This window comes from Sarcophilus harrisii, chromosome 5 (genome assembly GCF_902635505.1).
Source record: "Sarcophilus harrisii chromosome 5, mSarHar1.11, whole genome shotgun sequence".
Taxonomy (NCBI): domain Eukaryota; kingdom Metazoa; phylum Chordata; class Mammalia; order Dasyuromorphia; family Dasyuridae; genus Sarcophilus; species Sarcophilus harrisii.
The window spans coordinates 90,286,440-90,358,528 of NC_045430.1; the positions used below are offsets into that span (position 1 = coordinate 90,286,440).

Consider the following 72,089-nt stretch of genomic DNA (forward strand, 5'->3'; position numbering starts at 1 on the left):
AGAAAAAAGAACAATCCAAAAAAATATGAAAAGGGAATTAATAGCTTAATGAAAAAGGAACCAAAAAATGAAGAAAATGACAACTCAAAAACCATGATTGGCCTAATAGTAAATGAGGTACAAAAATTCACTGAAGAAAAGAATTCCTTAAAATTCAGAATAGAACAAAATGGGAAAAAGGTACAAAATCTTATAAAAATAATTTCTTAAAAATTAGAATTAGTTAAGTGGAAGTTATGACTCCATGAGACATCAAAAAGTAATAAAGTCAAAAGAAAAGAAGAATATAGAAGAAAATGTGAAATATCAAGGAAGGGAAGAAGACCTGTATGTGCAAGAACATTTGTGGCAGCCCTCTTTGTAGTCGCCAGAAACTGGAAACTGAGTGGATGCCCATCAGTTGGAGAATGGCTGAATAAATTGTGGTATATGAATATTATGGAATATTATTGTTCAGTAAGAAATGACCAGCAGGATGATTTCAGAAAGGCCTGGAGAGACTTACACGAACTGATGCTGAGTGAAATGAGCAGAACCAGGAGATCATTATAAAGTTCAACAACAATACTATATGATGATTAATTCTGATGGACCTGGCCATCTCCAGCAATGAGATGAACCAAATCAATTCCAATAAAGCAGTAATGAACTGTACCAGCTACACCCAGTGAAAGAACTCTGGGAGATGACTATGAACCACTACATAGAATTCCCAATCCCTCTATTTATGTCCACCTGTATTTTTGATTCCCTTCACAGGCTAATTGTATACTATTTCAAAGTCCGATTCTTTTTGTACAGCAAAATAACTGTTTGGACATGTATACTTATATTGTATTTAATTTATACTTTAACATATATAACATGTATTGGTCAACCTGCCATCTCGGGGAGGGGGTGGGGGGAAGGAGGGGAAAAATTGGAACAAAAGGTGTGGCAATTGTCAATGCTGTAAAATTACCCATGCATATAACTTGTAAATAAAAAGTTATACTTTTTTAAAAAAAGAAAATGTGAAATATCTCATTAGAAAAAAAATCAACCTAGAAAACAGATTGAATAAGGACAATTTAATTGATCTACCAGGAAATCATGATTTTAAAAAATCCTAGGCAACTTATTTCAAGAAATTATAAAGGAAAACTGTTCTTACATCTAGCTTCTTACATCTAGCCAATTGGTAAAATAGAAATTAAAAGAATCCACCTTCTGAAAGAGGTCCCAAAATGAAAACTCCCACTAAATATAATCCTTCAGAGAAGAAAATGGAAATTTAATGAAATAAAGGCCTTTCAAGCATTCCTGATGAAAAAGATCAAAGCAGAATAGAAATTTTAATATTTAAACACAGGACTCAAGAGAAACATAAAAAGGGTTTTAAACATGAAAGAAAAATCATAAAGTACTCAATAAGGTTAAACTGTTTACTTTCTTGTGTGAAAAGATGATTCATGTAACTTCTAAGAACTTTATCCTTATTGGGGCAGTTAAAGGAGTTTATATAGACAGAGGGCATGGGTATGTATGATTCAATTTTGTTGGAATGATCTTCCAAAAAAAAATGAAGGGATAAGAAAGAGGGATGCACTGGTAATGGGGCAAAGAAGAAGAATGGGGCAAATTTTCATATGTAAAAAAGGAGCACAAGAAAGGATTTTTGAGGAAATGAGGGGCAGACAATGTTTGAAGCTTACTCTTGGGCATGGAAATCTAACTTACTCAATAAAAAAATTAGAGGGAAAAGGATAAGAGGATGTAAGGGGACTTATAAAAGAGAAGGTGGATTAAGAAAGGCAGTTATTAGAAGCAAAATAAGCTTTTGAGGAGGAATAGGATAAAAAGAGAGAAGAACAGAAGAAAGGAGGATACGGGAGAAAATAGTAATCATAACTGAGAATGTGAATGTCATGAGTTCATCCATAAAATAGAAGCAGGTAGCAAAATAGATCACAACTCAGAATCCAACAAGAGATACACTTAAAACAGAAAGACACACAAGGTTAAAATAAAGGACTAGACCAGAATTTATTATGTTTCAACTGAAGTAAAAAAGGCAGGGGTAGCAATCATGATCTCAAGTCAAAAGAAAAAAACTGACTAATTAGAAGAATTAACAAATAGATTACATTTTGCTGAAGGGAACCATAGAAGTAAAATAATATTTTAAAAATGCAACAAGTTTCTCTGATGAAGATCTCATTTCTCAAATACATAGAGAATTGAGGCAAATTTATATATATATAAAAGAAGTCATTTCCCAATTGATGTGGTCAAAGGATATTAACAGGCAGTTTTCAGAAGAAATCAAAACTATCTATGAAAAAATATGCTCTAAATTATTATGTGCATATGTATGGGGAAATGCTCTAAATAACTATTGATTAGAGAAATTGAAACTAAAATAACTCTGAAGTGCCACCTTATACCTATCACAAATGATAAATGCTAGAAAAGATGACAGAAAATAGGTACATTAATGAACCTGGAATAGTAAACTGGAGAACAACTTGAAACTATGCTCAAAGGTCTATAAAAACTGTGCATATTCTTTGACCCAGCAATATTCTATTAGGTCTATATCCCAAAGAGATCAAAGGAAAGGGAAAAGGATTTATTTGTACAAACACATTTCAGCTCTTTTTGTAGTAACAAAAAATTGGAAATTGAGAGTATACTGTTCAACTGAACAAATGTTCAGTTGAACAAATCAGTTGTAATGAAGTACTATTGTGCTGTAAGAAATGACAGGGGATGTTCAGAAAAATATGGCAAAACATATGAACTGATGCAAAGTGAAGTGAGAAGAAATGGAAGATCAGTATGAATTGTAGCAACAATGTTATAATGATAATCAACTGTAAAAGACTTGGCTACAATTTTTCATAATGAAAAAAAAGACTTCTACTCACTTCCAGAGAAGAACAAATAAATTTTAAATTCAAATTAAAACATAATTTTCTCAGTTTCATTTATTTTTTTGCAATATGGCCAATATAGAAACATTTTTCATAATATCACATAATTGCTATCATACTGCTTGCCTTTACAGTGGTTTGAGGAAGGGATAGGAGAGAGGGAGAGAATTTGGAATTCAAAATTTAAAAAGAAAACAATATTTAAAAATTTTAAAATAATTCTGAAAAAAAGTTTAAAAACAACAGCAAATAACTGTAGAATATTAGAAATAGGGAGAACCTTAGAGATTATTTAACCCAGGACTTCTAAATCTCTTTCCATTCAGGACCCCTTTTCACCTGAGAAATTTTTGTCACACCTGTCTTGAATCAGAGCCAAGGTGTACCTGGCAGCATTTGTGCATGCACAATGCAAAATGTATATGTGTGTTCAGGACCAACTCTGCAGAGAAGTTGCAATGCAACATGGGTAATCACTGCCCAAAATACCTCAGATTCATTACACATTTGATTCTGCCTTAATTTTTGATAGTTGCATTTAGAAACCTTTTTATGTGACCAAATTTTTTGCAACCCCCACATTCAGTTACTTGACCCCATATGGAGTTGCAACCTACAGTTTATGAAGTTTTGATCTAATTCACTACCTTCATTTACAGGTAAAAATCACATATAGCTAATAAGTATTAAGGAAAGATTTTAAGCTAGATCTGCATCTCTAAGTGTTCTTTCACAGCTTGGGAGAAATTTGGTAAGAAGGGTTAGGATTCCCCTAGGAACAGGAAGATAAAAAAGCACAAGATCTCAACATTAGATTGCTTCTCCCTACCCAATGACCTCATACTATCTATCTAGAAAAGGCAAAGTTGGGCAAAGGCAGAAGTACTCACCAGGATATGCCAATATTCCATTTTTAGGATGGAATGTGCCAAAAAAAAAACTATTCAGGAGGTAGCAGGAGGCACTGCCAATCATTGACACTTATTCCCACAGATGCCTATTCTCCAGGAAGAGATCTTCTAGGAGTGGATACCACAGAGATCCCCACAAGTGACAACCTCTCTTGAAGTGTTCACACCCATTGAAAGGTGGGGGTGGGAAATGGGCAGAGCCAGTATGCAAGATTGGGAGGCCCCTGTAGCCTATAAAGTTCATCATTCTGCCAAGTTAGACTGTTCCCAGTGGGTCACTTCTATTCATCCTTGGTTCATAATGTATACCAACTAGATAACTCCCTCCCTCCCCCTATTTCTTGTCAAGTTCCTATCATTCTTTAAAGTCCAACTCGAAAACTATTTTATCTGTCTCCCAGGACTTCCTCTGGGTCTAATTAGAGATTTCATTATTTTGTAGCTGAAGAAAAATAGCTAGTATTTAGTTTGCAAAGTACTTTATGTATTTTTCCTCTCTTGATCCTCACCACAACCCTATAAGGTAAGTGCTATTGTTATCATGTTTTACAAATGATTAAAGGAATTGAAAGAGATTAAGTGACTAGACCAAGATCACACAACTAAGTAAAAGTTTGAGGCAAGATTTGGACTTGGGTCGGCTGGACTCAGTGCTGGATTGCCCACCATGCCACTTAATCACTGGAAATTGACTGCCAGGGAATAGAAATGATTTTCAGAAGGCCATAGAATTTGAACCCAGTCCAGAACAACTATGAATGAATATCACAACTTTTTAAATATACGGAAACATTTCTTTTCTATTTCTTTCACAGAACCTATCCAAAGAGACCTTTCTACCCATTTAGACCACACATGGTATCATGAAATAATCATGGGTTGCATTACAGTGATCAATCCATATTCATGTCTCCTACTTGATTGTAAACACTATGCCAATAGTATTGGCACTCAGCCAGCACTGAGCCAAAGGGACTAAGATCCAAAACTCCTGACTTTTCTCTGTAACATTAATCCAGGGAGAAAAAAACTAATACAATTCAGCAGAGTTCTGAAAAGTATTCAAACCAGGAGAGATAGGACAAGCTCTTATGAAGCCTTCTAACACTGAGAAAATAACCACACAGGGACAATGTGAATAAATAAAATGTGAATTAAAAAAAAAAGGTTTCAGGTAAGAGGTAGCACCTAAACTGAGCCATAAAAAGAGGTAGGGAGTTAAGGAGAAAGCATTCAAAGCATGGAATTTGTGCAAATCAGTCAATCAACCAACCAGTCACCAAGCATCTATTAAATGTCTTTTGTGTGCCAGATAAATGATTAAGTGCTGGGGAATGCAAAAGACAATTTTATGGTATTTCAAAAAAGTTGATCATTGAGAGAATGATGGTACCCTGGACTAAGAAAGTAGTTGTGCTGTTATAGTCTGTCCTGGTCAGATCAGACCAGGATTAGTAGGTTCAATTCTGAGAACAATGTTTTAGGAAGGATACAGATAAATAGTAGGGTATCCGAAAGGGGGCAGGCAGGAGGGTAAGGAGTCCCATGTTAATGCCATATAGAAATTACTTGGAAGAAATGGAGATGTTTAGCTTGGAGAAGATTTAGTAGAGTTATGATTGCTATCTTCAAATATTTGGAGGACTGTTATATTGAAGAAGGAATGGGTTTGCTTTTCTTGCCCCCAAAGGACCAACAGATAAAAATTGCAAAGCTCGCTTAGGCTTGCAGCAAGGGAAAACTTCCTAGCAATTAGAACTTTCCAAAATATGGAATGAGATGCCTCCAAAGATAATGGTTTCTCCTTCACTGCAGAGCTTCAAACTCTGGGTAACTTTTAGAGGAGATTTTCATTTAGATAAATATACCTTAGATTAGATGGCCTCTAAGGTCTTTTTTATTATTAGCATTTTATTAGCTCATGGAGAGGAGTATGCAAGTATGTGTTAAATAGCTGGTTATTCCAACATACTCATGCCACATTAAATTTAATCCTCATTATTAGCATTTTCTTCATTACTTTATTAAGTTTAGAATACCAACAAAGCAATCAATTCCTGATTTGCAATTTGTATCAATTTCTGAAGAACAGATACTCAGGCTGAAAATTTAACAACTAGCTATGGAATCCAAATAAGCTGGCTGCAGCTTGTACATGCTATTTTGCCTGTAAACAACTAAAAACCTCAGGTCCTTTCCAAGTCTTTATCATTTATGCCAATATCACCATCTGTCTATTTCTGCTCCCTGTTAATATCTCATTTGAATCCTTTATACTTCAATATCAGTCCCTTTCCTCTCAATGAAGGGAGGTAATGGCAATAACAGTCCAAAGAGAAAAAAAAATTTTTAGCAAAAAAAAAATTCAACAAATATCATTCATTCTTCTTAGGGATGCTCTCTGTAGTGAGAATGCAATGGGGAGGGGAAAAAAAATAGCTAAAGATGAAAGGAACCAAAGGAAAAAATTTTTTTACAGATAGAAATCTTCTCCTTTCTTCCCTATGGCAAAACTACTTTCAAGAAGACAGAATTAAGGGAATCGGGTTGATCTGCAACTACAGGGACTCAGATTAGACCACAGCTGAAAAAAGAAAGGCTTCTTAGATTAGACTTTGATAAAGGAATTCCTAAATACTGGGATGGGAGTTTCTGGAATAAGGAAGAGGAATGACAATGATTGGTCTTTCCCTGGAACAATGTTCTCATTAGGACAACTCAGGGTTAGCTAACCAGGATCCAGAAGACAGGGGCTTGCCTAGGTGCCCTCTAGGGCTTTATGAGTCAATTGATTTTTCTACAATGATAATGTGAAGTTAAAAGCAAAAGAGGCTGGCTTCATCTACAATGATGCTACCAAGCCTTCACAGTTTTCTGCTAATTAAGATCATCATCAACTTCCCTTATTGTGGGTTGTGAACTGTACACTCCTCTGGGAAGATTCAGCTCTGACCAAACATGCAGATGAAGGCAATGTTTTCCCCAACAAGTACAGAGTTCAAAGAATCCATTCCCTTGTCTCCAATCAAAATGGGACCACTTTTAGATCAGCTATAAAGAGAGCTAGATCAAGAGGCAGAAAGCTTGTTCTTAAATTCTGACTTTTGTTATTTAATATCAGTAAGATTTTAGGGAGTTAATTTTTCCTCTCTTGGACTCATTTTTCTTTATCTGTAAAATTGGGAGTTAGTTAAGACGATCCCCCAAGATCCCTCACCCTTCTAATTTTATGTCTATAAGTCAACCTACCCTCAAGGAGCTACCAATCTTGTGGGAAGAATAGATACAAACCAAAGGCACAGAAATAGGGACCATCCAAACTAAATACCTTATTTCCATATGAGGAACCTGGGAAAGGGGAAAGTAGACCAAGAAGGTATCCAAGATGAGACATTTGTAATAATCTCCCCTAGCATCTAGCATAAAACAATATGCATAGTATGTTAGCAATGGTTTATTAAAGAAAGAATTGCTTGAATGAATTCTGAGGAGAATAGTTCTCTTCTATCCTACTGAAAATGAATTAAACTTAACACAAAATGAAATACAAATGAGACAAAGCCTTTGCAAATTGATCCCAGAAAAATGATGAAAGGAAATTTATTTAAAGGGTGGTCTTTTAGGGATATATGAGATTGATCAGAGGAAGAGGACAGAAGGAAAGTTGAACTGAATTAGGAAAACAAATAAGAAATGCATAAGGAGGGTTGAGGATGACTCAACACCACATCCAAATTTCATCACCTTAAAAATCCAAGAAGCCCCATCCACTATGAACCTACTTTCTGTCTTCTAGCTACTTGCCCTGAAGTCATACAGTGCAAGAAAGGCCTAACTTCCCATAACCCAATTAGGATGACCAAGAAAGAAATTGTTTTTTAATTTTCACTCTATTCCACAATTTCATAAAACAGCAGGGCAGGAGAAGGATGCTGTTTTATAGGGGCTGGTAGACAGGCTAACCCAGCTTTGATATGTGTCCCTATTTGGGGGAGAGGGAGGGGAGGAGTCCCCAGAAAAGCTAGTGAGCAAATACTTACAAATACTTACTATACAAGGAGTGCATACTACAAGGAGTTCAAGCTCATAAATGCTTTCTCAGTGTTTTTATGCTGCCCAACCCCATTGGGCTGGGGAATATAAGAAAAGGGATGGCATCAGATTAGCCCAGACAACCTGGTGCCATCTCCACTCTTGACTTCATCTCCCTTCTCCAGCAGCATCATGTCTTGTTATTCCTTCCAAGCCAAGTCGAGCAGAAGAATCCGGAACTTCAGCTCCTGCTCAGCCTTCGTGCCCAGGATGGGTGACCGCTGCTGCGTCAGTGCTGCTCCCTACCGAGGAGTGTCCTGCTACAGGGGACTGACCGGCTTTGGCAGCCGCAGCATCTGTGGGGGCTACAGAGCTGGCTCCTGCGGCCGTAGCTTTGGCTACCGCTCTGGCGGAGTGTGTGGACCCAGCCCCCCCTGCATCACCACTGTGTCTGTCAACGAGAGCCTCCTGACCCCCCTCAACTTGGAGGTCGATCCCAATGCCCAGTGTGTGAAGCAGGAGGAGAAGGAGCAGATTAAGTGCCTGAACAGCAAGTTTGCAGCCTTCATCGACAAGGTGAACTGGGGTCAGACAATTTCCCTTAGGGCAGGCAGAACTTGGACAAGTCCACTATGAGCCCCTTTCATATAAATGAGAGATTGAACTAGATCCCATTTATGGTTCCTTAATCTAGCTTTAAAGGCTCTGATCCTATGCAGTCTAGCAAAGGTCACAGAGCCTCATGTCCACAGGCTCAGTCATTGCTACTTCCCTCTTCGCCCCAGTTAGGGCAGATTCTCCACTCCTAGGCACTGAGTCATGCTCCCACTGTCCTGCGGGGGCCCACATCCTTGGGCAAAAAAGGTTGAGACATAGATTTAGAACTAGTTTCCCAGGAGTCTTTTGTGGAAGCTTATATGAGCCTCATGGGTAGACTATCAGAGAAGGAGCACTAACAAACCAGTTGAACCTTAATTTCCTCATCAGCCAAATGGAAGACTTGGACTAGATGATCTCTTTCAAATCTAGTGGTCTTTGATAAACACAAAGGAAATTAAGGAGACAGTGGAGACATCAGCCAAGATACCAAGCACAAAGACTACTTGCAAGAGTTCTATGGGAACATGTTTCAATATGTAAATATTAATATTGTCTATTTCAGCATGCAAATTTTCAGAAAGAAAAAATATTAGTTTCAGGAGGCTTGGGTTCTAGTCATGGTGTTAGCTGTGTAATGCTGGAGAAATCATTTAACTTCCTTAAATTTTGGTATCTTCTTCAATAAAATAAGACAATAACTCTCTTGAGTCCTTCCTTCATGGAAACTATCATGAAGATGAAATGACAAAAATGAGAGTACTTCAGAAAGTGGACAGATTATACAAAAATAAGATGATATTATTTTCCAAGGGGAAAGAAATCTTGGCAATAGAGAAAAGATGTTTGAGTAACAGCTCTGTCTTTAGTGGAAGAACATCTACCTCCCATTCATCTGGAGAATAGGAAGAGTGTTTGGTGGATGGAGATAAAATGTACTTCTTCCTTTTGCTGAGTAATAAGACATCTCCACATTAATTCCATCATCAGCTGGGGTTTCCAGATGGCAAACACTAAAGGAGGGTGGAGAGTGGCTAGAACAATCTAGACAATGAGCTCCATCTCAATTAGCAAGACATTGAGGATGCAAGGACAAAAATGTAATAGTCTGCCTTCAAGGAACTTATATTCTGCTAAGAAGAAACAACATGTAAACAGATAAGTAAATGGAAAATATCTTCAAAATAATTTTGGAAGGTGTGGAGAGAGTACTAATTGAGAGGGAAAGACTAGAATTTAAGAATAGGCACTTAAATGGGGTCTTGAAAGAAGGGGACTCTTAAGAGATGAGGAGAGAGAGAAAGCCTCCCCTCTTTCCACTATCCTCACACAGAATCACAAAATTTTACACTCAAAATTGGAAGGGTTCTTAGGGATTCTCTAGACAGGGAGGAAAAAAGACTAGAAAAAGAGGATTTCATCTTGTCCAATGTACAACTACACAGGAATCTCCCTGTCCCAGAGCATCCTGAGTAGAAGTTTATCCAACCTTTGACTGAAGATCTCCAGTGAGGAGAAATGTCCTTCCAGTTGTGCACAGCCCTGACTGTCTCCCAGCACCTTCTACCCATTGTTTCTAGTCCAACAACTTCATTTTTCAAATGATAAAACTGAAATACAAAAATAAAGGGAGCATAGTGATGTGACAGATGGCAGAGCTAGAATCCAGGTTGAGTTCTCTAAAGAGAACTACTATCCCCAAATTTCTTAGGAAGCTTACAACTCTGGCCTCCTACATGGGACCCATGAACTTCTAATCAGGTCATCCTGGGACAATAGGCTTTCCCCTATAGGATTCTCATACTAAGAGAACATATGAGTACAATGGTTAGAAAGGGCTTGGCTAGGAAAACTGGGTCCAAGTCCCACCTTTGACAACATTGGCTTTGTGAGACCCGGCAGGCCCCTTCTCTCTATTCTCTAGGTATTTTTCTAAGGCTTGAAGATCCTAGAGACCTGAGCATTGAAGGTGAGAAGAGCGTTCCTTACCCAGTAATACTGAAATCACAGGCTGAGCGTCTATTCTAAGAGTAAGGGATGGGAGTGATAACATTCCCATGAGAGATCATCTCATCCATGCTCCTATGCAGACATTTGCCATGATTTGGATCCATGTTTCCATGCTTTCCAAGAGATGTTGAGGTATTCTCTCACTCTGAAAATCCCTGATAACTCTTCCCCTTCTCTGCAATGGCAGGTTCGATTTCTGGAACAACAGAACAAACTCCTGGAGACCAAGTGGCAATTCTACCAGAGCCGGAAATGCTGTGAGAGCAATCTGGAGCCCCTGTTCCAGGGCTACATAGAGACCTTGAGGCGGGAGCTGGAGTGTGTGGAGGCTGACAGTGGACGCCTGGCATCTGAGCTCAACCATGTGCAGGAAGTGCTGGAGGGCTACAAGAAGAAGTGAGTGTTGGGAAAAGAATAACAGGAATGGATTTAAATTCCATCAGAAAGGATTTGAATCCAACAGCAAAAAGAGCTTCCCAATGGTGAAAGTTGTTAGACATAGGAGGTTTGTGAAATGATGTTCTCTGGTGTTAAGGGAAGCAGGAAGGAGTTAATCACAGAAAAAGTTCTCACCTTTCTGGATTTTATTAGGGGTGTTTGATTATAGACCCTGGTTTTTAGTAGATTTCTCTTGGTGGTGTTTTAAATGCTCTGGAGCATAGAAGTAGAGGATTGGGCAAAATGACCTCTTCAGATTCCTTTCACAGACCAAGAATACTTTCATTCCATGGATTGTTAAAAGGCAGTCTTCTTGGAGTAAAGTTCAGGCCACATACAAATTCATCTTTTCTTCCTTCCTTCATTTCCTTCCATTTGTCCTTCCTTCCTTCCTTCCTCCCTTTCTCCCTTTCTTCTTTCCTTCCTTCCTTCTTTTTTCCTTTTTCTTTATTCTTTCTTTTTCTTTCTTTCATCTTTCTTTTCTTCTATCCTGCCTCCTTCCCTTCCTTCCTTCCATCCTTCCTTCTTTTTTCTCTCTTTCTCCTTCTTCTCAAATCCTGAGTATCTCAGAAACTAAAATTTCCTCCCCTCCCCACCCAGATATGAAGAGGAGGTGGTCCTGAGGGCAACAGCAGAGAATGAATTTGTAATCCTAAAGAAGGTAAGTACTCAGACCAGGATTTCCTAGATTAGAAACTGGAGAGGATGCAACCCTCGTGTGAAGGATGCTGAAAGCCTAAGGCCCAGGAGGAGACTTAATAACTTTTGCCAGCATCACATAGTACCCTAACATCTTGTAATCCAGTCCTTGAATATCCTTTTCCTCAATGCCCTAATTCTCTCTTCTGGAGTAGCACTGCCCACCATATCACACTCCCTTTCTTTTTTTGTAGCATAGAGTAAGATTTGAAGATAACCCCAGACCCTCAACCCTGTACTCCCTATGTCCCTCTGGCATCACAGTGACACCTAATGGTGCCTAAAGCTCTCACCTGTCCAATTGATACTGTGTACCTAAGGTCAAAGGAGCATAGATTCAGAGATAGAAGGGGCCATAATAGCTCATCTAACCCTTCTCATTTTTTTAGATGAAAAAAATTCAGTCATTAGAAGAAGTGAATTGAGACCAGGGTCACACAACCATTAAGTACCAAAGTTAGCACTTAAACCTAGGTCTTCTAATTCTATATCTGATGCTCCTGAGGAATATTATCTATGACTGTCACTGATTATCTAAGACCCAAATCATGTGCATTTGGAAAAAGTCACATTTAAAAGAGTTCTTCATTGTGCTTCTTGAAAAGTCTGCCCAAAGAGGCTACCTAACTTTCCTGTCTGCCCCTAGTCCAGGCTCTTTCTAGACCTGACATCCTTCATATCATCAACTAAAATGTCATTAATTCTTAGAAATCTTTCCTGACTCCTCCCAGTGACAGTGTATCATGAAAATTTTCTAAACATCCTTATCTAACTTTAGCTCTTCCAAAAAGTAGTGGAAATAATAATAATTGTGTTGCTGTTGGTCAGTCATTTCAGTAATGTCTGACTCTTTGCAACTTCATTTGGAGTTTTCTTGATAAAGATACTAGAGTGCTTTGCCATTTCCTTCTCTACCTCATTTTTATAAATGAGGAAACTGAGGCAAACTTACCCTTTGGTTAAGTGACTTGCCCAGGGTCATATAGCTAGTAAATGTCTGAGGTCAGTTTTTAACTCAGGAATATGAGTCTTCCTGATTCCAGACCTGGCACTCTATCTACTGTGACACCTAGTATCATCATCATCATCATAATATATTTAGATGATATTTTATAATTAAATTGTTTTCCTAACAACATTCCTGAGATAGATAGTATATTATTATCCCCATTTTGCAATATGAAAACTGAGACAGAGGCTGGCAGTGAAGTCACTAGGACAGAGAAAGAATATCTGCCTCAGAGTCCTAAATCTCCATTTCTCTTCTGCAGGATGTGGATTGTGCCTACCTCCAAAAATCAGACTTGGAAGCCAATGCAGAAGCCCTAACAGAAGAGATTCAATTCCTGAGAGCTCTATATGAAGAGGTGAGGAGCAATGAGACAAGGATGATAGCAAGAACTCCATCCTTTCTGAACTATGGAACCAATCAATCAGAAGATGTGGTGTCTAGTGGCCAAAGGGATGATAAGTTAGGGGAGGAATCAGGGAATGCACCAGAAAATGCTATTTTCAATGAGAACTTGGGGAACAGAAAACCCTGTGTCCTAATGACCTGAGATCATCCTGCTTCATCATACTATGTTATTCACTATTACTATGGAGATGGCTATAAATACCAGTAACCTGCCAAGGAACTAAGCTCTGGCAGAAGTCCAGAACTCAAAGAATACAGAGGAAAATAAATAAATAGATAAGGAATTTCTACAGAACCTGTGGGTCAGATAGAAATTATGCAATAAGTTTACTATTACCTAAAATATGCAGGCAGGGTATTTTTTAAAGAAATCTGTAGGTCTGTTTGACATCAGCAGAAATAGAATGCTCCATTTTTGTGGGTTTCCATGGGACTAGACTCTGGGTAGGGGGATTCTGAGGATGTGAACAACACACAATCCATATTAAGGTAAAGGAGAAGGAGGATTTAGGGACAGTTTTAGAAAAGTAAGAATCTGTTCTGAATAAGCTTTTGGTGATGCTCCCCTACAGGAGATCCGAGTCCTCCACACCCACATCTCCGATACCTCCATTGTGGTGAAGATGGACAACAGCCGAGACCTCAGCATGGACTGTGTCATTGCTGAAATCAAGGCTCAATACGATGACATCGCCAGCCGCAGCCGGGCTGAGGCCGAGTCCTGGTACCGCAGCAAGGTGAATAAGCCTAACTTTCTCATCTACCAGAAATAGCATTTAATTAGTAAATATTTATTATTTTTATTATTGTTATTTCAATAACCAACATTTGTATAGCACTTACTATGTGCCAGGCACTCTGCTGAGCACTTCAGAGTTATTATCTCAGAGCCCTGAAAGGTAGATACAAGTATTATCCTCATGGAGCACTTAATCTTAATTGTCTCACCCTCCTCTCCCCCCCCCCAAAAAAAAAAAGGTACATGGAAGGCAATAAGGAAAGATAGAAGAGGGCTAAATTATAAAGAGTATAGATGCCAAACAGGGATTTTATATTTGTTCCTGGAGGCAATGGGGAGTCCCTGGAGTATTTTGAGTAGGGGAGATGACATGGCTGGACCTTCACTCTAGGAAAAATTACTTTGGTGGCTAAATAAAGGATGTATTTGGAGTAGGGAGATACTTGAGGCAGGGAGATCCACTAGCAACATTTTGGAATAGTTTAGATATGAAATGATGAGGACTTGCACCAAAGTGGTAACAGTGTCAGAGGAGAGAAGAGGACATATTTGAGAGATGTTACAGATGTGAAATGGACAATAGGTTGGATATAGAAGATGAGAGAAAGTGAGGAATTAAGGATGGCACTTAGTTTGCAAGCCTGAGGAACTGGGAGGATTTCATTATCCTCTATAGTAATAGGGAAGTTGAGGCAAAGAAAATTCTTTGCCTCAATTGCTACCTAGCCTAATCACTGAATATTTAGCCTAATATCACTGAATGGGTGTAATCTCAGTCAAATTGAGACCTGTTGAAGACTTTAGCTTAAAAAAGCTAAAGTCTCTAATTTCATCCAGGACCATCTCCTAATCTATCTGATCTATATCTGGTCACTGGACCCAGATAACTCCGGAGGGGAAAGTAAGGCAGGTGATCTTGCACAACCCTCCCTCCCTTAAATCTAATTCACTTGCATGTCATAGCATCATGTCCCTGATGTTATGGTTTTCTTTGAGAGCAAATTCTTTGAGGACAAGTAATAATAGGAAAATTAAGTGGGAGAGAGAATTTAGGAAAGAGAGTAAGTTATGTTTTGGACATGTTTAGCTTAAACTATCTACTAAATATCCAGTTCAAGATGAAAGGCAGTTGGAGATGTAAGACTGGAAGTTGCAGAAAGAATAGAGTATAAGTTGATTTGTGAATCATGGGAATTAAATCCATGATTGCTAAAAAAAAAAAAAAAAAAAAAAAGATCACCAAGTGAAGGGAGAAGAGGGGGCGGGACCAGGACAGAGCCCTCTGGGACACTTATGGTCAGAGGACAGGATCTGAATAAAGATCTAGGAAAAGAGACTGAGAAAGAGCAGTCTTTAAAGGAGGAGAACCAGGACAGAATGTCCCAAAAACCTAGAGAGAATAGAGTTTCAAGGAATACAGAGTGATCCACAATGTCAAAGTCTGAAAAAAACGTCCAGGAGAATGAGAATTGGGAAAGAACCATTAAATTTCTCAATCAACATATCACTGGTCACTTTGGAAAGAGTAGTTTTGATGAAATAATGAGGTCAGGAGAGGGATTGTAAGGCTTTAAGAGAAGAAAATGAGACAGAGGTCTCTCTCAGATGGATGACTTTTTCAAGTTCATCTACAAAGGGCAGATGCTATGTAGAAAGATTATTAATGGGAATGGAGAATCAGGTGGGGTTTTTTTGAGGACTAGGGAGTCATGGGCATATTTGTAGGCAATAAGAAAATAAAAAGATAAAAATGAGTTATAAAATGGAGTGACAGAGCAGCAACCTATTGGAGGAAACAGGAAAAATGGGATCACTTGAGCAGGTAGAGGAGTCACCCTTGGCAAGGTATAAAGAACACTTCATCATATGAGATAGGGATGAAAAGGAGATAAGAAGAAAAGGTCTATGAGTGATATATTGGAGAAAGAGGCATGAAGAGGATGCTCATAACCTCATTTTTTTTCTGTAAAATATGAGGCACAGTTCACATCTCAGAGTGTGTGAGAAGAGGGAACCATGAGAAGCTTGAGAAGATTTGGAAGGTTTGGAACACCTGCTGTGGGGGGTAGGATAGTGAAATGATGAGAGGTATAGTAGTATTGCATAGCCCCAGTGGGAAGAATGTTGAAGGATTTTCCCTTTATCTGGAGCTATTCCTCTCTGAGGGAATTATGAAATCTTCTTCCCTAAGGAGGAACAGAGGATAGATAAGATAGTCCTTAAATGCCTATGTGTGAGTATTGAATACTACCCTTCTTTCCCTCCTACAGTGTGAGGAGATGAAAGCCACAGTGATCCGCCATGGGGAAAGTCTGCGTAGGACTAAGGAGGAGATCAATGAGCTGAACCGCATGATCCAGAGATTGACTGCTGAAGTGGAAAATGCCAAGTGCCAGGTGTGGACACTAATCACTCTCCCAAAAAAATCAGTTAGACTGTAGCAGAAGTAGTTCTGTTTATGTACCTAGGAGAATTTCCCAACAAGTCCACCTGGTAATACACTAAGAAAAATAACAGACAGATGCCATGAAAACTTTTCCTGTAGAGAAGAAGCCTTTGTCATTCTTGTCTAATTGATGGACATATGGATATGGGAGAGATAAAGAAAAGAGGAGAAGAGTAGAGTTTAGCACAAAAATTGGAAAATAATTAGATTTACCTCCACTGGGGAGTCTGTGATTCCAGGACAATTTGACAATCCATTATCTCCTTCCCCTAATTCTTGTGTTCCTCCAGAATTCCAAGCTGGAGGCTGCTGTGACACAGTCTGAGCAGCATGGTGAGGCTGCCCTCAATGATGCCCGCTGCAAGCTGGCCGGTCTGGAGGAGGCTCTGCAGAAGGCCAAGCAGGATATGGCTTGTCTGCTGAAGGAGTACCAAGAGGTTATGAACTCCAAGCTGGGTCTGGACATTGAGATTGCCACCTACAAACGGCTGCTGGACGGCGAGGAGCAAAGGTGAATCCCAGGGATCAAGCCTTGCTTCCTTGGGGCTCTATACACTGATTCTCTATTCTCCATTCTCCATCCATACTTGAGATTACCATGATCACATTACCTTCTGTTTGCATCTATTTGCACAAAATTCTCATTGGAGCTTTTGGAAAGAGAGATAAACAGCATTTAAGTTTTTATAAATAGTTTTTATTAAAAAAAAAATTTCACGCAGTTCCTATCTAATATTGTGCCATTCTCCTTTCCCCTAGGTTGTGTGAAGGTGTTGGAGCTGTGAATGTCTGTAAGTAATTGAGGTCCTGAAAGGAGTTGTTAGACAACAAGAGGAAATGGTCAGATGGACATGACAGTGTATTAGGATGCTAATCACTCTAGACTTCAATAGGATGACCTGAAATGAGATCTTATCTCATCTTCTAACAATCTGGGACCCAGTGGGTTGCAGGCCTGGCACACATTCTAGTGTGACCTTAAATCAAATTATTTGACTTTTCTCAAACCTGTTTCCTTATCTGTAAGATGAGGCTAATAATATTTGTACCCAGTTCAAATTGCCTAGATCTCTGTGTTTCAAGAATGGTGCTCTGGGGAAGGTTTACATGGGAAGTTATAAAATGAATACAAATGGATTTCTGTTCACACCAAAAATCCAACCCAATAGGGTTTCTAGAAAAAAAAGATTCATGGACCTTAAAATGCTCCAAAAATGTGAGAGGACCTATATTAGAAACTCGGCTGTCACTTAGCTGTGTAACCTGAGTCCAGCCAGATCATAGTTTCCTCATCTGTAAAATGGGAGCTAGATTAGATGATCTCAACGTTTTCTTTCAGCTTTACATCTAAAATTAGATAATCTCATCTTTTCAGCAGGAGGGTTAAACTAAAGAAAGTATTCTTCAACTATGCAAGTAGGACCCAGAAGTACCTATTCTTTTCTCCTGAGTCTGGTCCAGTGGGAGACACCTGGGTTAGGAGAGCCTCCTATCTGTCTTATCTCAAAACAAGGATTGAGATGTTTAATTCTCTGAGTGTTCCTCTAAATAGAGCAGACTGTTCTGGCTTCTATTGAGAGAATTGGGCAGCTAAAAATTGGGCAGCTAAAGGTTTCCCTTATCTTTGAGGTTTTGAGAAAACTGTAGAAATTTAAAATCTGAATCCAAGGCATCTTTGGTAAATGTAGCAAGTATTTGTTTTTTTAAAATAAATCTTTCCAGGCATTTTGCTTCTCAGATATTGTAAAAAAAAAAAAATGTTTCTTTATGCATATCTGTACTTACTATATCTTTTTCCTTACATTTTGGTAAAATAAATTACAGCCCCTTTCTACTTTCCAGGATTTTGGTGGTCTTTCCAAATGAGATAAGATGTTACACTGCCACAGATGTCCCCCTTGTGGCGCGGGATTCGGCAATGACCCAGAGAAATAACCTGTCCTCTGATCTTTCTCCCCCACAGGTGTGAGCAGCTCCCGGGGCGGAGTGGTCTGCGGAGACCTCTGTGTGTCGGGCTCACGTCCAGTAACGGGCAGCGTCTGCAGCGCCCCGTGTAGTGGGAATCTGGTGGTGAGCACTGGGGGCCCCTGTGTGCCCTGCGCTCAGAGCTTCAGTCGCGGGAGCAGCCGCTCTGTCCGGTTTGCCTAAATCCCCCCAAACTTCAGCTGTAAATAACCCTTTCCCCGCCCCCCTGGAAATCAGAAGTTATAGTCTCTCTGGACAACGAAAACGCGCAGACTCAGAACCCAAACTTCGGAAATGGAGGCAGAATTATTGGGAGACCTGAGGATGCCCACAGAGAAGGAGAAAAGAATGGGGGAGAGAAGAAAGAGGAGTTTCCAACTTTGCAGCTGTATCTCCTGGACAGCTCTCTCTAGCCGGCTTCCTTTGGTCCCATATGTATCTTAATTTTTTGAAGGGGCGCAATCCCCAAGCCAGAGCCGTGTTCGCCCCTGCCCAATCCCCGATCTACTAGACTGGCTAGCCTCTACATGTATTCTCTCCACCTTTCCTCTGGACTTGACTATTGACTTTCCAATAAATTAATCTTTCTTGCACTCCAGCAACCTAGTGATTTGTTCTGAGAGAGTGATTTAGCTAGATATACCTGCTTCTAGAGAGTACACTCATACATTACTCCATTCCAGCCCAAACAGTCATGCAAACATCTTTTAGCCATGACTTTCCTAAGGAAATGTTGGGTCATCCCAGCTCCTTATTCAATAGGATAGACTCAGATAAGACCTCCTGCCTTATTTGAGTCTGCCAGTGTGGGCAAGGCCCTGGCTCTGGACAATGGAGAGAGGAATGTACAGGGAGTAAGGACTGTATTCCTTGTCCTTAGGGAGTCCTCAATCTGAGGACACATACCCAGGACACAGGGATCCAGGCAGTCAGATGATGGTTTGATGCATAAAATGCTGGCCCTGGAGCTGGCAACACTTGAGTTCAAATCTGGCCTGTGACACTAAAAGCTGTGTGAGCTTGGGCAATCATTTCACTGTTTGCCTCAGTTGAAATGGGAATAATAATAGCTCCTCTCTCACAGGATTGTTGCAAGGATCCAATGGGGGTATAGTACTTGGCTATGGTAGATAAATGCCTATTCCCAGCCCAACCTCTTTATTTTTCAGATGTTAAAAAAGAACCATGGAAGTATTACAAAGTTATGCAGATAACTGATACGATAACCAAAGTACACACTCAAAGATAATAAGGAGGTTGTATGTCAAGGTACCAATGCTGAAGAATAGGGAAGGTACTAGGAAGCATACCGTAGACAAGCATTCCCAAAATGTAGTCCAGAGAATTCTGGGAATCTCTGAAACTCTTTCAGAGGGTCTACAAATTCATTTTTATTTCTGATATGGCAAATATCTATAAATATGATTCACATAAACAAAAATTCTTTGAACAGATCCTCAATAATTTAGTAGTATTAAAACACTGAGAACATAAGTTTGAAAATCACTGACCTATAGTATGAGGGTGGAAATGGGATTCAGAAGTTGAAGAATAGAGCTGAGGAGTGATGAGTAGGAAGAATGATCCATATAAGAGGACTAGCCCATGAGCAGAGAATGAGAATCCCTGTTTCATTATAGCAAATCCAAGCTAAAAAAAATCCCCAACTCAGAGAATATTAGAACTGGAAAGGAAGCTCAAAAATCATCCAACTAGCCTATTTTATAGATGAAGTAACTGAGGCCCAGAAGTAAAGTGATTTTTCCAAAACCACACAGCTATGGAGAAGAAGAGCTGGACAGTCAGATTTGGGAGAGATGTTAGTGGTAGAGGAGAAATAATATTTTTTAATATTACAATATGCCTACCTGCAATAAGCTACCATAGTTAGAGAAGAGCATATGGATTTGTGGCATGCAGGAAGGTGAGGGGCTGGGTCCTGCATCTGCTTTCAGTGAGGGAAAAAGGTCCTGAGGTCATAGGACTTTCAGCAACCAATGCTGTCTCACAGTCAAAGATTATGGCTCTGATTTGAGGTTCAAAATAGTTAAAAGTGACATGTTGAAGGGAATTAAGGATATTGCTGAAATAAGAACTCACATGTCTCAAATCTCCATCCAGGGTTCTAGTTCTCCATGCCGTTTCCTGCCGCCTCCTGCCATGGCCCTTTCTCTCAATTCATCTCCACTCCAGTGGAATCTAGGATTCCCTTTCTGGCTTCCCAATAGGTTGATTTTTTGCCTTCTCTAGCCAGGAACCAGGCCAACACCCTATTAATTGCAGTCTCATCATCATCATCATCATCATAACTAACATTTATTTACTTAGTGCTACTATGTGCCAAGCACAATGCTAAGGACTTTACAATTATTACCTAATTTAGTACTCAAAACAACCCTGGGGGCTATGATTGCTCCCATTTTACAGTAGAGGGAACTGAGGCAGTCCAAATTTAAGTGGCTGATCCAGAATCACCTAGCTTGTAAGTATCTGAGACTGAATTTAAACTCAGATCTTCCTGACTCCTGGTCCAGTGCTCCAATTACTTTGTCACTTAACTGCCTCAAAAATGCTTTGCAAAGGAATTGGAAATTGAAAGGATGCCCATCAGTTGGAGAATGGCTGAATAAATTATAGTATATGAATGTTATAGAATATTATTGTTCAGTAAGAAATGACCAGCAGGATGATTTTAGAAAGGCCTGGAGAGTCTTACATGAACTGATGCTGAGTGGAGTGAGTAAAACTAAGAGAACGTTGTACACAGCAACAATAAGATCATGTGATGATCAACTGTGATGGACTTGGCTTTTTTCAACAATGAAATGATTCAGGCCAATTCTAATAGATTTGCGTTGGAGAGCACCATCTATACCCAGAGAGAGGGCTGTGGGGACCGAATCTAGGTCATAACATTTCTCCTTTTTGTTGTTGTTTGCTTGCTTTTTAAAATTTTTTTTCTTTTTGATCTGATTTTTCTTGTGCAGCATGATAAAGGTGGAAATATGTATAGAAGAACTGCACATGTTTAACACACATTGGATTACTTGCTTCTAGGGGAGGGGTGGGGCGAAGGAAAGGAGAAAAATTTGGAACACAAGGTTTTGTGAGGATGAATATTGAAAACTATCTTTGCATATATTTTGAAAATAAAAAGTTATTAAAAGATTTAAAAAGAAAAAAGAATCCTGTGTAAGTCTAAAAGTGCTATATAAAGGTGAGCTATTATTATTATTATCAAAAGTAACAGTAATGCCTTCATGGACTATCTCACTGTGTGGTTTCTAAGGAAAATGCTTTGTAAATCTTATACCAATCAGAGGGATATGAATTTTTATTAACATTGTATTATTGTCAGTCATGTTTGATTCTTCATGATCCCACTTGGGGTTTTCTTTGGCAAACATATTGGAGTAGTTTGCATTTTCCTTTTCCAGTTCATTTTACAGATGAGGAAACTGAGCTAATTAGGGTTAAGTGACTTGCCCACACAGCTACTAAGTGTCTAAGGCTGGATTTGAACTCATGAAGTTGTGTCTTCCTCACTCTGAACCTAGCACTCTACTCACTGTGCCACTTAGATACTTTTAAAGTGACCCTGATTTCTGCAACAAAGAGATAAACTTCTATAAATATTACATTGTGACCAATCTGGATACTGCTAATGAAGGATTCTTTGAATATTAATAACCAAAACCATAAGAGCCATATTGAGAACAAAAACAATTAAAATTGGAATTTTTATCAATAGATATAGAAAAAAGCAAAAAAATCTCTTAAGGATTAAACTCAGGCCTCTATGGTGTTAGAGGTGAGAGGAGCCCTTGAATCAAAGGAAATGAAAGTGGAGAGATCATAAAAAATCCTATCTAAGGCTTATTCTTTTTAGTCGAAGGAGTATCCCAGTATTGTTAAAAAGCTGGTATTCTACCTCAATTCTACATCTATAAGTGGCCTTCTTATTAGGATAATGTTGAATCTCCAGGCTTCCAACCACCAAGATAGGCAAACAGCTACAATCTGAGTTCAACCAAATCAGTTCCTTCCCCTTACAAAGGGCCATTTTAAGAAGACTTATCCTGGAAACCTGACCATTCACTGCAGAGGAAGACATGGCAGAGAAAGTACTTATTATGTGCCAGGCCCTATGCTAAATATTGAGGATACAAAGAAAGACAAAGATATCCACTTTTAACTTATTGAGTCCATAGACCAATAGGGGAGACAATTTGCAAGCCATGTATAAATAAGATATATATATAGGACAAATTGGAAATAACCAATACAATGAAAGCACTAGAATTAAGGAAGAATTGGTAAGGAAGGATTTTTCTATTTTTTTCTATCTTTTTTGTAGAAGGTGGGACTTTAGATGAACTTGAAAAAGCAGAGATGAGAAGGGAAGTATATCTCTTTATGGAGGGACAGTCAGTAAAAATGCTCCCAATTAGGAGATGGAATGTATTGTATGAAGAAGTAGGAGAGGGAGGAAGCCAATGAAGAGGTAAAGTCATCAACAAGCAAATAGAAGAATAGTCCAACATGTCACAATCTTTGCAAGGAGGTGTCCAAGGGGATCAACTGGCCATGGTGATACCCAAGTTGAAATGTGGACGTTACCCTCAGGGAGATCAATAACTTTTTCTCAATTGGTACTAGCACCAATGGACTTGGGACTCTGTGCATTCTGTTAAAGTTAATGTTTGTGTATGGGCAAAATTCTCAGCAATACACCCCAGGATTTCAAACCTGCTTAATGTTAACATTACAGAAAGGTTTGGGCAAATTAAGAAACTTCCCATCAGTTTCTCCTTGCCATAATGGACTGAATTGAATAACTATCAGCCTGAGATAGAATCATCCCAACAATACCATCAAATCCATCTGAGTAAATTTATGTTTGAAATTGGGGCGCATTTACTGGTGTTGCTCCCACATTTTCCAGATTTTTTCCCATATAACAGCTCTCCTAAAACCTCTCACCTTCATGGAGGTTTATGTCTAACCCAAGTTAAATTATCTCACTCTCTGTGTCTAGCAGACCCATAAAGGGCTGAATTCTGCTTCCTACCCAATAAACTGCTGAGGTTTGGGCCTCCAATTATATGGGGAGTTGTATCCCATTCCAACTAGAGATCATTTATTCTATTCTCACCTCCTATATGTGGGCTTCCACAATTTCATGAAGCAGTGCATTCTGAATGAAGACAACTGTCATTTTTTAAATGTTTTGTTCACATTGAGTTCACCCATTGCTTCTAGCCTGGTCCTCCTGGAGTTAGGCAGAACAATTTGCTCTCCCTCTAACTGACAAACCTTCAAATACCCCTGAAACTATTATTGCCACTTTCTTCCAAGGCTCTTTTCCAAACTAAGCACCCAAAGTCCTTTCATCCTTCACTTATAAGACATGAACTAGAGCACTGAGCTTCCCACTAATCTCTCAAAGACTATCAGTGATCGTTTCTTGCCAAATTCAATGTACTAATAAAAAAAGTCATTATCTTCTCTAACATCTCTGCAGTATTTAACACTATTATTCTCTCTCCAGAATCATCATTCCCTTGGTTTCCCATACTTTCCTGGTTCTTTTCCTGCCTCTAATTTTTTTCTCCTTCATTCATCTGATCTTTTTCCAAATCCCTTTGCATAATTGCTTCCCCAAGGTTTAGTTTTCAACTATATATGCAAATTGCTACAGTGCTCCAAAAGATCTGGGATCTCATCCACAGAGGATGCCCTTCCAATAACACAAGTGGATATATTCTGCAAATGGGTGATTCATGTGTAGATGAGTCACAAATTTATACCTTCTTCAGATAATATTTAGCACTAAGCACATGCTTGTTCCCTCTCCCCCTCATCTCTTTAGCAAGCTGAAGATCTGGATTTTCAACTGCCCATTGGACATCTTCATAGATTCCAATTTTAAAACTGCAATGAACTTGAGTGATTTCATCTGCAATATCCCTGACAGGTGATTGCTCCACTTGCATACATTTAATGATGAGAAACTCACTATCTTTTATGATGACTCATTCCATTTGTGATCAGTTTTAAACTGATTTAATTTTAAACTTTAAAAAGGCTCTCTTTTGAACTGAAATGTCTCCCTGTATACCTAAAGTTGAATTTATTTCTTCCTCAAAACCTAATCTTCTTCCTGATATTCCAATGATACTACCATTAATGAAGCTAACTGGAATGAAAATTGATGCTACCTTTTATTCTGTCGGTTATATCCTCCACTAGTCTATAAGTTCCAAGAGAGCACAGGGTGCTTATTTATTTATCTTGGTATCTCCCCTAGCAACTAGCTCAGTATTCTTTATTGTTAGTTTAGTCATCATTTAATGAATTAACTCCAGTATGGGGGATTGGGAATGTTAGAAATGGAGGATGGGGAATGTGTATGAACCACAAGCATTCAAAGGTTGAATTTTCCTCCAGAGTCCCCAGACTATTTGGCTTCTAAAAACATCAATATTGACACCACTATCACTTATCAATCATCCCACCCCTAGATGGTGGGATGCCCTAGGACCATGCTAAGATCAAAATACAAGGACATGGACAGCAAGCTTTCCTGAGCAGAACAACTTTATTAAGAGTTTTTTCAGATATTCCCCATTGGCCCCAAGACACACTAATCTCCACTTTCTCACTGCTACATAATGGTTAAATGAAATGGGGTGAGGTGGGTATGAAGCAAGGGGAAAAAAGCCATCTAGAGATCCAGCTTCTCCATATCTCTTTTCTTACTGAAGCTCCAGAGAGAGGAAGCAGATCAAAGGGTGAAATAGGGGACACAAGGGAAAAATCTCTCTTCTTTCTTGCCATTACTCTTATTCAAGCCTCGATGGCTCCGGAGCTCAGTTCCGAAAGCTCTTCCGAGTAGTAGAAGATGTTGTCTTGATAGAATAACTCTTCACATTTCCAGATCCAGCTCCACTGGAGAAACCAAGGGAATTTGTGCCCATTGTTCCACCAAAGCTCACTCCACTGCCTAAACATCCTCCAACTGAATTCACCACAGCTGAAAAGGAGAGAGAAGAGAGGTCACTGATGGGACGAGTTACTTATATAACTCCAGTACTGCCAGACAATTCCCTAGCACTGATGCTATGAATTCAGTCAATATATATATATATATATATATATATATATATATATATATATATAGTTGAATTTGGAGTTATTTCATATGAGGTTTCCTTCTTCCCTTAACATCAAATCATTGGGAGTGGTTCTATTGAATATGAGCTAAAACAGGGTGCCTGCTTAGTGCCATCTAAAGAATGGGAACTGAGGGAGTGGAAAACTATTTGGGAATCCTGGGGAAGGAGGCCTCCCTTCCTGGCCAGTGTTGCTGGAGGGGGGGGGGGTAGAGGGGAACATCTCTTCCATTTTTGTACTTTTCCATGAAAGGGGGAAGAGCAACTTTGACTGTTTCCTTCCTGCCTCAGCTTTGCCTATTTCCAAAGAACCTTGAATCCAACCCAATCTGGGCAATTCATTCTAGAATGTCAAGGCTGATGAGGAGCTCAGAGATTAGCAAGAAGTTATATCTATGCAACAGAGTGCTGGAATAAATTGTAAGTTATCCCACATATGTCAGACAAGATTTGGAAATACCCAAAGAGGAGATCATAGATTTTCCCAGCTGTAAATGGTCAAAGAATTTGAACAGACAGTTTTCAGAAAAGAAATCAAAACTATTAAGTCATGTGAAGAAAAATACTCTAAATTACTATTGACTAGAAAAATGGACATTAAAACAACTCTGAATTACACTATCTCATACTTATCAGATAGGCTCACATGACAGAAAAGGAAAATGACCAAACGATGGAGGGGATGTGAAAAACTAGAAATACCTAACCATTCTGGACAAAAAAAAATGGCAACTGTGTCCAAAAAGCTATAATATTATGCATACTTTTTGAACCAGTGATAGCATTATATTTATGTCTCAAAGAAATAAAAGAAAAGGGGAAAGGACCTATATATGCAAAAAATATTTATAGCAGTTTTTTGTGGTGACAAAGAATCAGAAATTGAGGGGATGCCCATCAACTAGGAAATGGCTGAACAACTTATTGCATGATTGTGATGAAATACTATTATGCTATAAGAAACAATAAGCAGAATGGTTTCAGAAAAGCCTGGAAAGTTTTATATGAACAATGCAAAGTGAATAGAGCAGAACCAGGAGAATGTAGTACACAGTAATGCAGTATTGTAACAATGATCAATTGTGAAAGATTTAGCCATTCTGATTAAGACAAATCCAAAGATCTCATGCTAAAAAATTCTTTCCATCTTCAGAGAGAGAAAACTGATGAACTCTGAGTACAGATGCAAGTATGCTCTGTCTTTATTTTTCTTGCTAATTTGTGTATTTTCTTTTGTAGCATGGCTAATATGGAAATCTTTTGCATGACTTCACATATATGATCAATGTATTGCTTGCCTTTTCAATAAGTGGGAAGGAAAAAGAAAGTTTAGAATTCAAAATTTTGCATTGTTTATATAAGACTTCCCAGGTTTTTCTGAAACCATTCTGCTTGTTTTTTCTTCAAAGATGCAGCATAATTTGGTAGCACTTCACACCTACTGACGTAAGTAGTTCTACAGATATACTGCATCTCCCCTAGAGACCTGAAGTTATTTCCCATTGAAGGTTCCTTGGTGCTCTTTGGTGACCAACAGGGAAAGATTGATTTAGAGCAGGCCAAGGAAGCTTCAAGAAGATGGGCTAGCTCAGTTGTGTATAGATTTCTGGAAGTGGATAATAGCCAAGATGATTCAGATGAAGAGGAAACTGCCTCCTGATACCTGTTGGGCTGTGCAAGAAGGCAATCAATCAAACCTCTGGCCAAACAGGTTAAGTCAGGAGAGTGGAAGGGTAAGGCTGACATTGAAAATCACCATAGGACTGCCTAATGCTTTCAGATATGTCCCAGATATGGAACAGAAGCTGCCCATAGGGCTTGGAGACAGTGATGGATGGCCTGGGTTATATACAAGCTCATGACTGTGATTGCACAAAGGTGTGGAGTCATGAGTTTGTCATAGAAGCAGCATATCCTCTGTGGGGAGAAGACACAGTCCCAGATCTAGGATGAATAGGAAGCTAACAAAGTTTTCTTGGAATGCACAAGGTGTAAAAGGTAAAATAATTACCCAGGGAGAGAGGTAATGGTCATTGTTGTAATGATTGATACCTAAGTAATATTCACTCTATAAGCATCCACTACATATGTAATATGTTATATCTGACCTATGTTTTTGTTAATATATATCTTGCTCTACATACTAATTGAACAAATAATGTTTTTGCCAGTGGCCCATGTGTTGGGTTATTACATGCATCCATGACAGGCCTAGAGTGGGGGAGAAATTTACACAAGAACATCAACTAAAACTTGAGGGATTTTTACCCACCAGGTTTTCTCTTTACTTCTCATCTCAAGGAATCCCACCCCTTGGCCTGACATATGGAATGTCTACTTGATTTCTTGTGCCAGTTATGGCAGCCAAGAAAAAGATAATAAAGGGTTAAGGCAATGGCAGATAGTTTCAAAGTCCTAAGCCTAAATGGGATAATCTAGATCACTGATTCCTTGCTTAGCTGGGAGACTCAGCAGTCTGAGGTAGTTGACCCTAGGTCTTGGTGATTTGATTTTCAGTTCCAAAAACAAATGACTTACAGATACTGACACTTCCGACTCCATCTCCAGACAACCTACAATTAAAAAAGAGAAGGGGGAATAGTTAGAACTTATATTACTCCAGAGCTTAGAGAAATGTAATATTTCTAGTCATTTTGGGTAACAAATTTGTGCTTTTCATCCTAGCCCTTGATGCCCTCCCTCCTGTTATAATATCTGCTGCTTGCTCCACCTACACTTCTCTTATGCCTTCTATGCTTTGATTCCCTGCTTGATGCCTAGAGAGCACTTCCTTTTCCTTCTCTTCCCTCAAGACCTCTTTCAGTACTTAAATCTTTCTCCATTAATCTGCACTCTACTCCCAAATTAAAAAATTATTTCTCCCCTGACAACTTTTTTTTTTAATTTAAGCATCCTATATTATGTATTTTGTCCTCTCCGTGTTGAATCCCATATCCTCGCTCCCACCAATTTCTTTGAAGGCAGGGACTGTGTAATTTCTCATCTTTGTATCATCTCCCCACCTTGGCACAGTTTCTGACACATAACAAGCATTTAATAATTGTCTGTTGAATGGGAAAAAATGAAAAAAAATGAAATGAATGGTCTTGTCTAGCACCTTGCTCCCCACCTCCTACTCTTTACCTATCTCTTCCTTTCCATCTCAGCATCTCCCAACAAGGCTGTTTCCTAGACTGTCAACATCTCAGGGACTCTCTTTGTACCTGATGAGGGAATAGGGAATTAACTGGCTCTTGATAAGGCTTAACTTGGTGCCAGTGAAGGGAAAGGAAGAGGGAAGTGAAGGGTCAGCCTTAAGCAAACTTATATGATTTTTGCAGATGCTATGAGATAAAAAATTCATTCATGTCTATTTGTATTGTGACTCACATCTCATTAGAAAGGAGCAGTTGGCCTTGGGGCCACTCTGGTTCTGTTCTGGAAAGCAAACAGTTGCTAGGAGAGAGCCTGGCTTGCCCCACCTCCTGATTCTCTGCAGCCAAGAATAGGAGTCACTGAGAAAAGACTGTGGGGATCAAGGCTACTTATCAAGGGAGATAATAAAGAACCGTGTTCTGGTTCTTGAAAGGGGCTTCTTATTATGTGGGGTCCTTCCTCCTCCAGGAACAGAACATTATGTTCAGTTGGAACAAAGATTAGAAGCCATTAATTCACTGAGGAAAATTACTCTACGCCTCACAGCCTCAGTTTCCTCATCTGTTGAATATGGGCTGTGAGCTTCATGATCTCTAAAGTCCCTTTCAGCTCAGATTCTCTCAGAGCACAGAGATTTGGAGGTTGGAGATTTTAGAGAAAAGAAGCCAGGCTAGAGAGTGGATTCTGAGAAACAGCATTAATGACAAAGTATTCTTTTCTCAAGAGGAAGTGACTTCCAAGTCCTATGAAATGAGGAGGAATGGAAAAGAGGAATGTTCTCTGTTCCATAAACCCCGTGGCTACTCTGGTTGTCCCCTTTCCCCAAAGGCAGTTGGGACTTTAATTTCCTCTTCTTCTTGGGGACATTTGCATACTCTAAAGTCATCCATTTCAGATTGCAATGACCATTCCCAAAAAAGGCTAGAACAATAGGCCAAGAAATTCCCTTTCCAATCTCAACCTCCCCTCATACACACCTCATTTTACCACAGTTGGCAAAGGTCCTATCTCACATTTCTCACTGCTCGAGCCTTTCACTAGGTCACTTATCCTCTTATACACAACCCCTCCCCATTCCCCATTCCGTACCCCTAATCTCCCCGCCCTGAGATAGAAGTTAGTAGCTACTCCCAATCCTGAGTTTATCTATTAAGAATTCATAAGATCAAAGGATTTAGACCTGAAAAGGACCTTAGGAGAACAGGGGGAAGAATGCTAGGTTAGCAATCAGATAACCTGCATTCAAATCCTAATTGGACTGCTTCATATATATATATATATATATATATATATATATAATCTCATAACTCACTTAATTTCTTTGATTATGAGTTTTCTCATATGTAGGAATAAATTCTAAAGGCTACCAGATGAGTCCAGTTTGCCTGAATTGTTGTTATTTCAAAGGAGGGTCTTACTGCTGAGAGTAGGGAGAGGGCATATCAATAATTGTGGTGTAAATGATAGAAATCCTCAATAAAACTTTAAAAAGAAAACAAATGGAGGAGATGAACTTCCTTACCAATTCTATTCAGATGATGAAACTCCCTTAGCTTTAGATATGGTGATATATACCCCATAATTTAGCCTTTGATTCTATTCTACCTTGCTATCTAATTATGCATTTGGTCTAAGTACTGGAGGGAAACAGTATATAGGGAGAGAGTGTAAAATACCGAAAGGATATTGCACTTAGAGTCAGAAGACCCAAGAACAAATTAAATCCTGCTTTACTACTTACAGTCTGTGTGACCATTCATTATATGTCACTTACCCTCTTTGAGTCTATTTGCTTATCTTAAAATGGGGGTAATAGTTACACTACGTACCTTATGGGAATTTTGTGAGACACAAATGATATCAAACTGAAATAGTTTTAACTCTTAAAACTCAAAATTGTACAAGTAACCTACATGCCTTTGGTATTTGCTTTAAAAAAAAAAAAAAAAAAACTTTTGCTACTCCCTACAGCAAAATATGGCTTCAAGCACACAGAGTTCTTTTTACCCTTTTTGTGGTGGTGGTTGTTATAATGTTCTTGCTTTCACTGACTTGCTCATTCATTCAATAAGCATTTATTGAGGGAGCCTTCCACCCTCCTCTCTGCTTGGCTATTTCCTAGCCCATCCGTTAAAGATCAGCTCATGTACTTTGTGATAATTAGAGCTTCTGAAAATTTAATAACCTGCCTCATGAAGCCATGAGCTCCCTTTCATTGGAAATGTCCATCGCACCCTTCTGTGAGGCTTGACATTCAGTATGGCAGTGGACATTAAGGGTTTGGGAGCAGGTTGATTGATTCTCACAGGTTTTCACAGGAGACCCCATTTTACTCCCCACCCCCAAGTGCCACAATGCTCACCTGCTCTCCTCGCCCTCCAGCAGCTTCCTGTAGGTGGCAATCTCGATGTCCAGGGCCAGCTTGACATTGAGTAGATCCTGGTACTCACGCAGCTGCCGGGCCATTTCCTGCTTGCTTCTCTGCAGGGCAGCCTCCAGTTCCTCCTGCTTGGCCCGAGCATCCTTGAGAGCGAGCTCTCCACGCTCCTCAGCCTCTGCGATGGAGGCCTCCAGTTTCGCACGCTGTTGGGTAGAAAGGATGAGAGGTGGGAAAGGGCACAAGGACAAAAGAGAAGAGAAAAGTTTTAAGGCATCAGCTTGGAGATTTTCAATAGCATCCATTAAGAGGATCTCATGTCCTTGATTGATACAGAGATGCAGAAAGGGAAAGAGAGAGACAGACAGACACAGAGTCAGAGATAGAGAGAGAGAAACAGAGACAAAGAAAGACAGAAACAGAGACAAGAAGACAGACAAACAGAAAGAGACAAAGACAGACACAGAGACAGAATCAGAGAGACAGAGACAGAAAGACTGAGAGAGAAATATACATAGGATATATATACACATATGCACACATGTGCATGCATACATAGGTGATAGATACATAAATATACATTTTATATAGTGTTTTAAAGTTTGCAAAATGCTTTATAAATATTTCTCATTTTATCATCACAGCTGGGAGGTGCTATTATTATCCATATTTTATAGAATACAAAACTGAGCCAGACAGAGAGTAGTGACTTGCCTAGAGAACTAATAAGTATGTGAGACCAAATTTGAATTTGAGTTTTCCTGCCTCCAAGGTAAAGGGTAAACGTCCCCAGATACTTTGGATTGCCTCAGATCTCCCCCATGGCATACAATTAATTACCAAACATTATTTATGAACTACAATGTCCAGAGTGGTCTGCTAAACTCTGGGCCTTCAGAAGGTCCCAGGCCTTTTGCTTCATTAAGAACAATAAAATCGTAAGAGTCATGGTAGAAGAAAATACTCTGCTTCTGGTCTGGGACCCAATTTGTGACCCCTAAGAGGAATTTCTAAGTTCTCTGGAAGAATCTCCTTGAAGAACTCAAAACCACTGAATTAATCCAGAAATCCCTCCTAGGATACATCCAAATCCAAATATAGGTTGGAACAGAACCCCTGGGGCAGCTGAGGGTGCTTCTTAAGTCTGAGTCCTAGCCCAGAAATGGAGAAAGAACTTGAGATCCATTAGGATCAGCCTGGGATAGAGAGAGAGTGAGGAAAAGAACCTGTTTGTTCCATCAGTCCTGATAGCTTAAATGGTCCCATTTATTCTCCTTAGCTCCTCCTTGGAATCTCCCTAACAGATACCCCAGTCTAGCACTCTTCAGGCCCAGAATGAAGAAGCAGTTCTAACTAGAAGTGAAACTAGAACAGAGAGACCTGGATTTCATCCTTAAAGCACTAAAATAGAAGAAGATATGGTAGAATAGTTTGAGGAATGAGGAATAGGGAATGGGGAATGGGGAATGGGACTGTGCTAATTATTTAAGCAGATGCTTCATAGGGTCATGTGGGGTAAAAAGCAGAAGTACATACAGACGGCAAAAAGGAAGAATCATTAAGGGAATTATTTAGAGTGAGTAGGGTTTCAGCAGGGGTTGAAATGCTGAAAATCCACTAATCCTACAATGCCAATTTTCATTCTTTTAAGAATCAAACTATTGGGCATTTGCAGCTGGTCAGTCATGGTAGGAAAGGAGCCCCACACTACCTGGTTCTTGATATTGTCGATCTCAGCCTGCAGTCGCTGTATAGCTCTGTTCATCTCAGCGATCTCATTTCGTGTGCTTCGAAGGTCATCACCATGTTTCCCAGCCTGGGCCTGGAGGTACTCAAACTAAAAAGAGAAAATGAGAGAATGACATGAGGTGACAAAAGACAATGAATGATTCATTCAAAGGCCAAGAAGGCAGCCCTCAGTTTTACCTGCTCAATCACCAGGTGTGCCCCCCAACAATCTTCTCTTCATTATAAAGCCTTTGGTCAGAATGGCCTCCCTTCCCATCACCTGCTGAAATCCTACCTATGTTTTGAAGCTCAATGCATACTTAGTTCTTCTGTGAAGTCTTTCCTAAATCCCCTTTTTAGTAATGCTCTCTCTCTGACTTCACATGACACTTTATTTTGTAACAATAATAATTATTAATAATAGCTAACATTTATATGTCGCATCTGTTATCTTTTCTGTACCCAAGAAGACCAAATGATATCCTACTGTGACACTGTGGACTGAAAATTCCTGTTTGAGGCTGACTGGTATGTGAAGAAGGTTATTGCACCTTTAGTCTTGAAGAATAGTACTTTGGGCCTTTTAAATTTTTTTTTTTTTAAGAATAAATCTGTGTCCAAACTGAGTGGGTGAGGGGAATTATTAGGATGACTCCTGCAGGTCCTTACCAGATGGAGGATTTGAACCACTCCCAAAGCCCCATTCACCTTAGCCTGGTACCAGGATTCAGCTTCAGCCCGGCTACGGTTGGCAATGTCCTCATACTGAGCTTTGACCTCAGCAATGATGCCGTCCAGGTCCAGGTTACGACTATTGTCCATGGAGAGGACCACAGAAGTGTCTGAGATCTGGGCCTGCAGCTCATTCAGCTCCTGTAGAAATTTAAACAGTTATGGTCAGGGAGCAGTGGGCAGAACCTCTCCCCCTTCCCCCAGCTTCCATCAGTCAAGGTTAAGAGGAAGAATCAAGGGAAATGAAACAAAGAGAAAGGCAGCAAAACAAAGATAAGACATTACAAGATAATGATACCCAAAGCCATACTGAGAGAGAAATGAAGAAAGAGAGGGGACAGAGACCAAGAGAAATATTGAAAGAAATCAAGCAACAATAGGCATGGTAAGCTAGTGGGCATTTATATAACACTTTAAAATTTTCAAAATAGCTTACAGCTTATTTTCTTTGAGGCTTATAGTAAACCTACACAGGAGGCACTGCAAGTATTGTGATCCTCATTTTATCGATGAGTCTTTCTGAGGTTCAGAAAGATTAAACAGCTTATCTGGTCAGTGGCAAGATTTGAATTCAGATCTTCCTGACCACAATTCTAGCACAATACTAAGATATTGCAAGAGATAAACTTAAAGAGAGACTCAGAGAGATATGAGATTAAACAGAGATACCTAAAGATACAAGGAGACTGGGAAGACAAAAGTATTGAGAGAGACATAGATAGAGAGGATGTTTTTAACACCTTTAAGAATTAGATTTCTGCTTGTAATTCTGCTGTAAAGAAGAGTCCTTGTAAGCCTGTCTTTGAATTAGGGCCACACACACACACACATTAATTCTATGAACATTATACGGCCAGTTCTCCACCCCTCCACCAAGACACACAAAGGACAGTTCAGTTGATTTGATGAGAATGTACATGGTTCTGTGGAGGGAAAGAGTGTATAAAAAAGATTGGAGTCAGAGTGTGAGAACTGATTAGAAATAAGTAGGAAAGAATCAGCAAAAGTAGTGATAGAAGAAAGGAACGTGAACAAATAATCCAGCATATTCTAAAACCCCAGTCACCTCAGACTTCTCATGAAATGGTTGGTTGTTCAATGTACAAATGTCAAGTCTTCAGCCACACAAACCCCTTCCACATTGACTAGACCCCTTTTTCATCCTAACTGGCTTTTAGCTCCATACATATAAAGAACTTGGAAGTCTCTCCAATTTCCTCTCTGCCCAGGTCAATTCCTCCTCCATTTGCACTTACAATTCCACTTTTTCCTTTTCTCTCTCCATACATAACACATGACTTCAGACACTTTCCATAACTGACCCTACCCAGTTTCCTTTATTTCTTCTTATGTTCTCAACTCTAAGATGATATATAAAATGATAAAATATCACTGGTGTAACAGCTTTAGAAATGATGACCCCACAATAACAAGATTATAGGATGATCAGTTCTGATGGATGAGTCTCTTTTCAACAATGAGATGATTCAGGCCAATTCCAAGGCTCTTGGGATTATGAGAGCCATCTACACCCAGAGAGAGGATTGTGGGAACTGAGGGTGGATCAGAACATAACATTTTCACTCTTTTGGTTGTGAATTTGCTTGAATTTTATTTTCTTTCTCTTTTTTTCCTCTTTGATCTGATTTTTCTTGTGCAGCATGATAATTGTATAAATATGTATGCCTATATTAGATTCAACATATTTTTTACCATGTTTAACATATATTAGATTGCTTGCCATCTAGGGGCGGAGGTGGGGTGAAGGTGGGAAAACTGGAACACAAGGTTTATCAAGGGTCAGTATTGAAAAATCATCTTTGTATATGTTTTTCAATAAAAAAGGAAATGATGACCAAATGTGTAACCCACATAAAATCTGATTAAGGGAATATGGACCTTCCTTGACATAAGTCCTCATCCATCTCTATCACCTAGTAGCTAATTTTCTTATTAATTTTCTCTAAGATCTAGGAAGATATTTAAGGAAAGTATATGAGGTATTTAAAAATATGTTCTTCTATTTAATCATAAGCTAACTGTTATAAATTATTTTTGAATCCCCTCTCATTTATGAATAAACCAGAGCAACCAATTTCCACATGTGCTTTCTCTCCTCTGTATGTCTCTCTCAATCCCCCCAATCTCACAGGTTTAAATTAACATCTGTGTTTCTAGCTATACAATAGCAAAATAACAAACAATAGAAACATATAAAGATTTCAAACATTAAGCAGATGTGAAAAGGATCACAGAGTCTTCTCTGACCATCAATTGCAACTGTCACTAAAACTATTAGCATAGCAGGATAAATATCAAACTCTCAAGAATTTCCTCCAGATTATTTTCTCCAAAGGATGAGTTAAACTTAGTTTTCACAAAGTTGCTTTTCAATTTTTCTTAAAGATCATTCAGACTCTCAGGAAAGAAGTTGTTTTAGACTTTCTCTAAGTGCTTCACAGAGTCTCAGTCATGACTATTAAATTGCTCTACAATTACAGTTAAAATGATAAATCCCTAAGAATTAATTCATTCCTAAAGATACAATAACAGTATCCACAATCTCTATAGGAAAAACTATCGGATATGTTACATAGGATTGAGAATTTAGGGATTGTTTAGTCCTTTCATTGTACAGAAGAAGAAAATGAGATAAGCAGTTAAGTTACCAATCATAACAAAGAACCAGGATTTAAATGCTTTTTTCTAACTCTGAACTGATAATTCTTTATATTCTGTATGTGTATGTGTGTTTATTCTGTGTTGATATACTAGGATATATACACACATATATGTATGTGCACAAATGTAATTTTTTATCCTATTCTATGTGTATATATGTATATATTTATACATATATACACACATATATATTTAATACTAATAAATTAGCAAAGAATAGTATAAAGAATTACCAGCACGTATGTATACACATATATACACCAAAACCCACCTCTCTAAAAGATATCTGGTCAGGTGTCATTCTGCCCCAAAGCAAATGATCTCCCAATTTCAGTTCCTAAGAATCTCGTTCTCCCAGAAGTCCTTACCATTTCATAAAGTGCTTTCAGGAAGTTGATCTCATCAGTCAGGGCATCCACCTTGGCTTCAAGTTCTACCTTATTCATAAAGGCAGTGTCCACATCCTGGAGTGTCAGAGAAAGGAACACAGCATGAGTCCACAAGACTGGGAGCAGCCACACTGAACCACTGCCACCCAAATGACCTCACTGACTGCACTTTTATTTAAGATCATGGCTTATACATGTCCCCTTTGCTTGAAGACAGGCTATCTCCAGGATAACCAAGTGCTCTTGGTTATTCTTAATCATAGAGGTGTTAGATTGTTGGATCAGCATGACAAGAGCTGGAAAGGAGCATGAGGTCATATAGTCAACCTCCCACTTTTATAAAGGGGGCTCAGAGAATTATAGTAACTTAGCAAAAGTCACATAAAGTAGCAGAGCCAAGATTGAAATCCAGATCTTCTGAATCCAATTCCAAAACTCTTTCCATACTCTATCACCCATCATACTTGATAAATGATCTTAATACTAGGTTAAGATACATTGAATTTTCAAGCTTAGCAGTTTAATCTCTTCCTAAAATTCAAACTAGGATTAGATTCCCAGTTCCATCACCAACCAGCTTCATGACCGTAATTAAGAAAGTTTCTTTTCCTCTCTGAATCTATTTCCTTATCTGTAAAAAATGTTTTAAAATAATTGTCATCTTGATCTCTCCATAAAGCTATGAGAGGATTGAATGAGGTAATGGAAATGAAGGTACTTTCAGAAAAGTGCAAAGTATCTTGCAAATATAATCTTTAATTATCATGGTGGTTTTTAGTATAATTACTACATGCATTATGTGTGCTGTCTTCTTTGTGAAGATGAAAATTCTGACCCACTTGATTTTTCCATCAGTAAAGATGGATGTGTATTGAGCCAACCACACTCTCTGAAGAGCACTCATCCATTTCTGGGGTACTTGGTCAAGACTAGGAGTGCAGCCCAGAGTACAAGATAGCAACCTGATCCACCCAGAGCTGGAAATCATTACACTTGATGCATGCCCTGCTCTACCCCAGCAAGACTATTGACCTTAGGGTATGACATTATCTGTCCTAGTCACAGTCTTAGAAACAAAACATCAAAAATAAAAGGACCTGTGAGATAATCATTTTTCAAAAGAGAAAGCTAAGGGTGGTAGAGGGAAATGGATTAGGCCAAGGATACACAATACTTTGGTGGCAAAGTCACAACTAAAACCAAAATCCCCTAGGTACAAAATTCACACTTAGGTAGTATCTTAAAGGTTATAAAGAACCTTCCTCACAACAAGCAAATGGCAATGCTACAAAGCAATCAGTCAATAAGCATTAAGTGCTTATTACATGCCAGATACTATGTTAAGCACTGGAGATACAAAGAATGGCAAAATGTAACTCCTGCTCTTCAAGGAGCTCCCAGCCTGATGGGGAGATAACACAAAAATAGTCATATACAAATAAAACACAAAAAAATCAGTGTAGATCAGGCAGTATTATTAAGGGGGCTCAAGAAAGACTTATCCAATAAACATCTAATAAATGCCTACTATCAAAAAAACACATTAATAAGTGTTATGGATCCAAAAGCAAAATCATTGCTGACTTCACAAAACGTATTCAACTTTGTTCCCAGTTTCACCCATAAGGAAATAGTTTCAAAGAAGAAATCCACATCAGAACCAGCAGGATATGTATTCACTAGACCTCCAGCCACCATGTCTAGCATTCTTCCAACTATGTCTCAGTGTTGTTCTACACAAATGTCTTTTCACCATAATATTGACCACATGGTTGAGACATATGCTAGCCACTTTCTGACCACCCCTGCTCCTGATTATTATACTCACCTTCTTCAAAATCACAAATTCATTCTCAGCAGCTGTGCGCTTATTGATTTCATCTTCATACCTGAAAACAGAAATAGATGGAGTGAGAAGGCTGGGACAGCAAGCATGTTTCTCATTCTACCCCACTAAGAACCTTAAAAGAAAGTAATCTATTGATCCATCCTTCAAAAGTCCTTCTTGGAAATCAGCCCTTCTTCTCCCCTACCCTCCTCCAAGTCCAAGAATTTGCCAGTCTAACAGAAATGTAATCTTTGAATTTCTCTGGAACTCTGTATGAAGCAAGTGGTACTCTGAAATTGAGGTCTATAGACAGGATCACAAAAGCGAATTAATTTTGTTTCACTAGATAAAATTAGGAGTTGGGGAGAGAGGACATTTATTTAATACAGTGTTATATAACTGGATGATCTCAAAACATTAAATAGGATTGCAGGTAATGAAGTTTAAAAGCATCTGATGGTTGTTCAGGGATAGTCACCAAGTCACCAAGAAGGATCATGGCATAGAGAACCAAGAGGGACTTCTATTTATTGAGGAAAATGAGATTGAGTGAGGTTAAGTTAATAGCTCAAAACCTCGAGGTTTCCCTGTGCTCCACCCTAGCCTTTGAAATTAGCTTCTATGGCCAGAGGGAGACAGAGGGGTGGGGGTGAGGGAGGGAAGGAAGGGGACAAAGAAGTGAACAGCTGTTTCAAGGTTGTACAAACAGAAAGGTAGAGCAGATCTCCTCCCTGCCCTCCAGAATCCTTCTCCTGCTGCCCTCCCTTCCTCAGCTTTCCAGTAGAACAAAGCACAGTAGAGATCCAAGTTTTAGCAGCTAAGAGGAGAAAAGGAGAGAAAATCCTCAAGTTAAAAGAACTTGAATCCGGAGCTTAGAATCCCTCAGAATCTCTCTCTTGCACCTGTCTCCATTGCACCTGCTCTGAGGATTAGGGCTGTTGACTTTTCTCCAGGAGAGATGGGAAGGGCACTACCTCTAGCCAAAATGCCTAGTTCATTCTCAGGTCAGCTTTTTTGTTTTCATGTTTCCTATTGGATTCTGACTCCTCTCATCCCCTTTGACATTCCCTTAGGAGCATAGGATTTAAAACCAGAAGTTCAAATAAAACAACTTCTTCATTTTCCAATAATGGGACTTAAAGAGGTTGCAATTTTTCCACCTCTGAACCCCGAGGTTTCTGAATCCCAGTCTACTGCTTCTTCCACCTTATCACATTGACACTTTTCCAGAAGTCCTTTATTCTGCATTCTCACGTAAATATTGTCAATATTTTATTTGGAAAGATTTCATCCACCTGAATCAATTCCATCCCTGCTGCATTAAAATACCCTCTCTTCTCCTGCACCTCTCTCTTTCAAGAGCAACTCATAGAAGGGACCATCCCAGGTGTGATCATGCCTTGTCCAGGAAAAACATATGTCCTCTCTCTCCAACACCTAATTTACCTAATTGTCTTTAGTGAGACAAAGTTAATTCACTTTTATGATCCTGTCTATTCTAGTGTCTATAGACCTCAATTTCAGAGTACCACTTGCCCCATACAAAGTTCTAGAAAAACTCATATAGAAGAGCTTGGGAGATTAATTTCTATTAGATTCTGGAAGATCCTTGGACTTGGAAGGGGAGGTACAGGGGAGAAGAAGGGCTGATTTCCAAAAGAGATCATAGGACTTTGATGTCCAAAGCAGTTCCCTACACACACACACACATACACACACACACACACACACACACACACACACACAGGTTTGCAGCGAGACTGGGGAAAGAGAGGCAGGGACAATTCAGGACTTCTCAATAAACAATCATTAATCAGACAGTTTCAACCTGTCACTCCTGAAGCTCCAACAAGACAAAATTAGGGCTGCTATATAACAGATGGAGATGAGACAAACTTGCAACTGAATTATTTACCCAAAAAGACTTGAAATGCTTCCTTTAAGCATTTAAAAGGCTATTATGGGAAAGAAAGAATGAGACTTGTCTCCAGTGGGCAAAAAGACTAGGAGCAATGAATGGAAGATGTCAAATGTTAGGTTTAAGATCAGGAAAAACTCCTAGCAATTAGAGTTGTCTAATAAAGGAGTGAGCTCCCCATGACTGGAGAGTATTCAAAGAGATGTCTTGGTTGTGGTAGGTGGGATTTGGGTTCAAATTGGAGTAGAACTAGTTTCTAAATTCTCTCAGAATTGAGATTTTATGAAAGTCTTTATCAATATTTTGGAGGTAACAAGAGCAGAGGTAACATGAGGGAGAAGTTATTCCTTAGGTAGATAGAGCCCCACAATCCTGTGCTTCCACCAGGAGCCCCTCCCACTTACTTGTTCTTAAAGTCCTCCACCACATCCTGCATGTTCTTCAGCTCTCCCTCCAGGCGGCTCCGGTCTGTCAGCAGCCCATCCAGCTGTCGCCTCAAGTTGGCAATCTGAGTTTCAAACATGGATGGAATGCAGCTACCTTTGGGTGACTTCTGCTCTTGGAGAAGCTTCCACTTGGTCTCCAGCATCTTGTTCTGCTGCTCCAGGAAGCGCACCTGAGAACCCAAAGAAGAAGCAGATAAGGGATGGAATGGGTCAGCCAGGTAACACAGTGGACAGATTTCTGGGCCTGAAATCAGGCTCTTAAACACTTCCTAATCATGTGAACTCCATGCTTCCAGTTTATTATCTAAGGGTCCATCCCAATCAATATTTATATGCCCTTTGTCTCTATCTGCTACTCTACTATTGCTAATAACTCACCTTTCTATTCTACTTTCTTCATTATGACCCTGGAATGCAGATGGTAAAATATTATTATCCCTATTTGCAGATGAAAAAAACTGAGGTCTGTAGGAATTAAGTGATTTAGCAAAAGTCACAAAAAAGAGCTAGAAGCTGAACTCAGAATTCATGATTCTGAGATCCATGCTCTTTTTATTCCACTGGGGATAATATTATAATAAAATTATTGTTGTTCAGTCAGTCATGTCCAACTCTTCCTGATCCCATGGACCACATAGGGTCAATATGCCAATACTGGTTATGCAGTTTTTTGGCAAAGATTTTAAAGTGGTTTGCCATTTATTTCTCTAATAGATTAAGGCAAACAAGTCCAGGATCACACACCAGTAAGTATCTGAGGCCATATTTGAATTCCTGCCAGGTTCAGTGCTCTATCCATTGTACCATCCAATCATCCCTAATATAATAATAGTAATAAGTAATAATAATAATGACAATAACATTGCTAAAGTATTTGAAGGTTTAAAGAGTACTTTCTTTATCTTCATTATGTACCTTTTAGAGCTATTGCACCCATTTTACAAATTAAGGACCACACAACTCAGGATCATACTACTCATAGGCAGACCACAGGCTTGAGCCCAATTATCTGGTGCTTTGTGCATGTCTCCTGCTCTGTATTAGGAAAATTCAGGTGAATGAGACCAGATCTCCCCCATCACAGTCTAGTTGGGGAGACAAGACTCAAGGTGACAAATAGATAACAAACAAAAAGGCAGTGTATGCTGAATGCCAGAAAATGGCAGGCTTCCTGAAGAAGGAGAAATCTGATCTCGGTCTTGGGGTAGAATGCATTGAGAAAGAAAGGACTGAGATGTGGGCCAAGCATTCCAAGTAAGAGGAATCATGCAAACAATGAGGAAGTGAAAGAAATAGGATCAGGGAATGGACATTTCAGGAGGAGAATGTTCCTGCAGGGAACGCTGGACAAATAAGGTTGAAAATATGAAGGATTTCAAAAGCCAAAAATCTGGGTTAGGGCGGTAAAGAAGCCAATCATTTAAAAAAATATTTATTAAGTGTCTGTTGAGGAGTAAGGAAAAAGATAGTCCCTGCTCTCAAAGAGCATCTAATTAGACAAGTGTGTACAAATAAGCTATATTCAGGATAAACTGGAAACAATTAATGTGGGAAGGCACCAGAATTGAGAAAAGTTGGGAAAGGCTTTCCTATGCAAGGTGGGATTTTAGCTGGGTCTCCTAGGAGGCTGGGGAAGTCAAGAGTGGGGAACGAGGATATATGAAATCGCCCAGAATTGCCCCATTTCTCCAAAGAAACCAATCAAACCACAGCCCTTTCTCATCCTCTCTTCATGGCCCAGCTCTCTTGGTACCCCTCCAATTCTGAACTCTTCTTCAAATATATATAGATCTGATATAGATCATTTGTGTCTATCTGGTCCAATTCCTTCAATAATCCCAGTTCAATTGATGGGGGACTGAGGTTCAAAAGGGAATAAATGACTAAAACAAGGTCAAGCAGATAGTATAGAAATATGGTCTGAGTTCAGGTCCAGTGATTACAAAGCCAGCACTCTCCGCTACATCACCCCTCCTGGCTTTTGTCCACAGAACAATGCTGACTCAAAATTTCTTCACTGTGTAAAGCAACCAAAGCATGTTCCTCATAACAGCTCTGGGAGTCAGGAGGGACATGCATCATTAGCCCCATTTGAAAGTGGCAGAGACTGAAATGCAAAGTTACTGAATTATGGATAGTCAGATGGTCACTATCAGAGCCAGGATCCACAGTGCCTGCTTCCAAGTCTGGTGCTCTTTCCAACATTTATTTATAATTTATATAGCTAACATATTTCTAATATTTAATATAACAGCATCACAATAGCTACATCTAAGTTTGATTCTTCCCAGTTGCCTTCAGTTCTGGTTAATCTAATAATCCTGTATTAAGCACTGTACCAGACACTGGACATACAAAAAGAAATGTGATATAACTTCTGTCTTCACTGAGCTTACATTTTTTTTTTGAGGCACTCAGGGTTAAGTGACTTGTCAATGGTCACACAAGTAGTAAGTGTCTGAACTGGATTTGTACTGGAACTATTTATCCACCTTGCTTATCCTATTCTCTAACCTCTGAGAGAAGTGGGACTCACCTGTTCCCGGTCTGATAAGAAAGGTAGGACACACCCCTAGTTTTAGATCATGTTGGGGATGGAGAGAAGTAGAGTAGAAAGACAGGAAAGACTCCCAGGAGAAAGGGATACTTAAGAATAGGCCTAGAGAAATAAGGGTGGGTCAAAAGGCTAGCCCTTAGAAAGGGATGAGGGGGTAGAAGAATTCTCATGTGCATTGTTTGTCTTCTCACCCTCACCCACTTCCTTGCTGCCATCCTGCAACTTGGGGATAAAGATCTCTATAGTTTAGAGTGGAAAGTGGGAAGTAAAAGAAAAGAGAGGGGAAAGAGAATCCACCCCACAACTCTCTGACCTACTCCTTTCTTACCTTATCAATGAAGGAGGCAAATCTGTTGTTGAGAGTCTTGATCTGCTCACGTTCCTCCTTGCGCACCTGCTGGATCTGGGGATCAATCTCCAGATTGAGTGGGGCTAGCAAGCTCTGGTTGATGGTCACCTCATGGATGCCAGCCCCTCTGGCTCCACAGACTCCCCCTGAGCTTCCTCCATAGACAGAGTGGACTCCCACAGCCACTCGGGGCCTTGCGGTGCCCAAACCATAGAGACTGCTGCTTCCGAAGCCCCCCATGTGGCTGGTTGAGCTGCCTCTGGTGGTCACGGAGCTCACCAGCCCCTGGCCCCCCTTTCGAGGGAAGGCTGCAGAGCGGGAGCTGAAGGTCTGGGAGCTGAAGCGGACAGACATTCTGTTGGAAGATAAGGCTTAGGCTGGGCTGCCTTGAGCTGGGCTGGATACAGCTGGACAAGCCTGGATGAAACAAGAGCAGAGAACTCTGTGGAATCCCCCCCAGTGGCTGGCCCCTTTTTATCCGTTAGGAGCTGGGCTGGGCCTGCCCCTAGCCAGCTGGAGAGATCAGTTTACAGCAGGTAGGTGGGCGGGGCTGGCTTTCAGCCACCTTTCTCAACCTGCCAGGAACCTCCCCAGAGAGACCAGACCACTTCTGCCAGCGGGACTGGCTGAAGGGGAGGGGGGGTGTAGTCTCAAGACCAGCCACACCCAGTCCTGTCCTGACATCGATACCACCTAATCATGAAGTGCCCAGAGAAGACCACCTGAAGGAAGAAGACTTTGACCCTGCCATCTGGGAGGTTTCATTTAATGGGGGACACAGTACCTCCACTCAAGATACAAAGATCTCTGAGATAAAGATCGAAAAAAAGGGAAGCCTGATAGCTCTGAGGAGATGGGGAAGGGATTTGTGAAAATGTCTAGGGAGGAATTTTTGACTTTTGGGGCAAGACGGGTGGACGTGGAGCAAGGCTGACAAAGTGGATCAGTGGCAAGAATATTCATTCATTATGGTCTTCAGTTCCCTTATTCAGAAAATGAGGGATTTGGAGCCTATGACCTCAAGATTCCTTCCAAAGCTAAACCCTACACTCCCTGACCTGAGGTGTCTCAATCTGGGACTAAAGTGGTGATAGTGGTAAGGGGAAAAGATAAGATCATGTGTAGACACTGGGGCCCTGAAGATAATCCCATCCCTACCTTGCTTCCAGGGCCGATATGGGAGATCTGCCTGATGGTCCCCAAGTCAACTCTAAAGACAACACTCTTTAGCCAAGGGGTGTCCTCGCCCCTGAGGGACAGCTCATCTCTTAAGCAAGGTGACCCCTTGTTCCGGAGCCCTAGAACTGGATTCAGCCTCTAGTCTAACAGGTTTACCTGAGCACTTCCACCCCCAGGTCTGAATTTCCACTTAAGGTACTTTGTATAGGGTCCCACTTTTACCTCCCTCTCTCTTTTCCATTCTGGTTCTTAACTCTCAGTTCCCTCCCCTTGTAGGAAGCTATGGTCAGATATGCTGGGAAAATCTGCCTCATGTTCCAGTCATACACACGCTCTCATTCACACAAAGACACTCAGACATGGTGGAGTGGGGTGGGGGAGGAAATGAATGGAAGATGGAATGTTCTGCTAGGGGAATCGATAGAAGCGAGATTAGACTGTTCTGCAAGGAAAGCTCAGGAAAGTTTTCTCTTTTACTGGATATCTGGGGCTAGGAGCCATTCCTAACTATTGCTTCACTCCCCTGTGAAAAAGCAGAGCAGGGCAACCTCCCTCCATCATCCTTATCATCCAACCCACACACCCCCAAATGAATGACCACCACCCCCCCCACCTTCCCAAGAGCCCTGAACATTGTCTGCCAGCTTTCACAGAATGGCAGAAAAGTCCTTCCTGATTAGTTCTAGAACTCACCGATTTTAATCACAATGAGGGACATATATATTTGTACCTCTGCAAGTGGATATCTATGCCAATACATGTATCTGTGCATTTGTGTGTGTTAAAGTATATTGGTGTGTATATGCATGCTCACATATACATATAAGTATTTATATGTCGTCATATATGTATGTCCCAAAATGTGCTTCTATGTATGAAATGAGAAGTTAGATTGAAAGGAACCAGAAAGATCATCCAGTGGTCCTCAAACTTTTGTTCTCAATATCTTTATCCTATTAAAAATGATTCAGGATCTGTCCAAAGAGTTTTTGTTTATGTGGTTTATAGTTATAGATACTGATCACATTAAAAACAAAAACTAATTATGAATTTATAGACTCTCAGAAAGGATTTCAGAGATTCCCAGGATGCTCTGCACCAGACTTTGAGAACCACTGATTCTAGTCCAGCTCTTTCATTCACATTGATGAGGAAACAGGCTTGGAGAGATTTTATGATACAAAATCACACAACTATTATGTGACCCAAGGGGAATTCAAACTCAACTCACCCAACCTCGAATTCCATTATAATTGTGGTATGTCTTCACATCTGGTGTTTATTGGTAGCTACCCCCTTGTACCTACATCTGCTTGGAGCTTGTGTATTTTCATTATCTGTATATACAAAGTGATGTCTTTGTAGGTACAAAGCTGTATATCTCTATGTGTATCTATTCACATAAGTGCCCACATATGTATGTGTGTGCTGCTTTGAACTGAAAATCCTTTTCCTGAGTGTTTAGTATCTTAACAATTCCTAACAGTGAGTCAGACATACCTCTCCTATCTCCTCCCTCAAATCCTCCCATGGACCTTAGCAAACAATTCCCAACTGCTTTAAAACCCTGCTTAAAAGGAAATAAACATTAGACTGAGTAATAAATCCAAAGAGAAGCAAAAGGTCAGCCCTTCCAGGTATGTAACCCTGGGCTAGAGCCAGATTCTGCCAGCCCTGCCTCACCCCGGGCTGCCTGAGAGGTTCCTTCAGAAAACTCTCCAGAGCCGCAATTTTGGTGCCTTTAATATAAAAGCTTAGAAGCCAACTCTGACTATTCAAATAAGAAAAGCTGGTCTTCCTTAGGGTCTAGCTTTCCCTTGCTGGAGTGGCTGGAACTTTGGGATATTTGTGCGTGGGAAAGAAATTAAGCTTCCCCTGTAGCAGCGAGAGAAATGTCATCTAGACAAAAGAAAGACTGAGCAGTATCAGCTTCCTCAGAGACATTAGACTAAGCAAAATCTGAATTCTTTGCCCTCACAGTAGGCTGCTTGTCTGTGGAAGTGTGAGCATGACCTATGGTCTGTCACTCGGCTTTCATCAGTCTAGCAAGTAGTAAATGCTTATGTGTGTGTACATACCTATGTGCAGGGTGCTTTAAATTCACACACAAAACCCTTTTCCTGGATGTTTGGTGTCCCAAGAATTCCTAGCAGTGACTTCTGGGTATTAGCATGGGGGTGACCGAGACACAAACAAAAATGGGAATCAGCCCTCTAGGAACAGAAATAAATATGTGCACATACAAGTATAGGCAAATATATATAAAGTAAATATAAGCTCGTTAGAGTAAAATGCTTGCACCTAAAGGAAATCTCCTGAGCCTTGAAGGAAACTTAGGATTCTAAAAGGCAAAGGTGAAGAGGGACTACATTCCAGCATCTAGGGCAGCCTGTGCAAAGGCCTGGAGATTGGAAATGGAACAAAAAGGCCAGTTTGGCTTAGGAGGAGGAGAACAATATATAAAATCAGCCAAAAGAGACCCAATTATGAATTAGACCCAAAGATGTAAAGGGCCAAATAGATAAAAAGAACAGTTCCCTGGGCAAGGAAAAAGGAAGAAAGAAATAAACACTTATTAAGTACTCACTATGTGCCGGTTACTTTGCTAAGTGCTTTTATAAATACTTTCTTGTTTTATCCTCACAATTACCCTGGGAGAGAGGCGCTATTCTTAACCTCATTTTACATTTGAAGAAATTGAGACAGAGACAGAATGATTTCCTCAAGTTCAAGTAATTATCTCAGGTTGTATTTGAACTCAGACCTTCCTAATTCCAGGCCCAGCACTGAATCACCTAAATGCCTCATTTAGCACATCGTAGTACTTAATAAGTGCTTGGTAACTTGATGTGGCTGTAGCAGAAGTTTTTACTTGTTTTTCTTTGTCATAGGGACAAATGGGATGACTAAGATATAAAGGGAAAAGACATTGATATATATATATATATATATATATATATATATATATATTTTTTTTTTTTTCCTGAAGCAATTGGGTTTAAGTGACTTGCCCAGGGTCACACAGCTAGAAAGTGTTAAGTGTCTGAGGCCAAATTTGAACTCAGGTCCTCCTGACTTCAGGGCTGGTGCTCTATCCACTGCACCACCTAGCTGCCCCAATAACATATATTTTTTAAATAAAACGAGTCTTCCATTGCCTTTTGTCTCCTACCACTGCCTCAAAAAAAAAAAAAATGACAAGAATTGATTGCTGGCGCAATCTATGGGGGAAGGATTTACCTCATGACCTCCTGATCTCATACCGCAAGAATGAAGTCTTACTTAGTATCAGAAGGATCTACAAACTGACTGAAGTTTCTCACCAAAAATTCCTTACATAAATTAAATCTTAAGACCAGTTAAAGAAAAAAGAAAGATTTGACCAAGACCTTAGAAATTACTTAGTCCAATTCAATAAAGTACCTAAAATATGTGACACTGCCTTTGGATTCAGTCTCTCAAACTGCACTAGTATTGTCAAGTTGAGTCTTCAAAGAGAAATTACTGACAATTACTTTCTCAGGATTTTAAAAGGTAACCCTGAATTATAGACTTCATTCAAGAACTCCAATCCAGTGTGTTTCTCATTGTTTATCAGCCAGCCCAAAATTTAATTTAATTTTTAGAAAAGGGTTTTTACTAAGCAGGCATAGTATAAATAATAGATATAAAACCAATCTCCCCAAATGTCTGGGACATACTCTCCCACAAGTATATCTAGAGTCAGGGGAAAGTGGGTTCTAACTTAAAGAACTCATGTAACTTAAGGCTAATTTCACAGCTCCTGGAAATTCTTTTCTCCCTTTATGGAGTCCTCATGAAGTTTCCCTTAGATATAGCTCTCTGCTGACTACTAAGGATTGATACTTCTGTAAATTCCTACTCTTCTCAAAAATAGACACTGATGGGAAGTCCGAGTCTTCTGATCTTTTGAAGTTTAACAGGTATATTATCTAATCAGTGGGAAAAAGGAGTATAGCCTTCCAAGCATGGAAAACAGACAGTAAAAATGCATAAAATGTCTAAGGTACCACTTCATAACTATAAGAATGGCTATATGACAGAAAGGGAAAATTATAAGTGTTGGAGGGCATGTAGAAAAAGTGGGACACAAATGCATCATTGGTGGAATTGTGAACTGATTCAAACATTCTGGAAAGCAGTTTAGAATTATGCCCGAGGCCAATCAAACTGTGCATACCTTCTGACCCAGCAATATCTTTATTTAGTCTGTATTGCAAAAATAAAAAAAAAAAAAAAGAAAAAAAGGAAAAATCCTATTTGTACAAAGATATTTATAGTAGTTCTTTTTGTAGTGGCAAAGAAATGACAATTAAGGGGCAGCTAGGTGGCACAGGGGATAGAGCACCAGCCCTGAAATCAGGAGGACCTGAGTTCAAACTTAGCATCATACATTTAACACTTCCTAGTTGTGTGACCTGGGCAAGTCACTTAACCCCAATTGCCTCAGCAAAAAATAAATAAATAAAATTGAAGGAATGATCATGACCATCAATTGGAGAAAAACTGAACATACTGTTGTACATAATTTGTGATAGAATACTATTGTGCTATAAGAAATAATGAGAAGTTTTTCAAAAATGAGTTGATTCAAGACAATTCCAATAGACATGATGAAAAATACACAGAGAGAATTATGGATACTTAGTATGGCTCAAAGCATAGTATTTTCACCTTTTTATTGTTGTTTGATTTTTTTTCTTTCTCATGTTTTTTTCCCTTGTGGAAATAAATTCCCAAAAAGAAGGGAGAAAAACTGGAACACAACCTTTTGCAAGGGTGAATGTTGAAAACTATTTTTGCATTTATTTGGAAAAATAAAATACTATTGAAAACTAGAAAGTTTGTTTCAATTTTAAAAAAAGAAATAATGAGCAGGATGATTTCAGAAAAAGCTGGAAAGACTTGCATGAATTGATATGTGAAGCAAACAGAACCAAGAGAATATTGTACATAAAAAAAGTAATATTATTATATTAAACAATTGTGATTGACTAAGCTATGCTCAAAACAGTTCCAAGAGACTCATGATAAAAAAAATGCCATCCATCTCTAGAAAAAGAACTGATGGAGTTTAAATGCAGATCAAAGCATATTATTTTTCACTTAATTTTTTTCATGGGTTTTTTTGGTTTGTGTTTTCTTTTACAACATGACTAATATGGAAATATGTTTTATGTGGTTGCACATGTGTAACCTATGTCAAGTTGCTTATCAGTTCAGGGAGGGGGAAAGGGAAGGAAGGAGAGAATTTGGAATGCACAATGAATCTTTAAATTTGTTTTTACATGTAATTGAGGAAAAAGTAAAATGTTATTTTTTTAAAGTCACAGAGTAGGAAGTCTTATGTTCAAGTACTAGCAAATAGATCAATGTCACTGGATCCCAGAATATATAAAGAATAGTTGTAAAGGGCTTTGAAAGCCAAATAGATTTTATATTTGATCCTAGAGGTAATAAATAGGGAGTCATCAGAGTTTATTGAGAAAGGGAATCTATTTAACATATATGGGCAAACTGTACTTTAGAAAAGACCCTTTAGCAGGTGAGTAGAGAACAGACTGGAGCTGGGAGATACTTGATAGTGGGAGAGTAGGTGGCCACATAAGTAAAAAGAAGACACATAGAAAAGATCTTATAAAGGTATAAATGACAAGATTTGGCGTGGTGAGTGCAAGTGAGGAATTAAAAGTGATACCAAGGTTTTGATCCTAGGAATATATCAGTGCCCTCAACAATAATTTTTTAAAACTTCAAAAGAGATGAGAGGGTGGAGGGGAAATGAATTTTGGAAATGTTGATTTTGAGACATCTATGGGATATCCAGTTTGAAATGTCCAAAAGTCAGCTGGTAATGGGAGATAGATAAGGGCTGGCCAAAACCATATGCCTATAAATGGTAACTGAATCTATGGGAACTGCTGAGATCACCAAGTGAGAAAAAAAAAAGAGTATCGATGATGAAACCTTGGACATGGCTGCTGTCTTTCATTCTCAAGAGCACCAAAATAACATCATTATGTTAGAGTAAAGCTGCAGTACATTAGACTGTGACTGATCAGACCTATAGGAGCTCAAAATGCTCTAACACAGGTCAGGCACAAATAGCCCACATGACTATTTGGTGTGTATTATCAATATTTGTGCATCGCACATTTCTCTTGAGCTACATCAATACTACTTTGCTTATAGAACACAGAACCCTTTCTGATTGAGGTTATTCCATGCTGGGCAGTCTTGTGCCAATGTCTCTAAGTCATGCAATCAGTTCCAAAGCTTTTAAGAGAGACCTTGAGAGTGTCCTTGTATTGCTTTTTCTGACCACTACATGAGCTCTATATGAGTTCTCCATAAAATAATCTTTGGGGCAAGCATATGTTTGGCATTCAAACAATGTGGCCAGCCCATCAGAGTTGAGTTCTCTGAAGGAGAGTTTTGAGTGCTTGGAAGCTTAGTTCAAGAAATGATCTCAGTCAAAGGAAAGTCAGGAATTATATGAGCAAAACTACAAGACATTTTCCACACAAATGAAGTCAGATCTAAACAATTGGGAAAATATTAAGTGCTCCTGGATAGTCTGAGCAAATATAATAAAGATGACATTACTCCCTAAACTAATCTATTTATTTAGTGCTATACCAATCAGACTCCCACTTTGATCAGACTATACTTTCCTTCAGAGCCTCCCAAATGCTTAACCAGCTCTGGCAATGCATTGCCAACCTCTATATCAATGTGTACATCCCCAGAAAGCACTCTGTCAGGGTAGTGGACTTATCCACAGCATTCAGAACATCTGTTTGCTATAACTGATGGTTCTGCATATGAATGATGGAGTATATCTGTTTTCCTGGTGTTAATTATTAGGCTAAAATTAATACAAGAAGCAGAAAATCAACCCATACTGGGCTGCATCTTAGTTTCCGAAGCTACATTGAATGCACAATCATCTGCAAACAAAAAAATCATGCACCCACACTCCCTCCACTTTAGTCTTGGCTTACTGTCCTTTCAAAGTGAAGAAATCACGATCTGTGCAATAGTTGACCTTGATGCTGTGTTTGTCTTCACTGAAGGTGTTTGACAACATGGCTGAAAACATCATGCTTAAAAGCATGGGGGCAAGCACATAGCCTTGTTTCACTCCATTAGTGTCTGGGGAAGCATGAGAGCATTGTCAATGGCCTGCCCAGAACCCAATATGGATGTACAATACTGATGAATTTCTTCAAGAAGCTAAATTTTGACATAATTTTCCAAGCCCTCATGACAAACAGTATCAAAGGCATTGGTCAGATCTACAAATCTTGTGTGCAGACCTCTTTTCTTATTTTGACATTTCTTTTGGAGTTGTCAGATAGCAAACATTGTATTGACCATTCTTCAGCCCTTTCTGAAAGTACACTGGATCTCAAGGAGATGAATATCTTCCAGGTGAAGGATCAGCCTGTTAAGGAAGACTCTGGCAATGATGCCATCATTGACCAAAATTGAGGCCCTCCCACTCCCCATAATTATTCCAGGACAATCTATTTCCTTTATCTTTATAGAGATGGATAATGGAGGCATTCTTGAACTCCTAGGGGATAACCTCCTCTTACCATATAAATCTGGAAAATGTTAGTTAACGTTTGGATGCTTTTTTTTTGCTTTTCTAAATAATAATAGCTTTTCATTTTAAAAAAATATTGCTTTTGTAGCAGTAATGGACTTCCCCACCTTGTAAATAAATCTCTGCTGAAATAGAATCAGTAGTAGGGGCTTTGCCACAGGAGAGGGGGCTAATGACATTCAAAACCTCATCTTCAGTTAGAAATTTGTCTAGAGAGGGATTGATTTCAACCTGGGATAAACAGTCAGTGGCTTCAGCATTGATTAATGACAGTCTATTGAAAATACTATGGAAGTGTTCAACTCATTTCTCCAGAATCATGTCTTTATTCCCACTCAATGTGGCTCCATCAACACTGAGTAGTTGAAATATACCATATGTCTTTGGCCCATAAATATTGTTCAGGGAATCATGAAAAACTTTGGATTGTTACTATCATCATAAAACCAATTTCATCTGTCTTCTTAGTGAGCCAAAAATCCTATATCTCTCTAAGATTCACTTGTATTTTACTTTTTATGGAATTAAATGAAGCCTTTTTAGAGATGGCTGAACTATCTTGTTGATACATCTGTGAAATTCTTGTTTTTCATTTAGCACTTCTGAATTTCCCCAAGACTGGTTTGATGAAAATGTTGGGGAAAGTCTTCTGATGGTTATTTTGCTTTGAAGCTACCACTTGTTGAATCATCCGTAAGTGGAACCATCAGTTACAGCACTCTGCACCATATTATCTTTGTCCTCTCAGATCCTATCTGTCTCTTCTCCTTACAATCACACAGTCTTTTAAATGCCATGTTTGCTGTGAGGATGAATCAATGAGGTTTTATTGCATTTAGGTAAATGGAAGATAGTGTTGGTGACGAAAGGATCATGAGATGCACAAGTCTTCAACAGAAAGTGACCACAGCTATTGCTGTTTCTAACTGCATTCCACCCAATGACTCCCTGCCACAACTGGTATCTGAGACTTCTCTGAAATCAAAATCATCCAGAACTATGAGTATCTCTTCTTTTTGCACATTAATGATAAGGGTCTCCAGATCTTCATACATTTTTCTTTTCACGTCATCAGAGTTCATCATGGGAGCACAGGCACTCGTGATAATGGTGTGGAATTTTTCTGCAAATGGCAATCGCATTGTCATGAGCCTCTATTTACTCCTTTTGGAAGGCATACAAGCTTGTTGGTTGATTAGATTAGTTGTTATTGCAAAACCTGCTCCAACTTTAGGGTGCTCCCCTTCACCGTGACCACTTTACAAAAAAAAATGGGTACCCTGCTCCATCTTCAGTGAGCTGGTTTTCATTTGCCAGCCTTGTTTTATTAAAGGCTGCTATTTGGATGTGATACCTGCTGGGTTTTCTCACAAGAACTGTTCATCTTTCAGGTCATTGGATTTTGTGTTGTCTGCAAGAATCTATACATTTCTCGTACCAGTGGTGAGTGGAATCATCTTTGCATACATTTTTGTACAATTTGGGGGTGTGTCAACTATAAGTTAGGATCCCTGCCTGCCACAGTAATCAGAACAGGGTTTGATAAGCAGATAATTTTTAGGGTACCTTTCTAGCTCCATTCTCCCACCAGAAGGTGAACAGTGCAGTCATTAAAAGACTGCTCAGATACCCTAGTTGCTGCTAAATCCCGCTGCTTTTTTTAGTGAGGCAATCCTATGGCCCAGGTCATCCATGTATAGTCCACTCTCAGTGTGTTTGCATCTCCTGCTTCATCATTTGCCAGTTGTCAAAGAACTTTGAGATAGGTAAAATGGTATGAGTGATGTCTTTTGATTTGTGCATAAATTGGATTTAAGTGAGGCAGAATTGTACAAAATGGACAGCCTTACTTTTACACTCTTATATTGTCATCATTATCTAGTGGCAGGACAGAGTCAAGATGACTGATGAAGGGGTCAAGATGCAAAAATTGGCAACTTCAGTGCCTAACCAAGCTCTATGTATTCCACTATGTCTGCTTCAGCTGCCTTCATGGCCATTGGAACAAATTGTTTTCACCTGCCTATTCCACTAGGGGAAGTCTTCACAGGCTGACATAGACACTTCACCCCACTCACCAACAGAATTGAGACCCCTGAGTTGCCTTCAAGTTTGTTTAGCCTATCTTCCCAAAAAGTTTGTTTGGGTGTGTTCATTACACATGCTATAACTTCTGCAAGCCACAGGTGACAGGTGGATCAAGTGGACATCAAACGTAGAAAGCAGCCCTGAAAAGGACTTCCCTTCACACCAAATGTGCTGGTCTTCCCTGAACATACCCTACACTCAGATGAAGTCTTGGAGAGCACCCGTGATTAATATATGTAACTGGAGAGGGGAGGGAAGAGAAATCCAGCAAAAGAAACTGAAAAAGAGTAGTTCAGACAGGTAAAAGTAAAATGAGGAGAAAGAAATATCACAAAAGCTAACAGAAGGACAATATCCAAGGAGAAAAGAATGATGGACTATATCAAAGGCTGCAGAGAAGTCAAGAAGAATAAGAATCGAGAAAAAAACACTAGATTAGACAATTAAGAAATCATTGATAACCCTGAAAGCAGGAGTTTCAGTTAGAGAAGGTTCAGATAAAATGATAAAAGAGGAAGTGGAGGTGCCAATTGTAGATGGACTTCTCAAAGAATTGAATCATGAAAGGGAGGAGAGATTTAAAATAAGAGCAAGCAGAGGATTGTTTTAAGGATGAGAGAGACATGAGCAGGTTGTTAGGCAACAAAAAAGTGACAAATAATTAATAAGAATCTAACGATTAACTTGAGAGCAAGGATGATAGAGGGGAGAATCCAATGAAGGAGACAAGATGGAGTGAAATGAAAGTTGCATGGAGAGAGATGGGGTGAAAAAAGAAAGAGTTGATCTGTATGCTACAAGTAGATATGACAAGGAGGACATTCCCCCCATAATACACCTGCTCTGGTTTCAGTAAGGTTTGGCAGGAGTGCTCCAGTGTGGTTGTCTCAGGAAATAGTGTGTTTACTACCTTTAGTTTATTAAAGCAGAAGTTGGATGACTATTTGTTAGAAATGCTGTAAAGTAGATTAATGTTTCAGATAGAAATTGAACCATTTAACTACTGAGGTACCTTCTGATGGATGCTAGTTCTATAAACCTTTAGAATAGAATGATTATATTCAACTAAATAAAACTTCAAATACAAATGTTTTGCTTTGGAACTCATTCCAAAGACATCTTTTTTAGTTTTGTTTACTGTGATCTTGTCAGAAATATTTTGGTAAGGACATGAACAATGATTTTGAATCAATGATAATCCAAACTACTCTGAAACTGTATTTCCTAAAGGGAATGCCTCACTAACATGTCAAATTCACAGAACCTAAATCATTCAATCTTTAAGGGTTTTTCAGAGAAAAGGGAACAGGACAATTAAAAAGGAGGAATGGTATTCAAGAAAAGAAAAAGGTAATCCCAAAGTGAAGCTTGTAACTTTATTAAAGGAGAGCAAGTTTAAGTGTTTATTAATAGGAAGCAGAGCAACTCTAGAGGAGCTCTGATATATTATCTAGTTGATTAATGATCAAAGAATATGAATAGGCAGTTTTCATAGAAGAAAATCAAAGCTATCAGTTATCATATAAAATGTTCTAAATCATTAATAATTAGATAAGTACAAATTAAAACAACTCTGAGGTGCTACTACCTCATATCCATCAGCTTAGCTAAAATTGCAGAAAAAGAAAATGACAGATGCTGGAGGGGAAGAAGGTGGAGGGAGTACACTAATCCACTGTTGATGGAGCTATCAATTAATCCAACAATTCTGGAGAATAATTTGTAACTATGCCCCAAGGGCTATATATAACTGTGCATACCCCTTGAACCAGAAATACTGCTACTAAATACTTAAGGAGATAAAAGGAAAAAGATTTATATGTACACAAACATTTATAGCAATACCTCCTTCTGTGGTGTCAAAGAATTGGAAACTGAGAAGATGCCCATCAATTGGGGAATGGTTGAAGAAGTTTTGGAATACAAACCTGATGAAATACTATTGTTCTCCAAGAAATGATGAAGGGGATGGTTTCAGAAAAATCTGGATAAACCTATATGAACTGATGTAAAGTAAAAAGGCAGAAAAAGGAGAACAATCTTCACAATATCAGCAATTTTGTAAGGAACATCAACTTAAAACTCTAATCAATTCAATGATGTACTAATGATAAAAAAAAATTATCCATCTCCAGATAAGAGAAGTAACAGAATCAGAGTGCATATTGAAGTATGTTCTTAAAATTTTTTAATAATGTTTATTATTTTCAAAATACATGCAAAGATTGTTTCAACATCTACCTTTGCAAAACTTTGTTCCAAATTTTTCATATAGGTTTATCCACAATGGACAAACATAGAGTATAATAACAAATCCCATTTCCCTAAATCATCCCAAAACAAAAAATGTAAATAAAAGAATAACACAGAATGACACAGCTTTTTCTAGAGTCTTAAGCTAAGAATAGGGACATGATAAAAACAACCAGTTCCTTTCATGTATTCCAAACATTTTTTGATTCAGCAATCTAAAGTGGGTTGGATTCTTCCATTTTCTCTTTTGAAACTGGAAATCCCAGTAGATCCCACAGATACATCACAAATAATACTTAAAACGTAATGAAACTCTTACCTCTTGTCAACTCTGCCCCATCCCTCATGAACGGACCAAGAAGGTGAGAGTTTTATATTAATGGGCTTTGGGATAGGGGGTTCCACTACTCACAGGAAACATATTTAATCTAGAACATTTCTAAGGGAACTCAAAATGAAAGTGTTCCAAAATTTATCATGCCAAATCAGAAATAGTGAGAATGACCAAAATGGTATTTTGGTTAAGTTGGATTTAGACTAGAAAACGTTAAAGAGACAAATAAGGACATTGTGTTATGTGAAAAGATTATGTGCAAATTAAAGCAATTCAGTCTTAAACAGAGATGCACCTAATAATCTGCAGTAAAATTCATAAAAGAAATCTAAAGTTATTTGTGAAGAAATCAAATTTTAAAATAGTAGTTAGATTTTAATATCCTATTATCTATATATGGTAAATCCAACAAAACGTAAGATATTACAGAAATAAACAGTTTTAAACAAACCAGACCTAATAAATATATGGAGGGCACATAATAGAAAAAATGAAGATTATACATTTTTATAATAGCTTTTTATTTTGTCAAAATAAATGCCATTCAAAGATAGTTTTCAATATCCACTCTTGCAAAATCTTGTATTCTAAATTTTTCTCCCTTTTTCTTGTGTCTTTTTTCCGTTTTTGATCTGATTTTTCTTGTGCAGCCTGATGAATATGGAAATATGTTTAGAAGAACTGCATATGTTTAATCTATATCAGATTGTTTGTGTCTTGGGGGGAAAGGGATGAAGGAAGAAAAATTTTGAACCCAAGATTTTACAAAGATGATTGTTGAAAACTATCTTTTTATGTATTTGGAAAAATAAAATACTAATTTAAAAAGTAAGTTATTCTTACTTTTACACATCTTTTTTTCTTTTAGAAGCTCTCTTAGAGAAGTTATCAAGTCTTGCTTTGTCCTGACCATGGTTCCTTGATACTTAAACTCTTTTTATCTTCTTTCAGTATTTTTTCCTTAAATATGGAAGCTCTGGATTATGATTATGACATTCCTGGGACTTGTCCTTTTGTGGTTTTTTTCAAGAGGTAATTACTGATGTAAAGTAAAAAGGCTTTTAAATCAGTAATCAAGTAATTTAAATCAGTAAATCAAGAGGAATTCTATATTTCTTCATTTTTCTCTTTAGTTGAAATAGATCTGAGCAATTTTTATGGTATCTTAAAATGAAGAATCTAGGGTTTTCTTTTTTATTATGATTTTCAGGGAGTCCAATAATTCTAAGGTGATGTCTCCTTGGCCTGCTTTTAGGTAAGTTGTTTTTATATCAAATAGCTTACATTTTACCAAATATATCATATAGCCCAAATTGAAAATACCTGGTAGCTGATTATAACAAAATTTCCTTAAGTCACATTTAGTTTAGACCAAAAATGGAATAAATAAAGTGCATAAGGCTCTATTGAAAATAAAGATGATTTATTAGATAATGACAGAGGAATTTAAAAAGAGTAACAAATTACATAAATAATAATAACAATATAGATATTGCATATAGAAATCTATGAAATATGGTCAAAGTAATCCTTACAGGCACAACACAGAATATCTATTGAATAAGAAACAAATTGAGTCAACACCTTCAACTTAAAACTGAAAAAAAGAACAAAGCAACCAAAATTAGAATAGAAAGCATGCTAGATTTGTAGTCAAAGAACCTGAGTTCAAATCCTGATTCTGCCACTTACTACCTAAGTGTCCCTGGCATTTATTCTCTCTGGACCTCAGTTTCCTCATTTGTAAAACAGGAGTTTGTATTAGCTGACCTCCAAGGTCCCTTTTGTGCTAGATGGCACAGTTCCAGGTTCAGAAAGAGTGAGTTCCAATCTGGCCTCCGATACTTATTGGGAAGCCACTTAATTTTGCTTGCTTCAATTTTTTCATCTATCAAATGAATTGGAGAAGGAAATGACAAAGAACTCTGGTATCTTTTCCAAGAAAACCCGAAATAGGATCCCAAAGATCCAAAGGCTGAAGAAACCAAACAAAAAAATCTCTTCTAGCTCTAAATCTAGAATCCTTGGCCCAGTGTGTGTGTGTGTGTGTGTGTGTATGTGTGTGTGTGTGTGTGTGTGTATGTGTGTATATGTATAACTAAGAAAAGAAATTAAAATTGTTGAAAATAAGAAAACTAATAATTTAAAGAGCTGTCTTTTTGAAGAGACTAACAAAACCAGTAAAATAATTTGCTAGTAAGGTAAAAGAAGAAATTTATCAGGAACCATTACACATGGCTCTGTGCTAATAAATTTGAAGAACCTAAAGAGATGGATGATTTATTTACAGAAATAAAACAAAACAAGAAGTAGATAACCTAGTTAAAGGTTCTGATAAAGGCCTCATTTCCAAAATATATAGAGAATTGACTCTAATTTATAAAAAATCAAGCCATTCTCCATTTGATAAATAGTCAAAGGATATGAACAGACAATTTTCAGATAATGAAATTAAAACTATTTCTACTCATATGAAAGGGTGTTCCAAATCACTATTGATCAGAGAAATGCAAATTAAGACAACTCTGAGATACCACTACACACTTGTCAGATTGGCTAAGATGACAGGAAAAGATAGTGACAAATGGAGGGGATGTAGGAAAACTGGACCACTGATGCATTGTTCGTGGAGTTGTTAATGGATCCAGCCATTCTGGAGAGCAATTTGGAATTATTCTCAAAAAGTTATCAAACTGTGCATACCCTTTGATCCAGCAGTGTTACTACAGAGTTTATATTCCAAAGAGATATTAAAGAAGGGAAAGGGACCTGTATGTGCCAAAATGTTTATGGTGGCCCTTTTTGTAGTGGCTAAAAACTGAAAAATGAATGGGATGCCCATCAACTGGAGAATGGTTCGGTAAATTTGGTATATGAATGTTATGGAATATTATTGTTCTGTAAGAAATGGCCAACAGGATGAATACGGAAGGATTGGCGAGACTTACATGAACTGGATGCTGAGTGAAATGAGCAGAACCAAGAGATCATTATACATTTCAACAACAATACTGTATGAGGATGTATTCTGATGGAAGTGGATTTCTTCGACAAAGAGAAGATCTAATTCAGTTCCAACTGATCAATGATGGATAGAATCAGCTACACCCAAAGAAGGAACACTGGGAAATGAATGTGGACCACTTGCATTTTTGTTTTTCTTCCCAGGTTATTTTTACCTTCTGAATCCAATTTTTCTTGTGCAATAGAAAGTGCACAAACTCTGTGCAATAAGAGTACTGTACAGATCTACACACATATATTGTATCTAAGATAAACTTTAACATGTTTTATATGTATGAGACTGCCTGCCATCTAGAGGAGGGGGAGGATGGAGGGAAGGGAAAAGTTGGAACAGAAGTGAGTGCAAGGGAGAATTTGTAAAAATTACCCAAGCATATGTTCTGTCAATAAAAAGCTATAATTTTTTAAAAAGTAGGTAACTTAAATACCTCAGTGTCAGAAGGAGAAAGCAGATGCCTCATTAAAGAAATTTCCTTCAAAAAGGCAAAGAACCCAGTCAGATTCATAGTTTTTAAAAATGAAAGACACAGGAATGATATATTTCTTTCAACTATAAAGGCAAGAAAAAAATTTTCTCAAACGCTTTGAAAAAATTCTGAAGATATAATCAATATGTTGATTGCATTTTGAAAAGGATTTTGCAAAAGAGCAGTAGGCTGAAAAATACAAATCACAGGGGAATAAAGTCATTACCTTCATTTTGGTTTTGTTCTTAGGCATTTTCTCATGTTCTGGTATGCTTAAAGATCATCTTTATAATAGATCTCCACTTAAGCTACACATAAATGACTGTAGTCTGAAGTGGGTAGAGGCAGGGAACAAACTGGGAAGCTATTGGTTTTTTAATAATTCATGGGAGAGAGGATGAGGATCTGAAATAATGGCAATGATTGTAGAGGGCCACAGATAGTGGGGGAACTCTGGGTGAAGTATAAGAACTTTCAGCCCACAGGGAACCTGCTGACAATGTCTGGTTTGGCTCTCCAGCTCCCCTAAGGGCTCTCAGCCTTCCTGAAAAGTCAGGGAGCAGTGACAACTTATGTTGTAATTAAATCAGAGTGATATCAAGTGGCAAAGAGTCATCGACACATAATAGCAAGTTGTTTATGTAATTCTGCATGCACAGTATATAGTTAGTGCATGTGCAGTGTGCTGTGGTTATGTAAGGGTATTAGTGTATATAAGGCTGAGAGAATTTGGAATAAACAGATGCTATGTTTAACTATCCATGTGAGTCCTACCTCTTCACTCCTCTTCTAAGACCAAGGACATGAGCTGGTACCAAGATCCTCCAGAGGAGCTAGTCCAGACTTTACAATAATTATCTGTGGGGAAATAATACAATAAATGCCAGACATATTGTAAAAGTAAAATCAGCAGGACAAGGCAATCAATTAGATATGAGAGATAAGAATGGAAAAAGTCATGGCTCACTCTCTAAGGTTCAAAATCTGTGAGGCAGAGTGATAGACTTAAGGGAAATATTGTTGGAAATGTTGAATTTCACTTATTATATAGACACTCAGGTAGTGGAAATATAGATATGTGAGTCATCTACATGGAGGTGGATGGGACAATAGATGCTGATGAAGTCACTTAAATTTTTTTTAAGTAAAAAAAGAAGAGAGGACCCAGGACAAAATCTTGGGAAATCCCCATGATTAAGGGGTGAGACATAGATGCTGATCCAAGAAAAGATCCGGAATATGAGTAGTCAAATTAGCAGGTCACAAGGAAAGAGAATCTACTGAACAGGAGGGAGTGGTCAGTAGCATGAAAGTTTCAAGGAAGTCAAGTAGAATGAGGAATGAGAAGTTATTGGAGTTAGCAGCAAAAGGTCATCAATAAACTTGGAAAGAAAAAATCCAAATGTAAGTTTTCCGTAGCCTGGAGACATAGTTCTTGTTGGTTTCTGGAAAAGTTTTCTTCCCATGGGTCATTGAGCAAATAGAAATGGCTATGTAATTTAAAAAAAAAATTATCTCGAAAGGGAAGGGTGATAGGATACCATCTTGGGAGAATGGAGCTGCCAGATGAGAGGAGAACCAGGAGAGATTGTGGGGAAAGTAGTTCTGGACAAGTAAGTACAGGGAATGAATAGGAGATAAACATTCTAAGGAGAAGGGGGAGACAGAAGCAATCTGCAGTGAAGCAAATTAGTACCAGGATATTGAACCTAAAGGTGATCCAGAGCAGAGATGATGGCTGCCTGTTGGTGGTAGACAAATACTGTTTCAGAGAACTTTAATCCAGTCCCTTGCTGACAAGGATGCACCCTTCTTAGAAGGACCTTAGTAGGCTAGAGTCCAGAAGGAAGAACTTTGCCTTACCCCTTTTCAGACCTTTTCATTATTCCTTCCACGCAATGGGGTAGGAAGATAAGGGAAGGGGAAGAAAAACACATAGAGCTTGACTTGTATTTGCACAAAGGATTTTGAATCTGGAATTCCTCTGTCTCCCAATTCCTAACTTCCTTCTTCAGTCTTTCTATTTCTTTTTCTTAACAGACCTTAGCAATCCTGAGGCATAAACATTTCTAGCCTTAGGGATGACCTTTTGGGTAATGCTGCATTTGAGAGCTCTTGAATTGGAGAGTTGGGCAGCAGCTGTCCAGAAGAAGAGCATTTTATAAATAGCTTTCTTCTTGGAGGAGGAGAGGAATGTCAACCGAAAGAACCTATATCCTCTACCTTGAATCCCTTGGTCCCTTGTCCTACTAGAGGAGTCCAATCAACATTTGTACCCAAAGTTTGCCAAGTGTTTGATTTACACTATCCCATTTCTTTCCCCCTCAACAACTTTTGGAAATTAAGTTATATTATTATCATCATTCCCATTTTACAGAGGGAGAATCAGAGGTAAATAAGTTAGGTGACTTGCCTAAGATCACACAGCTAATAAGTATCTGAAGCAGGACTCCTAACTCCAGTTGCAGGGCGTACTCTATCCAATACTTCACTTAGCTGCCTAAATTCTTATTATGGCTGGACAAAAAAGCCCATTTCAGTGAATGAGAAAAACCAGTTCAACAGTCTCACAAAGGCTCTTTACCTTCCAGGGGAATATAATGGGCTACGTTTCTTGCATTTGCTCATGCATGCCTAGGCTCCCTTTGTGCCCTTCTGTTGTTTCTGCACTGGCAGAAATAAAAGCTGCCCCCTACTCAATGTCCATATTGCACATCCAGTACCTTTATGGGAGGCCAGCCAAGGCTTGAGCCGTACCTAAACTTTGTTTTAGAGATTTCCCTGGAATTTTATTCCAATTTAGGGAAGCGCCAAAGAAAGAAAGTCTCCTGAGGGGGTTCTGAGCCAGGATGGATCCTCATTCATGTGCCTCCTCCTTTGAGGGAGGTAGGGCAGGGGTTCTAAGCCAGAGGTGACAGAAAAAATGAATACTATGATAAGAGAAGTGAATGTCGGGAGTTTAAGGCTTTGTTTGGGGTAATGATATAATCTACTCCTTTATTCCTTTAAAGTAGCTGAGTTGGAGGCAGTCCACAATATGGTATATATGTTCTCCAGTCCTAATCTAAAGAAATATCTTTCTTTCTCTAAGACCTTGGAGCTATGTTTCATGTTGAATGATACTGAGGTGCCAGTAGCACCAGAGCAGAGGACGGAGCATGTCAAAAACAGTGAAACCATAAAAGAATTAAATCCTTCCTTGGGCAAGGAGACTAATTCAGGAATTCCCTACAACTCCTGTTTTGTGTTATTGTTTTCCATGACTCCATGCCAGCTTCCCCAACTAGGATCCCTTCTTGCTCTGAATCCTATGAAATTTAAGGAGAAAGATTAGACAATGCTTTTTTTAAAACCTTCTTTTCCTGCCCTTTACCCTGCCTGTTAATAGGTACCACCTATTAATTTCAATTTGACCCCCTCTGACTCCTCAGAGCAATGGTTCTCAAAGTATGGTCTAGAGAATCCTGGGGATCTCTGAAACCCTTTTAGAAGGTCTACAAATTTAAAAATAGTTTTTATTTCCAATATGGTAAATGTCTATAAATATAATCCAGATAAACAAAAACACTTTGGAGAGATCCTCAATAATTTTTAATAGGATAAAGATACTGAAAACAAAAGTTTGAGAACCACTGCCTCAGAGGGTCTGATCATAACTTGGAGAACATCCCCTTTTCTCCAACAATATTCTCCATTTGATCTAGTACTGCTTTAGTCATCAATGTGCCTGGTGATATTCCTCTCAAGGAGTATCTGACTTAGGAAAGAAACTCACCAAACCTTACCAGTTAGGATCCCTACAGATTTATGTTGTTATTGTTATTGTTCAATCATTTCCATCGTGTCCTAATAACAAAATAAAATCCTACTTTTTTGGGTTATGTCATCTCAATTTGGTTCTCATGGAAGCAATGAAACTCTTATTATTTTCTCTAATTAATTCTCTACTCCCTCCAAACCTTTTACCCTCTCCTCAAGACTCCCTGCAACACTGCCTTTCTTAGTCTCCCAGCTGAGAACCTCATCTGTAGTCATCAAAAAAAGAAGCACCATTTACAGAGTTAATTCCCTCTTCTCTCCTTATCTCACTTCTGCTCTGACATCATGCTCACTATCTTCTTCATTCCAGATTCTGATATGAAATGACCCTTCTTCCAAGGTTATCTTCTATACGTGTACCCTTAATCTCATCTCTTGCTACCCATTCCACCAGACTGCCCCTTTAAGCTTTCATCTTTCTCTATGAAATGGCTCCTTATCTGCTTTCTACAAATATATCCATGTCTTCAAGCTCCTTAAAAGTAAAGACCATTTTAGGAGATGCAATGATAGTTATGATAACAACTAGTATTTATGTAATACTTTATGTACTTGAGAAATATCATCTCATTTGATCCTCAAAGCAACCATGGGCAGTAGCTGCTATTAATATTCCCATTTTACTGATAAGGAAACTGAGGAAGAAAAAATTAAATTTCTTTTAGAGTAGATGAGTTGGACAATATCACACATAATAGTGTGTTAGTAAATATTTAACTTTTTCTAGCGGCAGGGGATACTTTTAAGTTAAATCTGAATTATTAACATTTTGTCCATCATAAGCTTAAACAATTAACAAAACAATAAGCTCTGATTTGTGAGCATTTGCCAAAGTGTAAATATTTACACTGGAAATTTAACAATTGGCTCTTTTGATCTGGTCTGTATACAGCATACATCTGAGACTGAATTTGAACTCAGATCTTCTGGAATTCAAATCCAGTGATCTTTTACCTTTTTTGTGGGGGGAAAATTTTCTCATCCTTTGTATTCAGCATTTAGTACAGTGACACATGATAAGTGCTTAATAAATGCTTGTTGATGGATCCAAACGAGTGGCCCAGAGTCATTCAGTGTTACTGGACAGATTCCAGCCCAGAAACCAGATTCTGGTTTCAAATATAAAGGTATTTTTAGTGTAGCAGAGAACTCCTTGCACAGTCCTCCCTCACTTAAACCCAATTCACTTACATATTATGACATCACCTCCCTGATGTCATGGTCCTACAACTATACTTAACACTGGCTTACAGTTCTTTTAAGCTGGCTTCATTTGCCCTTCACTTTTTTTATCCTCTCCCAAGTACAAATAAAGTAAGGAACAGTATTGTCTTTTGTGAACTTGGAAGTTGAATTACTTTGATTTTTGAGGCAAGGAGAACCCTGCATGTGCTGTTGTGGTCCCTTCTTTTCCCTTGGTGGAGGAAGAATCCAGCTGCCTTGGCTAAGTGGCTGTGTGGTGTAATATATCCAGCAACCTAAGCATGTCATGCCATGAAAGAGGCTTCTCAGTTGCATAAGGGTGGACCTGGAACTAGAGAAAAGAACCAATAAGCTTGATCCAGATAGTGCAAGCTATCAAATATCCAATCTGCTTGGAGACCCACCCTGCTCTGGAGTCTTCTGTGACCTGGAGAGCATCATGGGCCATCGAAGGCTCAACAAACCCAAGGCTCAAGAAATGTGGTGCCACTTAGTCTGGCAAGGAGCAGTTATCTTTTTATCCACACTTTCGATTTAGGCATGCTAAATGGTGTAGTGAAAGTAGAACGTTGGGCTTAGAGTCAGGAAGCAAATTCCCTTCCCAGATAGGCTACCTCAGACACTAGTCTTGGAACTTGGGGAAAGTCACTCCTTCCAGCCTCAGTTTCCTCATTTGTAAAATGGGGATAAAAAAGCACCCACCTCACAGAATTTTTTTACAAGAATCAAATGAAATAATATATATAAAGTGCTTTGCAAGTCTTAAAGAGCTATTTTAATTAGGTTCTGGTACATTATTTTTGAATTTGTACTTTCTCTTTTCCCTTGTAAGCAAACCTTTTTTTTTAAATTGTCCTTTTGAAATCTGTAATTATGAGGATGATAAACAGAAATAGAAAAAAAGGGAACTGGGTATTGGAAGTGGGAGCTTAGATACAGTGATAGTATCAGCAGAAAGGAGAAAGGTAACCAAAGGGCAGATCTCTGAGATTAGAGCCAAGTCATCTAAAGAATTCTTAGTATCTCAAATGGTGTATTGATAAATGGGGTTGAGAACATAAAGCATAGTCAAAAGTGACATCTCCAGGATTACATGAAAGGGTCTGGGGACTGGTATCAAATGGTTGGAGGTGTTGCCTCAGGAAATGAATCAGAAAGGACTAAGTCTGGGATCACGATCTCTTCTATGGAGGAAATGGCATGATATATTGAAAAGAGTAATAGATTAGAACCTAATTCTATCTGAACCCAAACAGATTTGGGTTCAAGCACTAGTCCTGTATCTATTACCTATAGAATGTTAAATAAGTCTCTTCCCCTCAGATTCCTCTTCTGTCCAATGAAGATGTTGGACTAAGAGATCTCTAATTGGTCTTTAAACCTTAATTTGTTGATTCTATATATTTAGCTGACCCACGGTTATTGAAATTCCCACCAAAACCAACCAACCCAAGAACCCAGGAGTGGAAAGGGTAGGGTGATAGTCTGTACGAATGACACTATTATATTGAGTGGCTTAGGCTAAGATTTCTAGCAATGCCTTTATATTTTAATAAACACCACCAAACCATAACAATCTAGAAAAGTCTGTGGTGGTAAGTAATTCTCTCTCTCTCTAAACTCCTAATTTGGATGATAAGAAAGCAAAATCCTTTTCTAGACAGGCAGGTAGAAAAGGGAGGGAGATAGAATATGTATAGAGAGAAAAGGAACAAGCATTTATTAAGTACTTACTATATGCCAGACACCATTCTATATGCCTCTAGAAAGATATTTGTAAAGCACTTAGAATTCTATGTTATAAATCCAAATTAGGAGTCAGAATGTTCCTAAGTTTAAATCTAGCCCCAGACACTTAACACTTATTAATTTTATGTGTGGGTGTATATATATATATATATATATATATATATATATGTTATATGTTATGTAATATGTATTATATATATTCTATAACATTATATATGTAATACATATATATGTATTATATATTATGTATATATAATAATATACAATATATATTATAGAACATTTATATATATATATATATATACACACACACACACACACACACACACACACATTCTTTTCCTTATTTGATCCTTGCAACAACTCTAGGAGGTAAGTATTATTTTGAACCACATTTTATAGTTGAGAAAACTGAGACAGAGATTTGAACTAAGGTTTTTCTGACCCTGGAATCAGCACTCTATTCCCTGTACCATCCAGAGTGGAATAATTGGGGAGATCATATCATCCAGGAATACTGAAATATAAATAATATCTTTCAAGTATCCCCTTCCACATTTGTCCAATTATGTCAATAGAACTATCCAATCCCTGGGCAAAAGGGGTTTAGTGATAAAAACCATAGAATCTTCCTAAAAGGAAATTTAGAGGTCACTCAGATCAATCTTTACTTTAGGAATGCTAACTTGAGTCGTGTAAGTAACAAAGATAGGAAGACAGATCTGGAGTCAATAAGATTGAGGTGAAATGGGCATAGGAATGAAGGAGTGGTGAGGAGCAGAGCCTGGCAGCTAGACAAATAGAGGACTAGAAATAGAGTCAAAAAGACAAGTTCAACTCTAGCATTAGGCACTCACGAGCTCTGTGATCCTAGCTAGTTAAGCCATTTAATCTCCATCTTCCTCAGTTTCCTCATCTATAAAATGGGATTAATAATAGTACCTTCCTCTTAATGTTGTGAGAATTAAGTGAGATAATACTTGTAAAACATTTTGCAAAGTTTCAAGTTCTATAAATTCTAGCAACTATTATTATATATTGGAGGGAAGTTGCCAGAGGAAAATTTGGGGGGGGGGAGTTAGGAAACAGAGGAGGAACAGGGAGAGAAAGATGAAGGGGCCTCAGGTTGGAGGAACAAGTTTTGTGAATAACAGACAAAGCCATTTTTTCTTTGGTGGAGAGTTGGAACAAGAGAGATTGAAAAATCAAAATGTTGAAAGAGGGTTCTTGGGAGATATCTACTCCAATTCCCTCATTTTCTTTTTTTTAATTTCATTTTTTTATTATAGCTTTTTATTTACAAATTATATGCATGGGTAATTTTACAGCATTGACAATTTCCAAACCTTTTGTTCCAATTTTTCCCTTCCTTCCCCCCATCCTCTCCCCTCAATGGCAGGTTGACCAATACATGTTAAATATGTTAAAGTATAAATTAAATACAAATAAGTATACATGTCCTAACAGTTATTTTGCTGTACAAAAAGAATCAGACTTTGAAATAGTGTACTATTAGCCTGTGAAGGCAATTCCCTCATTTTCTAGATGAACATACGAAAGCCCATGCTCATAGTAGCAAAGTAGCAAATGGTACTGCCAGGATTCAAATCCAGGTCATCTTACTTCTACTGTCCTACAGGGTGGTCCCAAAGTCTTAGAGTTGCTTTAGCTTAGTATAACCTAAAACTACACAAAGCCATCTGCAACAGCTGGTATATTGAGGTACATTCCAGCTTGGGTGAGGGAAAATATTTTCTCCTAGCTGCTTCCTGAGACAGTAGAGTGGGTATGACATTTCCTCAGTCAAGATCTTCAGTTTGAGATGGAGGCAGTGGGGAGAGAGGAAGGGAGAGGGGCAGTGCAGAAGAAAGGAAGGAAGAATGAGCTTCTGTAATCTGGTGAAAAAAGAGGAAAACTTGTCCAAGATCAATACCTCAAAGAGGATTTTTCACCTTCTATTTCCCAAACTTCCTTTTGCCAAAACAATACTGACTCATTCATTTGTGTCCAACAGGAGGAGAAACAAGATGATGAGAAGGAAGAGGTTGGAAATCTCTGAACTAAAGTCATTGGCTGTTTGACTTAAGGATCCTTCATGAAACTCTTTGAGTCTCAAATTGTCCACAGTGGCACTTAGCATTGTAGTGGAAGAAAGACTGAATTTAGTGACAAAAATCCATACATTCAGATTTTAGTTCTACAATTTAACCATTGTGTAATCTTGAGCACATTACTTCTCTCTTTCCTGGATCCCATAAATGGGAATGGAGACAAGCTAGACCAGAGATCTAAAGTCCGTTCTGGCTTATTCTATGAGCCTATGATTGGTATGCAAAGGGGATTAGGCAGTAGACCTAACAACAGGATTTACCAGTCAGCCCCTTTCCCTGTGTTTTGGGAGGCTTTAAGCTATGATTGCCTTAATTTGGTTTAGAGTCTGGTTTATAGTTTCTATGATCTTTCTTATGGTTTGAATAAGAAAAAAGTTGCGTCTTAGAATTTGGTAACCATAAATACCATCTCTCTAAAGTCATGTAAAAGTAAATGAATTGATATTGCTTGCCAGGGAGGAAACAAGTATTATTAAGTAGCTACTGTGTGCCAGGTATTATGCTACTAAGTGTTTTACAAATATTAACTCATTGATTCTCACAAGAGTTCTGAAAGGTAGATGCTATTATTATTTATCATTATGTTATTATTATTTACAGTCGGGAAAACTAAAGCAAAGACTTATTCAAGATCACACAATAAATGTCTGAGGAGAGATTTTTAACTCATCTTTCTGACTCCAAGCCCAGTGCTCTATTTCTTGTTCCTTTTGAATGTTTTACTAGAAATCATTTACATATATATATGTATATATATATATATATATACATATTTAGAAATGGCTATATTAGTAATTGAGACCCTTACCCCATTTTGGTAAATTAGGAATCTTTCTTTTAGTCAAAGACTGCTTTGGAGTATACACCTAGCAGAGGATTCTTTGGTGTGAACCATTATAGTTACTTTATTTGAAGAATTCCAAATTGCTTTACAGAAGGGTTGTGCTAATTCACAAATGTACCAATAATGCACCAATAGATCTATCTTTTCACAATCCCTCCCTCCAAAATTGACTTTTCCTATCTTCAGTTATCTTGCTCATTTGCCAGGCATGAAGTAAAATGCCAGGGTTGTTTAGTTATGGATTTTTTTTCTTTCAATGTGTTAATAATTTGGAGATCTTCTTTTGAGATTTCTGCTTTTACCTCTAAAGTTAACAGAGAAGGTCCTCCTTGGTTTCCCCAATTATTGCTTCATAGATAAGTGTCCACCTTGGCCCAAACAGCTGCTCGAATCATAGATAAGATCCTTCATTCCCCTCAGCCAAACTTGAGTAAATGGAAAACATTCCAAACATATAGCCTCATCCCCTTCGACCAGTTTCAATGCTTAAAAAATCCTCAAGTCTAGCTTATTGAAACAAAGATTGTAGATAACCTCTTTCTTCCTACTCATCAAAGTCATAGCTTCTAAAATAGTAACATTTCAGTACTTTAAGAATCTTGACATTTTATCCATGTGGACGGACCTTCCTTTACTGACACAAATTATACTCTAGATTTTCTTAAATAGGTTTACGAACTACTATGAGGGAAAAATATCAAGTTTTCAAATGATGAGCCTTTTCAACTTATTTATTTGAGGTTTTGATGACAGTTTACTGAGGGACCCATAGTGAAAACTTTTCCAGTTTGATAGGATTCATAAGAATCTGCTTAGAATTTACTGACATGACTATTGAAAGCCCTCCACAACACAATGAGATATCATAGAAGGACTTTTAATTGAGGATTAATAATACTAATGATTTGTACTAGTAAAATACTTTCAGATTTATTTTCATTTAAGTTCACAGATATTATCTGGGTTATAGGGATCTCAAAAATCAACTGATGCAAACTCATTTTACAAATAAATAATAATAGCTAACATCTATATAACATTTTATGCTTTACGAAGTCTTTTGCATATTTTATGTCATTTTAAGGGGGGGAATGAAGAAAGTGAACACAGAGAAATGAAATAATTTGTCCCAGAGCAAATTAAGAATCTAAGAGAATACTGGGCCTGAACTTAAATAGATTTGGGGTAGAAAGAGCCATCCACACACAGAGAGAGAATCATGAAGATTGAATGCGGATCAAAGTGTAGTATTTTTACCTTTTTGATCTGATTTTTCTTGCATAGCATGTTAAATATGGAACTAAGAATTGCACATTTAACCTACATTGGATTGCTTGCTGCCTTGGGGAGGAAAGAAAGGAGAAGATAGGGAGAAAAATTTGGAACACAAGTTCTTGTGAAGGTGAATGTTGAAAACTATATTTGTATATATTTGCAAAAAGAAAATGCCATTTAAAAAACATTTAAAAACACCGAGACCTGGAATTAGGTAGACAAGTTCAAGTATAACTTCAGCCACTGGGTGAATTCTGGGCAAGTCATCTAAGCTCTGTCTGCCTCAGTTCGCTCAACTGTGAAAAGGGAATAATAAAAGAGCCTACCTCCTATTTTTGTTGAAAAACTCAAATGAGACAATATTTGTAAAGCACTTAGCATAGTATTTGGCACAGAGTAGGTGCTTAATAAATGTTTGTTCTTTTCAAACCTTGGAACTCAAATGATCTGGCTCTATATTCAGTGTTCCTTCCATTATACATCTCTGGAATTTCCTCCTTTAATCCTAATAACAACTGCATGAGGTCACTGGTCAATGAACAGCTAGATGACACATCATATAGAGCACTTGAATGGTTCTTTCCCTGAAGCAAGGCTAAAACAG

General features: G+C 38.5%; 2 protein-coding genes across 2 annotated transcripts; one reads left to right on the forward strand and one right to left on the reverse strand.

Moving 5' to 3' along the window:
• The first annotated feature begins 8,001 nt into the window (after positions 1-8,001).
• Positions 8,002-18,761, forward strand: LOC100914488 (keratin, type II microfibrillar, component 7C). Its single transcript, XM_023505306.2, has 9 exons — positions 8,002-8,434; positions 10,653-10,861; positions 11,504-11,564; positions 12,874-12,969; positions 13,592-13,756; positions 16,029-16,154; positions 16,495-16,715; positions 16,964-16,995; positions 18,168-18,761. The coding sequence occupies exons 1-9, from the start codon at positions 8,051-8,053 to the stop codon at positions 18,350-18,352; spliced, it is 1,479 nt and encodes a 492-aa protein (XP_023361074.2). The 5' UTR covers positions 8,002-8,050; the 3' UTR covers positions 18,353-18,761.
• Positions 18,762-24,756: 5,995 nt separating this feature from the next.
• On the reverse strand, positions 24,757-44,040 carry KRT7 (keratin 7). The gene is made up of 9 exons (XM_003772202.3): positions 43,486-44,040; positions 40,559-40,770; positions 38,237-38,297; positions 36,388-36,483; positions 33,314-33,478; positions 32,589-32,714; positions 30,863-31,083; positions 27,883-27,917; positions 24,757-25,205 (listed from the first exon to the last, which is right to left on the reverse strand). Exons 1-9 carry the CDS (start codon positions 43,858-43,860, stop codon positions 25,042-25,044), a joined length of 1,455 nt encoding a protein of 484 aa, XP_003772250.1. The 5' UTR covers positions 43,861-44,040; the 3' UTR covers positions 24,757-25,041.
• Positions 44,041-72,089: the final 28,049 nt, after the last annotated feature.

Bases quoted from the DNA above. Each gene is read 5' to 3' on its own strand.
- LOC100914488 (XM_023505306.2), top strand. From the start codon at position 8,051: ATGTCTTGTTATTCCTTCCAAGCCAAGTCGAGCAGAAGAATCCGGAAC. The intron at 10,862-11,503 runs GTGAGTGTTGGG...CTCCCCACCCAG, and splicing joins CTGGAGGGCTACAAGAAGAA to ATATGAAGAGGAGGTGGTCC. The intron at 13,757-16,028 runs GTGAATAAGCCT...TCCCTCCTACAG, and splicing joins AGTCCTGGTACCGCAGCAAG to TGTGAGGAGATGAAAGCCAC.
- KRT7 (XM_003772202.3), bottom strand. From the start codon at position 43,860: ATGTCTGTCCGCTTCAGCTCCCAGACCTTCAGCTCCCGCTCTGCAGCC. The intron at 31,084-32,588 runs GTAGTGTGGGGC...TCTACCCAACAG, and splicing joins TCGACAATATCAAGAACCAG to CGTGCGAAACTGGAGGCCTC. The intron at 25,206-27,882 runs GTAAGTCATTTG...TCTCCTTTTCAG, and splicing joins AGTCGGAAGTGTCAGTATCT to CTGTGGTGAATTCAGTTGGA.